Source organism: Ylistrum balloti, unplaced genomic scaffold (genome assembly GCF_031769215.1).
Source record: "Ylistrum balloti isolate Yb309-2 unplaced genomic scaffold, AGI_CSIRO_Ybal_v1 Utg370442, whole genome shotgun sequence".
NCBI lineage: Eukaryota > Metazoa > Mollusca > Bivalvia > Pectinida > Pectinidae > Ylistrum > Ylistrum balloti.
The window spans coordinates 491309-563397 of NW_026782295.1; the positions used below are offsets into that span (position 1 = coordinate 491309).

Genomic DNA, 72089 nt, shown 5'->3' on the forward strand with positions numbered 1-72089 from the left:
TCGATTGATAAATATAACCTGTAAAACAAAACACAGTATGTAGATATCATACATACTAATGAATATGTTGGTGTATGTACCATGATGTGTACTAAACACACGAAAACAAATGTTTCGTTGAAAGTTGACCGCACATTTAACAGTCTCTTAAAGTCTATCGATTTGTAGCGTTCTGACGGGCAGGCAAAGAAAATATCATTACAAGGTGACAAGTACTTGGTATATCCGGAATCAAGTTTACTTCCTCATTCCCCAAACGAAATATCTCATAGAAACACAATCCACTTGTTGTTCGTTTTTTAATGAGTATATGAGATAGGCACCAGTATGTAAACACATGTCAGCCTCGCGTTGTTTTGAAGAGAAACATAAGCCTAATATTGATAGGTTAACATTCCCAGCCAATCAAGAAATGTATATTATTTTTTCTTGTTTGAAAACGTAGATATTGAATTTGTTAAATCATTTGACCCTAGATCATGCAAAGTGGTTATGTTGAGTTACATTGCGTAATATTCGTGAATGTTCACAAATGTCTTTCTTTCTCACGACAAGGATTTTATTTATATCTTTGAAACGGAAGGAGTTCATATAAAACTTTATGTTCTCCTTCCGAGCTAGACTTATAAAAATGTTGAAATTCCATCAAAACATTTGTGAAATAACTTAACCACGTAATCAATATATCATTTATATTTTAAAAGTAATTTAAAACACTTATTTTGACATAACATTTCCTTGTTTGTTTTGTTCCAAAATACCTTGTTCCTAGAGATGTCAAAATCTACTAATCAAAAAATATCTTACTACCGTTAAAATGTATCACTGCTAGATATGGATTGCATACAAAAGAGGCATTTTATTTCTTTTTGGAAAGTGTTAAAACAAGTGAAGAAAAACGAAACATTTCCAGTACACGTCATCGTTGTATGTCAAAGCCCTCAACTTTGAACGGTGTATGTAATGTTGACATTATATTCACAGATCATTGTATTATTGTGGAGATGTGTTCGGAACCATTAACCTACACCGTACACAACCTACACCGTGTACAACCTCCACAGTGTACAACCTACACCGTGTACAACCTCCACAGTGTACAACCTCCACCGTGTACAACCTACACCGTGTACAACCTCCACCGTGTACAACCTACACCGTGTACAACCTACCCCGTGTACAACCTCCACCGTGTACAACCTACACCGTGTACAACCTCCACCGTGTACAACCTACACCGTGTACAACCTACCCCGTGTACAACCTCCACCGTGTACAACCTACACAGTGTACAACCTCCACCGTGTACAACCTACACCGTGTACAACCTCCACCGTGTACAACCTACCCCGTGTACAACCTACACCGTGTACAACCTACACCGTGTACAACCTCCACCGTGTACAACCTACACCTTGTACAACCTACACCGTGTACCAACCTACACCGTGTACAACCTACACCGTGTACAACCTCCGCCGTGTACAACCTCAACAGAGTACAACCTACACTGTGTACAACCTCAACCGTGTACAAACTACACCGTGTACAATCTACACCGTGTACAACCTCCGACGTGTACAACCTCCACAGTGTACAACCTACACCGTGTACAACCTCCAGAGTGTATAACTTACACCGTGTACAACCTACACCGTGTACAACCTCCGCAGTGTACAACCTCCACCGTGTACAACCTCCACCGTGTACAACCTACACCGTGTACAACCTTCACCGTGTACAACCTCCACAGTGTACAACCTCCACCGTGTACAACCTCCACCGTGTACAACCTACATCGTGTACAACCTACACCGTATACACCCTCAACCACATTGTGTGAGCACCGAGGGCTGCAAGTGAATGCGCTTGAGAACGAGGTCAGGTAGTAATTGAAATCTGTTTTTGTATATCTGTGTATCCGGTAATAGTTTAACAATATCTTTTAAAAAATCAGCAATTTCACAAACAGATTTTACATATGAACTTCAAGCTATCTACACTTTCCTTTATCAAAATGTATCAACTCATTTTGATTTATTTCATGAGCCACAATATCACAAGAATAAATTGCGTCTCTACGCATATACACACGATCAGGACATGATGAGTCTCGTCGATGAAACAGAAGAGGCTTACTACTCTCCCAGAACATGTGTTTTCCTTATACTTGTTCACGAGTCTATTCCTAATTCTATCTTTTGGTCATAGTTTGCACTGGTTTCGTCAACTGAGTTCAAATTCTGTTGGCACATCGGCTTTTCGATTGTTCTTTTGAAGCAACGAAAGCTTTGTAAGTACATGAAGTTATACGTGCTAAAGGAAACAGATAAAACACCAGTAGTTATTGTGAATCAAAAGGAGACAATAAAGCCAGGAATAGAAAGAAATGATTTTATTCTGGTATTGTAAAATGTTGACCAATTATTGATAAAGGTTATATGGTTAAACAATAAAAAAGAGTCATATACTGTTACTATTGCACCAGAATAATAATGCAGTGTTTGCACTGCTCATTTACTTTTGGTATCAATGACATGAAAGTGTTGTAATTCTAATGTTGTACACAAATAAAATGATGAACGCACTAACATTGAACTTTTAAACGTGCATTAGACTATTGTTCTCATATGCAACAATAGTATCAGACGAACAAGAAGATTGCATAACCGATTCTATTTCCTCAGAATTACCAGAAAATTGCTGTTAGAATGATTTTTTACAAGGCAAAGATGTATAGGCGGCCAGCAGGTCAACATAATATTCTGGACATTTAAATGTAAACATGGAAACCCCTAACAATCTAAAAAATAACTATGTACAGTAATGTAGATAGCTCACTAAATAAAAGGGCAGGTTTGAAAACAGCAGTGAAAATAGAAACCAAATATAATAGCACTAAGTTCTATAATAGAACTAAGTTCTTCCAAAAACAACAGGATTGACATTCGCTAGCTTGTACAAAAGTCAGACAAGTTATCAGAAATTTAGAGTTAGACACAGTAGAGCCAAGCAGTGTTTTAACCTGAATCATACAGCTTTTTCGTCCTTCTAGGATTCCAAGAGCCTAAATTTGAGGCCTTAAATATTTGTAACTTCAACCAATCAGCTACAGAATGTAGAGATGTTGTACATGAAAAAAATAAATAAAAGAACTGATAAATTGACGATTTGGAGCATTTATAGACGCCCTTCAAGTTCAGGAGAAAAGTAATGATGTATGATGAAATTCTGCATAGGACGGCCATATAAATAGCTTCCGGCGAGACGATTATACATATATTACAAAGCGTACTATGAGCAAACATCAAAACCATGTGACGGTAACTAGAACAAAAGTAATTTCCTGTGAATCGTGATCTAAATATTTACAAGAATTTACTTCTTTTCTTTTTACACATTTACATTCAGATATATTGTGTTTCAATGAGTTTCAATGATTATGTTACCTACCATAAGGTCAACTCCACCTGATGAATTCATTACATAAGAACGGAAATATTTGTCATATACAAATGTTCCAGATTTGATGTGCTTTTATGTTCATGAATAGAAGCTGCAGACCACAAAAAGGACTTTGACCTTCCGAATTCATCGGGATGGCGCTGGACTGCTATGAATGACAGCATTGCAGTCCTGTGGCGTATTTCATGTTCCATCGTTTTGACTATATTAAAACCATACTATTGTTTATGCTTACTCTTGATATACAATACATCCAAAAATATAGCTGAAGTCGTGACTCAATTATATCATTAATTAAGATTGTCAACTGCGGGTACTGTGCCCCGAAACACATTATTATGAAATACTGATGTGAAACTACAAAATACATTATTGTAATTGTATAAGGTAACATACCCCTTATCACAATAGGTAGTGAAGACATTTAAAACATGATAGGTTACATTTTGATGTAACAATGCTCCTTCAAATATACAAATACCTTATTGATACGACAGCAAATCCGTCATTCAAACATAATTTTTTTCTCTTATTGAATGTTGTACTTATCTGAAGCCAACTTTTAAAGATTTTTCGCCCTATCGATAGAAGAGAGACGTGATTCTACAGAAAACGTCTTGTGGCCGTGTTGAAACCCGATAGTGAATGATTTTTCACTCCAAATGGCCACAAAATGACCACATGTCCAACGGCAACTGCTTAACTAACCACCTGATGAATTAATTACATAATCAATTAAACCACTAGTTTTACAAAGACGATTTGCGTAATATAGTGAAGGTATTCGTTGGGAAACTACTGTGTTTGAACTGTTTACTAATTTATCAAATGATCAGACAGCTGAACATGAAGATATATTATTTGAAGTCTAGTGATATATATATCCTTTAAATAATCTTATAATGTATACATGATCGTCAGGTTGTAACTGTTAAGGTCATCACATAGGGCATGTTCTACGTGTTAATGAGATCAAAACATGTTTGTTATGTTGATCACGTGATTAATGAAAAGGGAAGGTAAACGGTCATGATGGCCGATACTATCCAAAGAGAGGCTTATCAACTTCAAAGAAATCTATTTTTATGCCAAAAGCTTTAAGTGACTGCTTCAATGCACCGAGTATCATCTTACCAAATTAATGCGACAATATGGCTACATTAGCTTATGGTTTACATTGGTGTTATGGTGATTGCTAATCGGATTCCAAAATGTTCTTGTCTCCAAAGGTAGCATGCCAAATATTTCTTTTTGATTGGAAATATTTCGGAAATAGGGATACTAAATATCAGACCACACATTTATGTCATCAAAAGATTTCACCACATCACTGGCACAAACGGTAAAGAATTTGGACGAGGGCAAGTTGATATAGAGATACTGGGTTAATGAGGTCCAGGGGTGGATTGATCTGGGGGACTGTTCTACACATTACAGCAACAAAAAAATAAGATTACTATCTCCAACATGGATGTTTCTTTATAGCTTAATCCGATGAGGTCGCCTCTGCGTTTGAGAGTAACCTCACGTCATGTGTTTTAAGTCTGTTGATAGATTATGTCTGCATCTGTATGGAATAAATAATCCTACAGGTCTGTGTCGAGTTTTTCACGTCCAAGTTCAATATAGTCATCGAGATGTTGGGAAAGACAAATGGTATCCGTTTAGTCCGTATGAAGGATGTGCCAAATGCCCGTAGGTTGAACTAAAGAGTTAATATTTCATATCAAATTTAAAGGAGCTTTGATTATGTCTGACGCTCTGTTAATTAAGAATATAAATAGCAATATTTTAAAACATTATGACGAGTTCAAGATTTGGCTCTACCACATCATAACGATACTTTTGTAAGCGTTGGTGACCAGAAAATGTTAGATATAGATATATATATAATCTAAACTGGCGAAATCCGAACTCCATATCTCAATCTTTGGTGAATTCATCTTACATTTGAAGCTAAGATGTTATTACGTCACATACAAAATATGTCAACCTTCTGCACGTTAATCTAAATGAACAGAATCTTCCACTCGTCATAAGAATTGTTAACTATGCATCGCTATGTACGTAATAAACAACTATCACACTGTATTAATTAATTACACATCGAAACTGTAGAATTTTCTATGTGCGATAAAATAATTTTTTTTATCTTGAATTTGAACATTCGTCAGTATATGAATATGAATGTAAATTCTTTGATAACATCCTGCTCATGGAGAAAAATTGAGGGGAAATGTTCGAGCAAATAGCTGCGTTAAAACGTTAAAGATATATATTCTTATGATGTTAGGACATCGAATACAAAGAAATCATACAACATAACCCCTATCAATAATCAGTATTCAGGAATATTGTAATTGCAATTGCAGCATGTTTCTGAAGGTATACTTAACTACATATGAGCTGTTTATACATTGTCTATTGGGTAAGGTTTGCGATTCTTGTTATTATCTAGAATATAAGGTTATCACACATATTAGATATTTATATAAGCCACATTTTATGTTCTTCTGTATAGAGTGTTATGATAATTGTCAAAATTACTCTATAAGACGTTCTGACATGGAAATGGATTATTTTTAACTGACATAGTAAATATTCATTAGACAACAATTTGAATCTACTGAAAGAACATTACCGGACTTGATACTTGATCTATGAATAAAATTAACATAAACTTTGCTGAGTGATATTTCCTCGGGTATGATTTGGTCGTTTTGTGACAATTGATAAATGTGGTAGATATACATATACTTGAATTAATGGGATTTATTAAATCTTACATCGGTAACAACTTGATTGTAAGGAGAATTTGAGTGTCATATAGAAATCTTACACAAAAATCGACATTACACATAAATACACATTATTTATTAACAATTTAAGATAAACTGAATATGTAGTATGTAAATGCTAAAATGAAATTTAGTATAGCTCGGACAGATAATAAGTTACTTAAGAATCACTTTTACTGACATGAAATAGAGATTTACATTCTGAAGAGGGCGTCACGTGATAAGAAAGTGATAAGTAATACCTACCTGTGATTGTAGAGTCCATCACGATATACTAATCACGTGCTTTATCAATGATAATGGAAGGCAAGGTATCCTTCTTGAATGGACAATTACGTGTGAAGAGAATCTCAAGTGGAAGCATAAAGTGTATTAACGCGAGGAAGGGAAGTTTATCGAATTAAAGTCACTTTAATGATTGGCATTTTCTACCTATAGCCACGTGTTAATTTATATGTTAACATCCATGGATCTTTCCTGTGGGAACAAGGTGGCAGGTATCAATAATAATCCTGTATAATACATGTACAGGGATTGAAATGTAACTATCTTAAGTATACCGCCTGTCAGGATTGTGGACTCATAACTACAACAGTTGGTCCAGATTAGTTGACTTAACATAGTCATTTCAGTGCCATGCATGGATTTAGATTGGCAAAGTATTAAAAAACTTTAAAGTGCAGTTAAGCTCCAGAATAAAATGTTAAAATAATGAAAATATGTTTCGTAAAGCTGTTCATATAGGCAATGATAAGGTTGTTATTAACTACTTTTATATATCATGTACATTTTAAAAGACTTAATTTTCAATTTCGTATTGATTAAAAAAACACACAAAAAAAAAAAAAAAAAAAAAAGAGAAAGAAACAAAAATTTATTTATAAGAGCTCTCAGAAATCCAACACTGTCAGAATTGGGAATATAAAAGTAGTGATATAAACTGGAACCACTGCAACAGAATCTAAGGAATTTGAAACAGCACAATTAACTACCTCTGTAACAACTTTATACCTTCTCAATATATTTATTACATATCTTATTAAATAGGTTGACGACATCGTACAACATTCTGATTATTATGGTGTAATTGTCTTTGTCTGAATCAGATTTGTTCAAGTCACTGATGATAGCATAGACATTGCAATTTTTACCGTAATGATTTGATTATGGAAGGTTCAATGTTGATGTGTTTTAACAAATATGTAGAAATGGCTTTCTCACTACAAAGTACGAAGTTGTGGTGCCTCGAGCATTGTGCTGTATACTACCTTCAAAAAATGAAACTGGAAAAAGTTTATTATTCATGTTGGATGTCGGAAAAATAACAAGTAGAGCATCCCAAAGGCTGTGAAAAAAAATAAGTCTGAGAGTGGAAGAAGACTTAACTTAAGGTTAATTTAGGTGTACTAAATGTTAAACAGTGACCAAAAAACAGGGTTTTGGATATGATCATTTATCATTTATCAAATTATATCTACATCAAATTAGACATAAGGAAATAAAAAAAAATTAAATCAAATTAAAAGGCAACAGCACCCTCTGTGCTGATTACACACGGGTACAGCTGTTGTAGTATCTCACGGACGTCAATTGGTCTTAGTTACGCACGCATGTTATATAAGTATTGTTTTTTCACTTTTTCCCTAATTAACGGGTGTTCTGACGGGAGAGTTTTTTGATATCAGACAGTAGAGTTTTTTAATATCTGACGTGAGAACTTTAATCTATATTTGCGAGACTCGACATCGTTTCCGCTGTGTTTTTTCGAGTTTGTCTAGACTCTTTTCGTGCACTTCGCCCCACACCTCACACACGTCCCCGGACTGTGGCTATTTGTGAGATGCAGTAACTATATGTCTATATGTGATACTTTCCTTTGTTCTTTTTTATTTCTCCCTGTTTAGAAGTCGTGGTTCTAAGACTGATTTCTGTTATCAAAAATATCTTCGGCGCTCTAGGTAGCGTATGTTCCTGACATCAGGTCATTTAGTTCAAAGTTAATATTTGAAAAATACCACCGGCCAGTAAAATTTCAGCAGGAATTTGCATGCCTACATGTCAACACCAGACCTTGTCTCACATAGAATATTTCTCAGTGTGTCTATTTATAATCTAAGCATATAAGTGATGAGAACATTTCACCCAGCGCGCAACTTTCACATGAGAAGATCCGGAATGCTGGAATTGAGACTCGAACAGGACGCAAGTGGTCAGCAAGCAGTGTGGTACAGGAAGCAGAGAGCAGGCTAAGGCACAACGACATCGTAGGGACTACCTGTATAGGCAAACAGGGGTTAGGGTCAACGCGGGTGGAAAGGTGGGGAACAGCAGACACGGCTGGTAGGAGGAAGATGGTTCAAGATAACATCAGGAAGATGGAGGAAGAGATCAGGAAGGTTAAAACTGTAGAAATGGGAGCACAGGGAGCATGGACCAAATGGGAGACAACGGAAAGACGTCTTACATGGGCAGATATCTGGAAGTTGGAATCATGTAGAATCCAGTTCCTCCTGCGATCAGTGTATGATGTCCTACCAACAACTACCAATCTCCACCAATGGGGGATGACGGAAAACCCCAACTGCCCACTGTGTGACCAACCGGGTAACCTGGCCCATGTATTGTCATCGTGCAACACCGCTCTGACCCAGGCGAGATATACATGGAGACACAACAAGGTACTGCGAAAGCTAGCAGACACCCTTGAGAAGGAAAGGCAGAAAAAGAGGAAATGTACCAAACATCAATCGTACATCAACTTTGTAAGATCTGGAGAGCCAACCAATAAGAAAGCAGTGCACCAAGGAGGGATACTGGATGGAGCAAACAGTTGGGAGATGCGGGTTGACTTAGGACAAAGACTAGTTTTCCCAGAGGTCATCCAAACCAACCTTCGTCCAGATATCCTGCTATGGTCACAGCAAGGGAAGAAAATGGTAATGATTGAGCTAACTGTCCCCTGGGAGGATCGATGCCAAGAGGCTCATGAGCGGAAGAAAGGGAAGTACGCCGATCTTGCAGACTTGAGAGCAAAAGGATGGAGTGTGTGGGTCTTGCCAGTAGAGATGGGGTGCAGAGGGTTCCCTGCACAGTCCATGTGGAGGATGTTTTCTACACTAGGCATCCAGGGAAGAGACCGAAGGGCAGCTGTTCAACGACTATCAACAACAGCAGAGAAGTCGTCCAGCTGGCTTTGGTGGAGAAGAGAAGATTTGAGCTGGAAGCCATCCATCGACGGGCAGTGATTTGGCCAATCACTGTCGACTCGCCACCTTGAGGACGTCCCAGGATAGGAGTCGAAACGTCCAGTGAGAGGTGGTCCTGGCTGATGACGTCGATGGATTCTGCAGTCTAGCGATTGTTTTAAGGTAATAATCACTTATTTTCAGCCGAAAACATACTTCAGTGTTCTTATACGAATAGAAGATAACTTTAGAAAGTTGCCCTCCAATACCAAGTTCATAATGTTAAAGAAAAAATAACCAAATTCTGTCGAAGGCTCACTCTAGGAAAGACAAGTAAAGCGAGGATTACTTTTCGGTGAAAAAACGAAGTAGTTTTCGTCAACGTTAAGCAAAACTTTCTAAAAACCAATCTGCAGAGGGTGTGGAAAATGGATATTGGTCTGGGTGACCTACTTCTCCATCCTTCAAAGCAACATGTTTTTAAATGTTTCCCAATCGACGTCTTGACCTTAAACTTGCTGATCAAACGATTTATTGAATTTTCTCATTAGTTTCAGAATTAAAGCGTGTATCTTAAGATCTTTTCTATCCGGAGACGATAACTATAATACCTAGCCCATAACTAACACATATATCATCCGCAGCAACGGTACCCTTGTAGGCGTCCTATCCTATTATCCTTTGGTAGTATTGTAAATTTCTCTCCCACCCACCCCACCCCTTCCCCTCTCCTCTTTGTCGTTGGTTCCTGAATGCATGTCTTCGGTCTTTGAGCATTTGGTATGATTTGGTATGACATAGTGCTGAATTCCATCCTTGATTTCCAAGCTGCGGTCCATATTCGTCTGGCTTCTCGCATATTGTAATGATTGTAATTCAGTTCATGCTTCCTCCAGCTCGGATAAGTACTTAATCTTCTGCTCGGCATAATGTTTATGATATTATCAAGACAATTTTCTATAGATTATCTAATTTCAAATGACGAATGCAATTTCAAATTGTTCGACGACGGCTCCCACTCTTGTACAGAAGATGTTTTATTTCGTTTAGGAAATTCATTTGTTTTTTTCCTTGTGAATGTCGATCGATGCAAGAATTGAAGATGATCGGAGATGTCATATGGACATGAAATGTCCCTTTTACATTATGTAATGAAGCTGAAACAGCTGTGTAAATATCAATGTTTTTAGTATGTTGTAATTATTTCTCCATATATACAACGGAATGTCAGTACAGGCATATTAGCAACATTAATCATACTGTTAAAATGCGGTCGCAATAGTATCACCACATACCGGCATTGGTCCTTGTTTATAAAAATGGTCACATATCACAGTATTGTTTGTCAGTTATGTCACTCTGCCCAGATAGCAAACATAAAGTCCAGTGTTTTGATAGTCAATGTTTACTCAACGCAATATGCTAAATGTTTTGGATAGAATTGCCATTTTCCCAGGCCCAAACAATGATACGTTATCCCGTTTTGCAGCGCCAATGATTTCAAAACAAGAAAAAATAGCCTTTTTCAGCCAGTAGTTACATAATACACATATCTCTTCTTTTAAAATATGTTTTGTAGGCATGTGAAAAATAGTTGGAAAAAGTGCATGATGACAAAGTAGAATACCTGTCATCGTACCTTCTAAATCGAAATAACATTACATTTGTCATTACACCTCCTTTTTCCACTCACAGTGACAATGCTCAGCTTTTGTTACATGCAACGCCTATACACAATATGTGACTTCAAAGTTCAGTTTTATCTTCATATCCTATGTTTAGCTCTTGATATCACGTCATAATATCAAAATAAAGAAGACAAAGAAATGGGGGTATACAATATATATTATAAACAAGAGTTATAAATAGGAATCAGAATCATTGAATATAACCCAGTTACGTGTATCAGGATATAGTTTTGTAAAGTTTCAATTTCTTTCTTTTTTTTTTAATTTTGTGATATTTGTCATACATTATTCAATAAACTCTTTTCTATAAACCATGATATAGTTGTTGGGAATTATTATGTATGTCTATCATAGTACTTTCATTTTTCATTAGACTTCTTGTATATCTGTCACCCCTCTTTCTTTTTCAGTGCACATGTACTTACTTTAAATACCTCATCACACCTTCCGTATTCGAGTCATTGCAGCCCTTATATCTACCTTACCACATTTCTTAATATTTGTAACCACATTGTCTCGTTTGACCGTCATTGAAACTCCTTTATCACCTCGAGTGTCTTGTAATCTTGTTGTCATTTACTTTTTAATATCTTACTTCCTACATAAACATTATTGTACCCTCTTTTTCATACATATCTCTTATATGAATTAAGTATGATCTAAAGATTAAAAACACGTGTTTTCAATGTAAATAATAAACATATACACTTCATTGAATATCAAAATAGCTCTTACGACAAATTAAAAATTAATGCAAGTAAGTCCTAACAATTCTATTTACTGTACACCACACCAAGTAAGTCCTAACAATTCTATTTACTGTACACCACACCAAGTAAGTGATAACAATTCTATTTACTGTACACTACACCAAGTAAGTCCTAACAATTCTATTTACTGTACACCACACCAAGTAAGTGATAACAATTCTATTTACTGTACACTACACCAAGTAAGTGATAACAATTCTATTTGCTGTACACCACACCAAGTAAGTCACAACAATTCTATTTACTGTACACTACACCAAGTGAGTCACAACAACTCTATTTACTTTACACCACACCAAGTAAGTGATAACAAAAGTACAACACAAAGTATAACAACAACGAATGATTTTCTAGTAAGATTACCAGTAACTGCTATCATAATTGTAGACTGAAGCAGTCAAACCATAGCTTCAATGTTATGTCTTAAAGTGACGATCAATACATAAAATACTTTTAAACGTTTTAAATATGTTGATAGTTGCCACATCAGTTGATACTTGATGTGTTGGGGTATTGTAAGGTACTGGACACAGATTAACTTGTGTAATACAGATATAATTCGATATTCTGGTGATCCAATCACATATGCGCATCCTGATACAAAAAAGTTACATGCACACATTACAAGTCTATTTCGACTATGTATATCTTCTCTATCGTGTAGCTTCTATTCTTTCATTTTGCTGAACACCGCCTCCCTCGAAGTCGGTGTCTATCCGCTGATATTGGCGTTGTGCTCTCACATTGAGTTGCTAGTCCAGATGAGCATGTCTCAAGTTTGACAGTGCTTATATTCTGTTTTTCTTTTACCTTGATCTCTGCCACCTTTTAATCAACAAAGTATAATTATGGCATATAAGCACTGAACTATTGTTCTCTGACTTGTCAAATAATCATATTGATTAGTAAAAGATGTTGAAATAAAACAAACTCACTTGAACTACACGTTTGTCTTTTGTCTTTACAAGGACAACGTTTTATTATGGTATAATAACAAGAAACGCGTTGAACTGAATTACCTTTAAAGGTAAAATAATTGCCTCCACACATATGTAAACATCAATAGCGATGTCCTACTCTATATTTCATACATGTCTAGTCTACGAACAGCGCCTGAATTTATCAATATCGCCACTAGAGCAGATGTGTACTTGACCGACATGCATTGATTTTTCATCGTCAGAGGTAACGCTTGTTTCCTTGAAAATCAATTCACAGGCAATTTCATGTAAATGTCAAGACTTCATTAACGGAATTAATATAATAACAGTCGAATTATGGTTGGTATTCTGATATGTGAAATATATAATTTCATCTGTAAACTTTTTTGTTAACTTATAAATTGGTGAAATCGCAAGACATCATATCTGATGTCTATTTCCAGAGTTTATTGAAATCAAATGATATTTCTATTGTCAACATGTCCGAGTACTTCAACGGTTATTTTGTTTAGTATTTATTTATTATATACGATTGATTAATATCTTCATAATATCAATTTCAACATTTTTCATTGATAGATATGTCAGCCGGATTGGGCAGCAGGCTGAAAGCCTTTCCCGAAATGCCAGTTGTAAACATTGTATGAACCAATGACATTAATGATTATTTATATATAGTCGGGGGAAACAAATGTTGTTTATTTTTTGATAAAACGATAATTATTTGCATTGAAGAAATAATCATCCGTTACTGACCTACAAAATACACATTCAATACTCTTACCACGCCCATTACAAGGGGTTTGAAGCAGATAGTCCAAAGAATTATCATCATTATTTTGACAAAGTAAAAAATGTATAAGATTTTAAGTTTGACAACAATCACCATTATGGACATCCACCTGAATTCTCAAACGTCCACAGTGTTTATGATAGAAAATATGGTGAGAGTTTTACCCTTCATGTCTGCATGATTTTTTCACCAATGGTCTCATCTATCTTATTAAACTTCTTTTTTTGCGTCTCTAATATCTTTAGAACTGAATCAAAAATGATTCTTTGTAAACATTATTACGACGGTGACAGCCATTGAGAACAATAATTCATAGTGAGGATAGTCATATTGGTAAAGAGAAAGCATCTGAGTGTTTCTTTTATCTCTATTTCTGGAACGATGAAAGGGCTCATGTTGTATTGCTTCAAGTGAGATACCAAAGGCACTAGAAGAGTAATAGTGCGCCTGACCTCTATAAAGAGTATAGTTTAGCGAGCTCACATAATTCCTTAATTAACAATCATATGTAATGTTATGTCATGGACTTGTATCGTAGATTGGAAAAACTATTTGTCTTTTGTTAATTCTTTGATTTTTTTTCTTCAGAATCCTCTTATATTGAACAATACAGAGGACTTCTGTTAACTCAGAACACATGTTTGCAGGAAATCTGCAGTAAAGTTTCTGCAGATAGATAGATTGAAAATTCTGCTGAGCTGATATTTAGAATCATCAGAGTCATAAAACACTCCTGAATAATATATAAAAACAATCTACGATTTTCATTATTTTAGTATGTATACTCCGGTGCATCTTATTTGTTACTCCTCTCTTGTAGGAGTTCCCTTACCAATTCTGTATAAAATTTAACATGTGCGGTACCTGAGTTAATGTCTTCCTGTTGCAGTTTCATTTTTCTGTTTCAAGGGCTGACCACAAAAATTGCTAACATGATGAATGGTTTCTTTTTATAAACCACACGAAACACGCGTACAATAAAAAATAAATATATTTACGATAACACGGGTTGAAATTATTATTGTTTACATCTTCTAAGACAAAAACTCAAGTCTTCGTTGCGAATGTTTTTCTATCTGACAAATATCTTATCCATATTTCAGTCAATTCTCATTTTGTATTATAGATCTATCTCTACTTCTTTGCTTATCTTATATTAGGGCTCATTTCACTGGTACATAATTTGTTTTCATACATGTATCAAAATGGTGTTAGTAAGTAGACGTATTCATACAGTTAAATCATATTACCTCTGGGTTGATAGTCATATTCTTGACTATTGTTGTGTCTTTAGTGGAATCTGGCAAAAATAAACAAACAGAATAACATTATGATTAGTATAGACATTGAAGGTATCTACTGATTGAAATTAAGACATCTGTCCCCACTTGTATAAAACATCTCGACTTGAGATTTCCTCAAGTCGAGATTTTCCTCAGCTAATATCTCCTTGAAAATATCTTGTATGAAAATTCCTCAAAGAATTTCAGGACATCCTAGCCGATGACTTCCTCCTGTTCCTTGAGAAAATTTTATACAAGCCGTTTTTGAGGAGATATCAGCTGAGGAAAATCTCGACTTGAGGAAATCTCAAGTTGAGATGTTTTATACAAGTGGGGCCAGGTCGCAGAATTTGTATTTACTTATAGTGAAGTTGTGTCTGCATGACTTTCCTCGTAACCACGTGCATCGCCAAGTCGTAAGAGTACCTCTCGATAATAGAGAAAAGCCACTTTACATGTATTTGTAATAAAAAGCCTTGACTACGAGAAATATTAATAATGTGTCCGTTCACAATTGACTTTTACAATAGAAATTATAATAATTGGAACATACTGCATACAATGAACATGACTGCCACATTCAGTGTGATATTGGGAAAGGGTATGCTACTCCAGAAAAAATACCGTTAACATCATAGATATCATAAGTTGAAATTTTCCTTTACTAGCTTTTAAATTGAGAAATTCAGCGGCCCATGGTTGGAGTCCTAGTGGTACAATACTCTCGTACATCATTTAAAATAAATGACCGAGGTTCTGTTTTATATAGGACCCTGTAGAATTAAAACAAATTTTTGAATCTGCTGCCTTTAGGGTATTGGCTGTTTCCTACTAGTACTAGCTGGTCTTGACGGGATATTTCCCCTTTCGTATTGTTTGACTAGTAAACTAGTTATACTGAATGTCACCACGGGCAAAAAATTATAATGTTCTCAAGATAATCGGGGGACAATGACATGTTTTCGACCATGGTTTACCAAAGTATATCGTTAAGTACCATATTCATGATCTTACCAAAAGACATCCAGTTACCTTGTAGTGTCGTCAATTGTGTGACTCGATTTGTAGATGAGGATTCGGCCGCAGACATTCCTTTTAGCGTCGGCACAAATCGTATGTTTTCCGTCTGATTCCGCAGAGAAATCTATAATGTAACACTCAATTATTCATAAGTAAATCTATCTTACAGTATCACTTACGTGTAATGAATTTCAGCTAATTACTTTCTACTTTCACCGAACGTCTACATACATTGTTTCGTGGTATCGAAGAACTACATGAAAAGTGAATGACACATTTCAATACAAAGTTAGAATTAGGTACAGTTAAGTCGTATTGATTGTAAAGTACATCGCACTGCTGTGCTTCTTATACTTGCCAGTAATGCTAAGGACCTTACCTGTGAAAATCAAGGATGCGACAGAGGAAAATCCAAAATGGATAAAATAAACTTAAAAGAACACCAGGAGATGTATCAACGTATTATTTCAATATTCTTATCATTTATTTCATTAAGCACGGTTGGTTCATGTTTATGTGTATATGATATAATTTTATATATGATATTATATTATAATTATATTATATTTCAGTATTTATATAAATTATAACAGTAATTTAATGTCACCGGCCAACTAAACGTCAATAAACGTTTCAATAAAATCTTAATCCATAGCAAAACAAAGTAAAAGTTTCGCGGCCTAATGAATTCTGTTGTAATTGTCGAAAACACACTTGGTGAATTTATCCCATCCTTTCTTACATGTATGACTTCCCTGCATTAAAGTAGACTACTTACCTTTGGTATGAAGAGGATACAAAGGACGAGGGAGGTACAGAAGATAGTGAGGGCGTTGCTTAGGATGTACTTTATGAGTGACTGTTCCACTGTGAGGATGTGATGGGTAGGTACTCCTATTGCACACACCACGACTATGTTGTACACACAAAACCCGATGTATATTGAGTCGTTGAGAACAGGAACGTGGATATCACGAGTCTCCCAGGCTAAGAATGTGCCAAACACTAGAAGGAGTCCTTTGTAGACATACTCTGCAGCCGCCCAGTAGACAAGGTAACGATGGTTGCATTGTGTGAACACCTCTGATAGCACAACGTCATCATCGGAGGCCTGTTCATGGGAATTTGATATGTGAACACATTTGTTAAACTCTTTTTTATCTGATGGATATCTATTATACATAATTGTATTACTGGTTCTGTTCCTATTATTCCAATTATGACAATACCGTCACTGTCTTATCTTAAAATGTATTGTTTCACGGTTTATCTTGCCTGCATGCACTAGTCAATATCTTTAAATTTACCCATACAAACATTTCCTGTCATATGTTCATTCACTTTAACTTCAACAGTTAATTACGATGACAGTCTTTCATTCATATGAGGCAAAATGGTTTCTCTAGCCTATGAATGTATACAACGGGAAGAAAACAAAAAATTAAAAAAACATCATGATGTATGTGAAAAAATGATAACTGGAATGAAGCAAACACTATTGCTCAGTCTTGCCAAATTATATTGCCTTTGAAAATTTCTTTCCGAAACCTGCATACACCTGCTCTTCTCTTAGTGTTAATGTCTTTTATCTTAACGATAGAACATTCTCTATGAAATATTATCAGGCAATGTTTAACTTGCTTTTTATGAAGCTCGTTCACTCCACTCAACAGCGATCGATCCAAATAAAAATGAGTTAAAATATTACATGCAGATATTATCGATTTGGAAATACATCTGTTTCCTGTGGGATATAATAAATACAGTTCCTACTGTGGTCAACGTTTTTGGAGAATATGCTATATTGTCCTCATTATTTGTTGTTTATCTAGATTGTTTGTAATATCGTGTTTCTTTCTTGTAAAGTGAGTTCTTAATGACAGAATAAGGTGTGTATGAAGTAAGATGTTTTGTAGAGAACGCAAATTATTAACGTTATCGAACACACATTTTTGAAAAGGATATGTTTAAGAAATTCGGCATAACTGTACTCCATTGCAATTAATTATTTAGTACAGAAAACGACAGAATCCTAAAAGACAATTTTAATTTTGGAATTCAACGGCTGTCAACTCCATGGAGTCTGTCAGTACCCCCTTTCTAATGCTCTGTCGAGGGTGCCGCGGCAGTTTCCTCATGTGGACGCCCATAAGCCTCCGTGTTTGCCCTCGGATAGGACCTACTGGTCGGCGGTCATTGATGCTGACAATGACCACGACATCCAAATCTTGATGGTAGGGAAAGGATAAGGAGGCCTTTGCCTTTGGACTTTGATTGAATCAGCATAATATTCAAGTTTGTCTCATTATACTGGGTTTTGTGATGCTCAGCTATCTAATCTGGTCTTGCCTTCCTTTCAGAATCATTGTCTGACGTTTTGGTTTCCGTCCATCATTTTCATCGGTCTTTATGTTCAAGGCTGTCCCTGTGCAGCCATACCGAACCACGCGAGACGACCTGCTGATGGTCATGAGCAGCATCAAGATTCCAGCAGCTATAGGTAGAGCCCATAGCTTTCTTGGTGTATACAGGAGCTAGTGGCGGTCATTCCGCTACCCCTTGAAAGCCCTAGTCTCAGGTGGGCAACTTTGGTCACTTCTGGGTCAATTGTAACACGCGGGTCCTTGCTTATTCGCTGCTGTTGGCTATAACCCCACATGTATTCCTGTGTGTAGCCCTTGGGGTTTTGTCTCTCCGCTTTTAAACGGCATGGTAATTTGTCAGCTGACCTACCACACATCCATCCACTACGAGGGCCTTATAGGCTGGTCCTAAAAAGGTTTGCTGGCAGTCTGAGACTGGGGCCTGGACAACTTTATCTAAAAGAAGCGCCCTTAAGACTGACGTTGTCAGAATTCTCGGGGACGCGGTGTGCTCATCTCCTTCACTGCCATCAATCACAGAGTCTATCATGTTACTTATCACATTTGTGGCTACTCAGACGTCTGTTGGCTAAGACAACATTATTGTGCCTTTTGCTCTGGTCACCGCAAGGTCCTTGATGCAGGAGAAGTGTTAACTGAGTTAACAGCTTGATCTAGTAAGTCAGTGAGCCAGGTAGTGTTTGGTCTCGATGAGCACCATAAGAGAGATATCAACTGCCTTGCAAGTACCTGCTCTCTCTAACCACGTGTTTCCCAGATGGTTGTCCATCATGAAGAATCATCGTCCTTTAGAAGCTTCCTTTACGGGTAATATCTTTTCTAGGGGAAACCATCTGCTTAAATGAGGACTTGGCAGCTTCTGCACTCCTCATGACAAACGTCAAGGCCAAGACATCGCAGATTTCGACTGTTTCCGAGGGAATACTTCGTTTTAGAGGTGCTCCCTATACCAACTCAGGCTCTTGTCCTCTCGGAACAGATCCCGTCTAGTGACCAATTCACGAAGCACAGCAATGTCGAAGGGATTTTGCCAACTCCATAATTGTCGCGTACCTGGAGATCAAACGGGCACAAGGTCTCATGTCACGAGTGGTAACTGACTATCCTAGTCAAGCATCTTCAGGTTGGTTGACTGTTCTGGTGATTAATCTCTCCAGACGTCTTAAGACCGTATTAACGGAGTGACTAGTGATCCTTCAATTTTCGAAGACATTTGTCAGTTATCGGACATGCCTGTTGGCCATCTCCTTGAAAAAATAGCCTCCAACCTGAGTTCTCTTCGGTTCCCAGTGCTTGGGAAGTAGACGCTCCGTCTGTTAATAGTGACGAAATTAATGCCTATACGTTTCCTCCGTTAAATATGGTGAGAAGTCTGTTTCACATGTGTCGGGGGCATTTGTAGGATGTTGTATGCCCGTCCGGAGATCCTCCACATTCACACGTTGAGACTATCAAGGGGGTGGGGGGCGCTCGATTCGGCAGACTTTCGCGATAGAATAGAATATAGTTCTTGTTCTAATTAGTGAGTGCAAGTTACAAGCCTATTAGTTCTGTGTCATTGAAGTTTATTACCTTCAAATAGTGCTCCTCATTACTTTGACCTCCGGACGTACGAGGAGCGAGATTCGTGCATTATCCCCTCATCATTCTCGTTTTCGATATTCAGTGACGTTTCCTCAGTCACCATGGTAACTGATCCAGCTTTCTTGGCTAACAATTAGTACCTGGGTTTCCATCTATTATATTAAGAATTCTGGTCTAACGGATGTTGTAAGACCTAAGGACAATCAGATTTACTCTGCCAACGTCTTGTTCTGCTTTTTTATAAGATAAAACCTAGCGCATGTTCTTTAATAAGTAGGACATCTTTTCTCAGACTATTTCGATGTTAGACCTTTTTCACAGATGTATTTTTTTTAGGTCCTTGGTCACCCAATATAATGATGTTCACTCTATGGGAACATTGGTAATTTAGTCTGTCGCTGTGCCTCTACAGTTGTAGAGGTTTGTCCTTTTCTTCAATGCATGCCGGCATGCATCTTTGTGGGTCGTCTGCCGGTTCACTAGGAGAGCGGTCCATCTTTTAATCTTTAGAGTTCCTTGAAGTCTGTCTTCTCCAGTTTTTAAATAGGTGGTCATGTCATGTTAGCCTCGTCTTCCAGGATTTCGCGGTATCCACTTCGGTATGGCCAGTTCGCATATTTAAGTTACGATATGTATTACTGAAATGAATTCGAGGTTTATCAAACCCCACCCAACCTCCCTTTTACTCCTGTGTAAGACCACTTTGCCATTTTTGGTTCAGAAGACGTTACATGTTATGCGAGTCTATATGTAAGCATTTGAAAACGTAGGCGGGATTATCTAAAATCCTTGTTAAGGTGATACAAAAATGTACGTAGGTATTGAAGGTGGTAAGTATAATAAAAAAACCCGTCTATAAGAAAAAGCTCTCATTTTTTGTTTTGCAATCATTTATAATTTTATTTGCAAGTCGTATTCTCTTGTGTAGATATTATATTATAGAAAATTTACTAATACACTCATGTGTACCACAAAAAGGACCAGTTAATTCTTCAGGTTCTTGTTTCATCCTCAAAATACCATACAAGGTCTCTTGATAATTAATAGTTAGCAAAAATGTTCCGTATTCCTTAAATTGTCCAGGTACCATACTGATGAATCCATTGATATTATCCTATACTTTAATATCATATTCTGCTGCAAGGTAGAGATGTTTTTAATCGAGCTATAAAGAAATATTTGTTTCAGGAAACTCGCGATATTTCAAGCTGATGTGTGGTCGATGGGAGGTAACTAGTAGATATATCACAAATAAATGTTGTTTTTTTTCGATTTTCTTAATGTTGGATATCGTCTTTGTTCTATTTTATTATTTCTTGTCTATTTCAAAATTAGAATATGTAGAATTAGCGCAAACAAAGAACCGACAAGCACTTACAATTTCAATAACCTTAGAACTCACCTCTTTTGTTAGTATTTGCTGTGTCTATATAGTTTGTCATTGCATGAACAATGTAGATATTTTTTCCCTGTGTAGACAAAGAGGTTTGCTGTGTCATTCTGTAAGCAATCTAGATTGCCCTGTTACTTTGTTGACTGTCTAGTTAGCTGTATCAGTGTAGACAATGTAGTTTACTGTGTCACTGTGTATACAATGTAGTTTACTGTGTCACTGTGTATACAATGTAGTTTATTGTGTCACTGTGTATACAATGTAGTTTATTGTGTCACTGTGTATACAATGTAGTTTACTGTATCACTGTGTATACAATATAGTTTACTGTATCACTGTGTATACAATGTAGTTTGATGTATCACCGTGTATACAATGTAGTTTACTGTATCACTGTGTATACAATGTAGTTTACTGTATCACTGTGTATACAATGTAGTTTGATGTATCACTGTGTATACAATGTAGTTTACCGTATCACTGTGTATACAATGTAGTTTGATGTATCACTGTGTATACCATGTAGTTTGTATCACTGTGTATACCATGTAGTTTACTGTATCACTGTGTATACAATGTAGTTTACTGTATCTGTGTATACAATGTAGTTTGATGTATCACTGTGTATACAATGTAGTTTACTGTATCACTGTGTATACAATGTAGTTTACTGTATCACTGTGTATACAATGTAGTTTGATGTATCACTGTGTATACAATGTAGTTTACCGTATCACTGTGTATACAATGTAGTTTGATGTATCATTGTGTATACCATGTAGTTAACCGTATCACTGTGTATACCATGTAGTTTACCGTATCACTGTGTATACAATGTAGTTTACTGTATCACTGTGTATACAATGTAGCTTGATGTGTCACTGTGTATACAAAGTAGTTTGAGGTGTCTCTGTGTATACAATGTAGTTTACCGTATCACTGTGTATACAATGTAGTTTGATGTGTCTCTGTGTATACAATATAGTTTACTGTATCACTGTGTATACAATGTAGTTTTCTGTATCACTGTGTATACAATGTAGTTTACTGTATCACTGTGTATACAATGTAGTTTTCTGTATCACTGTGTATACAATGTAGTTTACTGTATCACTGTGTATACAATGTAGTTTACTGTATCACTGTGTATACAATGTAGTTTTCTGTATCACTGTGTATACAATGTAGTTTTCTGTATCATTGTGCATACAATGTAGCTTGATGTGTCACTGTGTATACAATGTAGTTTGATGTATCACTGTGTATACAATGTAGTTTACTGTATCACTGTGTATACAATGTAGTTTACTGTATCACTGTGTATACAATTTAGTTTGATGTATCACTGTGTATACAATGTAGTTTACTGTATCACTGTGTATACAATATAGCTTAATGTGTCACTGTGTATACAATGTAGTTTGATGTGTCAGTGTGTATATAATGTAGTTTACTGTATCACTGTGTATACAATGCAGTTTACTGTATCACTGTGTATACAATGTAGTTTTCTGTATCACTGTGCATACAATGTAGTTTGATGTGTCACTGTGTATACAATGTAGTTTGATGTGTCACTGTGTATACAATGTAGTTTGATGTGTCACTGTGTATACAATGTAGTTTGATGTATCACTGTGTATGCAATGTAGCTTGATGTGTCACTGTGTATGCAATGTAGTTTGATGTGTCACTGTGTATGCAATATAGTTTACCGTATCACTGTGTATACAATGCAGTTTTCTGTATCATTGTGCATACAATGTAGCTTGATGTGTCACTGTGTATACAATGTAGTTTACTGTATCACTGTGTATACAATGTAGTTTTCTGTATCATTGTGCATACAATGTAGCTTGATGTGTCACTGTGTATACAATGTAGTTTGATGTGTCACTGTGTATACAATATAGTTTGATGTATCACTGTGTATGCAATGTAGCTTGATGTGTCACTGTGTATACAATGTAGTTTGATGTGTCAATGTGTATACAATGTAGTTTACCGTATCCTGTGTATACAATGTAGTTTACTGTATCACTGTGTAGACAATGTAGTTTACTGTGCCACTGTGTATACAATGTTGTTTACCGTATCACTGTGTATACAATGTAGTTTGATGTGTCACTGTGTATACAATGCAGTTTTCTGTATCACTGTGTATACAATGTAGTTTGATGTATCACTGTGTATACAATGTAGTTACTGTGTCACTGTGTATACAATGTAGTTTACTGTGTCACTGTGTATAACATGTAGTGTACTGTGTCACTGTGTAGACAATGTAGTTTTATGTATCACTGTGTATACAATGTAGTTTTCTGTATCACTGTGTATACTGTGTCACTGTGTACATGTAGTGTATACTGTGTCACTGTGTCACTGTGTAACAATGTAGTTTGATTTACTGTATCACTGTGTACTGTGACAATGTAGTTTACCTGTATCACTGTGTATACAATGTAGTTTTCTGTATCACTGTGTATACAATGTATGTGTCACTTTGCATACACTTGATGTGTCACTGTGTATACAATGTAGTTTGATGTGTCACTGTGTATACAATGTAGTTTGATGTATCACTGTGTATACAATGTAGTTTTCTGTATCACTGTGTATACGATGTACTTTGATGTTTCACAGTGTAGACAAAATAGCAGTGAATTGTAAGTCCCTATATTTACACTGTTAAGATTAAATTTTCCATTTGGTCGTGCGTCTGTTGTTGACAGTTGTTTCAGGGTTGTCTTTTTATTGAGCCCCATTGGTCCATAAAAAATATATAACCAAGACGTTAATTGGAACATCTCAAAAATGAAGAAATACTGATTATCTTCTACTTATAGAAACTGGAGTTTTTGTTACAGCTCTAACAGGTTACCAAGGATCGGAGATAACACTTTTCTTATATTTCTAAATTGAATGTGGTTTGAAAAGCTGCAATAACAAAGTGATACAGCGGATATAGTTCGTTAAGAGTTTTTCACCAATTTTCATAAAACATATCAACATATCACCTGTCTATTAATCTTTATTTGTTCCTGTTCCAGCGGATGGAAGACTGTCCAAGCCGTCAGCAGGATGAGGTCAAGGATAATCAACAAGAACAGCTGACCAAAGAGCTGAGAGTCTTTGATGGCCTTTTTAAATAGTAAACAAAATGTTCTAAATATAAAAAAGGACGGATATAACAATGTTAAAATATACTTATACATATACCTCATAGATCCAATAAACATTATTTTCTCTATATCTTCTTATCAAAATTTGTACAAAAGACACCAGTGAGTCGCACCTTTTAACAATTTAGATACAGTAGAGTCAAATGATGAAGCATACTGCATCTGACACATGTTTCGTCTTAATATGACACGTCAGTGTTGATAAAGGCCTAGATATTGAAGCCTAAGAGACGACTGAGGAAAATTGAAAGTGATCGAAATCCAGTCTGGTACGTTGACCAGCCCCATAACTAAATAGATAAAATAAATAATTTCAGAACACCATGAAGTGCATGTGAACATATACTGAACCGTGCCACTAGGTTAGACAAACTTACACCAGCAGTGTCTACCTCCTGCTATATTTCAATGAGTCTCATTAAGGTATTTTACTTACCGTTTAATACATAAGATAATGCTGTATATATAAAACAGGATACCTTTCGTTTAACTGTCGACTGCTTAAAGAGTACGTGTACTCGCCAAGTCTTGGAGAAGAGGGCCCCGAAAACTGTTGTAAAGCCTATTGAGTGCACCCAGGTATCAACCTAAAAGTAATCAACATACTGCGAGTGTTGATTTCATAGAGGTATTCACCTAGAAAATGCAGTATATACATACAGTGTAAGTATGAGCCTGTCGATTTCATCCATGTAGTTATTTATTGAGCTAAGATAAAAACAGGCATTTTCAGTGAAGGCTTGGGCTGACTGTTAGTATTGTTTTCGAAGTGTCCATGTGTTTGTCAAGATTTTATTTCATCTTTAAAATTGTGAAAAACTGAACTTCTCGAAAGTGAAATACATTGCAGTCAATAGAAAAAAAAGTTGCATCAAATACAATGTTTAGATACTATTCGGTACTGTAATAATGGTGTTTCTATTGTTATATTGGTCCCGTAATAATCGTATTTCTATTGTTATATTGGTCCCTGTGATAATCGTATTTCTATTGTTATATTGGCCCCTATGATAATGGTATTTCTATTGTTATATTGGTCCCTATAATAATGGTATTTCTATTGATATATTGGTCCCTGTAATAATGGTATTTCTATTGTTATATGAGTTCCCGTTATAATGGTATTTCTATTGTTATATTGGTCCCTGTGATAATGACATTTCTATTGTTATATTGGCTCCTATAATGATGGTATTTCTATTGTTGTATTGGTCCATGTAATAATGGTATTTCTATTGTTATATTGGTCCCTATAATAATGGTATTTCTATTGTTGTATTGGTCCCCTGTGATAATGACATTTCTATTGTTATATGAGTTCCGGTTATAATGGTATTTCTATTGTTATATTGGTCCCTATGATAATGGTATTTCTATTGTTATATTGGTCCCTATATTAATGGTATTTCTATTGTTATATTGGTCCCTATAATGATGGTATTTCTATTGTTATATTGGTCCATGTAATAATGGTATTTCTATTGTTATATTGGTCCCTATAATGATTGTATTTCTATTGTTATATTGGTCCATGTAATAATGGTATTTCTATTGTTATATTGGTCCCTATATTAATGGTATTTCTATTGTTATATTGGTCCCTATAATAATGGTATTTCTATTGTTGTATTGGTCCCCTGTGATAATGACATTTCTGTTGTTATATTGGTCCCTATAATGATGGTATTTCTATTGTTGTATTGGTCCATGTAATAATGGTATTTCTATTGTTATATTGGTCCCTATAATAATGGTATTTCTATTGTTATATTGGTCCCTATATTAATGGTATTTCTATTGTTATATTGGTCCCTATAATAATGGTATTTCTATTGTTATATTGGTCCCTATAATAATGGTATTTCTATGGTTATAATAATGGTATTTCTATGGTTATATCGGTCCCTATAATAATCGTATTTCTATTGTTATATTGGTCCCCTGTAATAATGGTATTTCTATTGTTATATGAGTTCCCGTTATAATGGTATATTAGAATTGTCATATTTTTTGTTTACCATACACGTGACGCGGCCGACGTTGGGGGCGTTGTAGGCACTATACGTAGACACACAAACAGACGCATACATGATGAAAGCACCTATGATTATGACGTTGTTTACACGGGGACTTGACATCTTAATGTTTCTGCAACAGAAATAAAGTTATGATGTTTGTAAAGCTTAATATAAGTAAATATTTCTTAATACTCAAACCTTTTCTAACTATGCCAAGCTTATGAAAGAGTTGACTCATTTCTAAAATAATCAAAATTGTGATGGAGAAAACTTTTCAAATATGACTACAGACTTTTCGTAAAACTGATGTACACAAGTTGGTTGACAGAATGTAAATGTGTATGTAGACATTCTGAAAAAAGGGAACATTCGACTATGAATCCGACAACTCGGCGGCAGGATAAAACATAAAACGAACCGACTGTCGAGGGAAAATGTTTTGTTTTTTTTTGTTTTTTTTTTTGGTTATTTTTTTTTAGTGGAATCATGTTCTACCGTAGGTATCGTTAATATCCGTAGTTGCCGCTTCCATCATTGTGACATTATCAGTTTCTATGTGCTAGTGAATATGTTGTGATATCATATTTGTGGGTGTTATATGACGTTACAATATAGGAAGGAACAAAACGAACGGTTTCATTCACCTACACACAGAGCAAGTTAATAAAATAGTGTAATTAAGTCCTTAAGGGCGTTCGGTTAGGATTTCCCATTAGTTAATGGAGGTGTGTTTTCGGTCTACCAGTTTCGATACCAGGTAACCCATATGAGAAGGGACACAAGTATTGTGTTGGCAGCCTTGATATGTCACCAGTATTGTGCCGTCAGCCGCCCTGATATGATGTCACCAGTATTGTGCCGTCAACCCTGACATGATGTCACCAGTATTGTGCCGTCAACCCTGACATGATTACACCAGTATTGTGCCATCAACCCTGACATAATGACACCAGTATGGTGCCGCCATTGCTGACATGGTGACACAAGTATTTTGCCGTCAGCTCGAGTGTTCGTGTCACTTTTTATGTATCACGACAGAGAATCACTGCCATTGGAATAAACATGTAGACAATTATTTATGCTGTTCTCACCACGAGGACTTTCCTGTATAATGTTTGTTTATCGCTGTGAAGATACCTGTGTAAGACAAGTAGCCATTAGATATTGTGCTGAAAATATCTACCTACATAGTGATATATCAGACAACATTTGTTTAGTTACATCGGCACCAACATATAGCTGATATATACGACAATGTTATACATGTAAATGATAACGCACACATTCTTTTCCTGTTAATTCCTACGATAGTCTATTGTTGTTTTGTAATAATCAATCCTGTTCTTTGTTTACATGAAAAAGGGTTTCATACTCATGTTGATATTTACCTATTTTCTCTGAAATATATATTGAATGTAAGGAAACCAACAGCCATTAGAAATCCAATGGTATCCAGGATAAGCATACAGACCATGGCACTCATAGGTATGGTAAAGTATTTAGTGGTGTAGGTAAACGAGTCCTTGGGAACTTTCCCTCCTACAAATACACCAAAAAAAACTACTACACATCATCACACCGCATCTAACAAGTAAATAATACTAACTTTCATTTTGCTGAGGATGACTTTCCCAAATTAGATGAATAACCGAATAAAAACCATAGTCTAAACGAGTATATTTTCAAAATTGATCTTGGCATTTTCATATTCATTGCAACTCGTTGATAGTTTGTCTGCGTGATAAAGTAACGTGTTCTGGTCATTTGATGACGTATCTGTTGATAAGAAACAGTTAAAGTCATTTTTTTTCTATACTTTTGGAATAACTTTCGAGCAATTTATTTTAAATGACACAGCACTTCCGGTTGTGTAAATTAATGTTCCTATTGGCTGTGTATAGTTTCGCTAGATATCTAAAATATTCCTAAACATCTTCCTTAACTTAATGAAATTTTAACTACCATAGAAAAGCATATCGTAAGTTAAGGAAAAAAATATAAGGTTAAGGAAACTTGGACCAATGAATATATATTCAAGAATAGCTCTATTGCTAACTGTATTTGTACAAGGTTTGATACGTTTGTAACTACCCCTGGTAAAGCGATAAAATGTTACGACTAAGATGTTCACACCAACAACAGGGATTATCGTAAGATAAACAGCCATATTTCAAATGATAAATGTAGATTACTTCCACAAACCTTGAAACAGTAAACTGGGGTTAAAAGTCCAGTTTAAAGACTGATCCGTGGGATCAAATTTAGCCACTGAAGACCTGTCAAAGCCTGAAAAGGAAGTTTAAACTTTGTAACACGTATCGCATTTTTGTAAGGATTTTTTGTATTGTTAAATTGTAATAATTCTTACATGTCAATGCTGTGCTGTATTCATTCTATGTTCATCTATTGACATTTTGTTACTTTAAGGAACTTGTTACCTAATAAATCCTGAACCTAACCACTTGAAGCTCTTGATGACAATCCATTATCCATATGAATGAAAATGAATGATATGGTGAAATAACAAGATTACATTCGATCTTGGGTATAAGGATTTATATAACATGTAAGTAATGGTATACATAACATTACCAAATGATTAAAACAAAGAAAATGCCGAAATGTTTACAAAATCTCAATTCAAACTCAAAATCGATGAAATGAGAAAAATATGAACATGACAGAAAGATCAAATACGCAAATGGTCAAGGAGATTAAATCTATGTGATCTACCACGGTAATTATCTTATGCTTCAACGACTGCATCCGCCATGTAAATCTTCATCCTGAGGTGCATTATTAACTAAAGTTTGTTGTATACGTACATGAATCTCAATATATGCATGTCAGTATTTCACATAAAGACATTTCTAAACCAAAAATATTTCAATGAAATAAATAAATCCATCCCCATCCTTTTTTACCCTCTTCATTTCAAACTATCATTACTATGAAAGATATAAAGTGGAAGGCAGCTTTATGCCTTGATGAATCAGAAAATTAATATATACTTTTTTTTCATCAGGGCAATAGATTCAAAATTTTGTTACACGAGTGAATGTCGGAAGTTAAACATGTGTCAGTTCAATTAGCTTTCCTGGAGACGGTAACACGTCACATGACACCAGGATATTGAAGAGCAGGAAAACCATGTCATCATTTGGTTCCTTATAGTGGTTCGATGGGACAATTCCATAATAATTGGGATAAGTTTTACTTTTATTTGTACAAGATTTACAAGAGTTATAGATACAACTTTGTAACCAATAACAAAACCATTCCCTTTGTGGGGAGCGATATTAAAACTTCATTTTACTACTGAAATATATATATGATAAATCTATACTTTTTAACAAATAAGCCGATACATACTCTTACATGAAGTTTTAAGTTAAGGAAATTTCGGGATAAGAAAAGTTTACATAAATACATATGGCATCCCAAATGATACTTAATACTTAAACGCAATACAGAAGATGGCCATTTAGCTAAATTTATTTAAGGCCTCAAAGGAATGATGCTACAAGCGGGCTTACCGTGACTTGCATGAATTACCAATAGTGACTTTGCATAAAATATATTCATGATTAAGTTATTAATAGAAACACATAGGAAACAGCAATTGACAGAAACAAACATTTGCGTGGATGATGAATAGGAGTGAAGCGAACTAACGAGGGCATAAATCTATCAACAAGACTTTGATAATCATTAATGTAAATCTCGTATGTAATGTTCCGGCTGTTAATGACACGTTTCCCTACCTTCATTTGACTGAATATATGAGAATCCAATGCGTCTGCCGTTTTGGAAGGAAACAGGGCCCTACAATAGATCACATGTAATTATATAATTATTAGTTTATCAATAAAACAAATTGTAAACTTATTTAAAGAAGAATTGGTACATCGCAATATATGTGTAGTTAAATCAGTAACGTTTACGGCTACTTCCTATCAATATTTTTCCAAATTTCGCGTGGGGGACTATAGCCTAGTTATGTTTCCCAACGCTAGAGAAGAGATTTATGTTTGGCCTGACTGTCTGTCACACACTTTCCGTGCTTATTGTAATGCATTTAGCTATAGCCTAGTTATGTTTCCCACAGCTGGGGCAGATATCTATGTTTGGCTTGACTGTCTGACAGACACTTACATGCTTACTGTATAGTTATATAAATACATATATCAACATGTGTATAACTCATCTAAGAGTTAATCTGGAGATGTTCAATTTCAAATGGTACAGGTTAAAGGTCAAAGAGATCCCATTTTGTATCCCATTAACGGTTAACACTGAATAATAGTATTATGATGCGATATTGCGGGGACTGATACACATTTAATATATTAGACTCTTGAGGTTACAAAGTGAACGGTCAAGGTCGTATAAGTCAAGTTTCGCTATGAGTATGATGTAGATATATCGTATAGAACCAAGGCGTTGTCAGTTTAGGGTGAAGGTCACAAGGAAAAAGATCAAGATCGTAGGTCTGAATTTGTTTCATCATAATTGTATGCATAGTAGACATCGTTACCAGGCGTCTATTTATATAGTATCAAAGAAGGAAAGGTTAAAGTTTTATATTTCCTTAAATAGTTAACATTGTATATTACCACTGTACCACTGCCAAATGTTTGTTAAGAGTACCACTGTAATTCGTTGACAATTGAATTACCTCCCTTGTGTATTGTGTTAAATTGCGTTCACAGATTAAGGTTTTTCTGTGACAAAACTAGGTTTGAAATGGGGAGACTAATTGGGAACACAGAAAACGAAATAATGTAAATTTGTTTCGTTTTACAAAAAAAGTAAAAAAAAAAAAAAAAAAAAAAACACACACACACACAATATCCGAGACAGAAATATTGAATAAATGTTGGAAATTCTTCTAATTCGTTTAAATTATTCCAATGATATATATTTGAGATTTTACTCATTTTTGTGCAATCCTGTAGGTTTCTCCCTTTTTTGTTTTGTAAAGAAAATGTATTTATTTTTATCTGAATTCGTAAGACACATTTCTCTTTCATATGAATAATCAGAAGTTAATCATCATTTTATACAATGTATCTTTATAGTGCCATAGATATCTGAAATATCATCAAATTTATTTGTTTATTTATTTTGCATTTTAGTAAAATAACGTTAAATATTTTGGTTTTGTTTCCTGGTAATTGTTGGAAATGTTCTTTCTTTATGTTGCTGATAAAACATTGTTGTATTGATAAGACCTTCTGGAAACAATTTTTTAGAGTAAAACTGCATAATGTTATTTGTGTTTTGTTGTTTCTTTCCAACATATTTTTGTTGAAAAAAATACTTTCGAATAATCTATCACTCAGAGAGCGAATGGCGTGAAGTCACGATTTTCTTGCATGATCCACTCTCTGGTAAACACGGTTAGAATTATATTTAAATATGTCCAAACCCGAATACTACAAAGGTCTATTTTTCTTCTGGTTTTAATTTCCGCGGTAACTATGATTTTTGAATGAGTAGGTATAGAACTCGGGTTAACTGTTCCATGGTGGTGAAGGAATGTTGTCTGTTGACTATAGTGTCAATATCTACCTATATTGTTGTTTTGGGGTAAAGACCTCCATTTAATTGTTCTACAGTGGTGCAGGGATGATGTTTGGTCACTGTTGTGTCAATATTCGCCTAAAGTGTTTTTTGGGGTATAAATGTAAAGGATACTATCTGTTGACTATACTTAGAAACGTATCAATACATACCGATACTCCTTGAAAATGTATCCGATCCATTTTGTCCTTAATGTTGCTTAACATTTCACTATTATTATAGTTAAAGTCAGTTAATGTCGATCCGTTTAGACAACAAAGGGAGGCGTTTAAGGCCAGTGCTATCGCCCAAGCGGTGTCATAGGCGAACGTGTACTTCCTGGATATTTTGTAAGTAGGAAATTGTGCCAGGTAGGTTCGAATGTATTGGTCGTACTCTGCAACACTCTAAAACATTACACAAAATATATCGAAATGCTACAATGTGGAAAATAAATCATTCAAGAACAATACACATATATACCAAAAGTGTATATAATATTGATCACTACATGTAATATTGAGAAGGACTAACCCTTCCACTGATGGTTTGTTGGTCTGCCTCCCCCATAGACTCGTGGTCCAGCGTTATATAACCTCTCGCAGCCTCAAGAATCTGCTCTCTCGTACATCGTGTCCCAGTACCGTCCAAACGGGAATCTGTCCAGAAAGTGTACATCGAAGTGCCTGATAATATCCAAACATACTTACTTCCGTACATACCTTGCTTATAAGCCTGCAAAACATCAAAAGTAGTGTAAAAGTACTCAGGGACAGATTAATACACAAATAAACAAAGTACAATCAATACACATCACAAGGTCTTATCGACACAAACAAGAACACATCACAAGGTCTTATCGACACAAACAAGAACACATCACAAGGTCTTATCGACACAAACAGGAACACATCACAAGGTCTTATCAATGCAAACAGGAACACATCACAATGTCTTATCAGTACAGGCAGGAACATATCACAAGGTATTATCAATACAAACAGGAACACATCACAAGGTCTTATCAATACAAACAGGAACACATCACAAGGTCTTATCGATATAGGCAGGGACACATCAACACATCACAAAGTCTTATCAATACAGGCAGGAACACATCACAAGGTCTTATCGACACAAACAGGAACACATCACAAGGTCTTATCAGTACAGGCAGGAACACATCACAAGGTCTTATCAATACAAACAGGAACACATCACAAGGTCTTATCGATATAGGCAGGGACACATCAACACATCACAAAGTCTTATCAATACAGGCAGGAACACATCACAAGGTCTTATCAATACAGACAGGAACACATCACAAGGTCTTATCAATACAAACAGGGACACATCAACACATCACAAAGTCTTATCAGTACAGGCAGGAAAACATCACAAAGTCTTATCAATATACATAGGAACACATCACAAGGTCTTATCAATACAAACAGGGACACATCAACACATCTCAAAGTCTTATCAATACAGGCAGGAACACATCACATGGTCTTATCAATACACGCAGGAACATATCACAAGGTCTTATCAATACACTCAGGAACACATCACAAGGCCTTATCAATATACATAGGAACACATCACAAGGTCTTATCAATATACATAGGAACACATCACAAGGTCTTATCAATACACAAAGGAATGCATTATATATATAATAATTACACACAGGAACACATTATTTGAAAATTCTGAAAACTGAATTACTAATGTCGAGATCCAAGACATTGAAATTTTGAATGTTGAATGTTTGCATGTCGAGCTGCGTAACATGTGAATTATGAATGTTGTGACAACTTCAAGTTGTTAACGATGTAAAATGCCGTCCCTGTAGAATACATCGAATATGTCTCATGTAAAACTTTTTTGACGTTATATGTGTTATTACATATCCAGTGTGACAATGACAACGAGAGTATTACCAAACAAACAGTAAAAAACTTGTGATTTATAAATAATAATTGACTGAGGTTTTATATATTAAGATTCTTGAAAAGTTTTGAATTATAGGACAGGATGTGACGATTTTTTCATATATATATTCAGCATTTTGAATCTAACATGCTTACGATATAATTAAAGGCATATTTCCTCATGGCGAATATGTTCATATGATAGATACTATAAGATGGCCTTCGGCGCAATGGTATTTGTATACTCTAAAACAGCACCAATGAACATTTCATTAAACTTTTAACAAGAACTTATCATCAAAATTCAGCTATGACTTCTAGGCCGTTGAACTGACAGCACCATCCGTCACTATTTCACTTCACCTGTCACAGTTACATTATAACACTCCACCCTTTGAACACTTTAATTTACCGTGCACGAGACTGTGCACCAATATTTTGTCTATACTACTATATGAACAACATGAACGCCCCATGGAAGCATTCCTTCTATATGAATAGCAATGATAGATTACCTCACAGAAAATTGCTGGTGCTTGAGTCGATCTGAAGGCTCCAAATATAACTCTTGAGTGGTATTGCTGTAAAGATAACAGGTGGCGTTAATAGGGATTTCAATGAGGTTTATTGGTTTTTCAGTTGTACTCCAATAGATGAGAGATTTCTTTTATTGATAACCGTCAAGGCTCTGATCACTCTTAGCATTTAATAGGCAATCACAAGTAGAATCTGTATTTTTAATTCATAATTAAATTGATATAATTTAAGCAAAGTATGAACAAAAAAACGAAAATTACAGAGAGACTCCTGAAATAGCGTCAGAAGAATAAACTCATGTGTTCCGGAAGGGTTAGTGTTCGAAGCTCATTTCCTTATATAATTATAAGGCGATAACTATTTCTGGTTTACATTGATTGATAGACACTACTTCCCTGGAAACTAAACATATTTGTTATATGTGCAAATGTCATACACATGTATCATACAAATATAACATGTAAAATAATCTCACCTTTAATCGTTTGATATGTTCTTCGGTCCTGCTTAGATCTACAATAACACTAGAAGTAAGCAGCGTAAAGTTTTCTGTCTGTAGTAGGGAGTGGAACTCATCTATTTGCTGTTAGGATACGAGGAAATAAGAAGAAAACATTATTTAAACGCTCAATTGGCTCCATTCCATTTCAACAGAACAGCGTGAGCACATGAACGTAATCGTAATTCTAATATCAATAATGATGATATTTCATTTAAATTGAAAACAAATTAAAGTATTTTTTTCCAAAAGTTCAATATTTCATTAGATCGAACTAGCTACTCACCGATCCAAAATAATCCATGTCAAACAGAATAGTTGCCACACGTGTCCATCCAAAGTATTTCATCATCCTTATACGGAGAGGGTTTAGGTCGTCCTGAATGAAAACTGTGCTGTACAGGGACGGGAAACGCCTGCGATCCTTAATAGTGGATGTTCCGGCAACAAAACTCATCTGAACAAATAGTCAAAAGCTATGGTTCGGTATGTTATATATCGTGTTAATTATTACATGTATACAATGAACATAACAAAAAAAAAAAACAAAAAAAAAAGACACAAGCATGTTATTTATTGGCCAAAGGGTAATAAGTAGATATATATATATATTGCCTTTAGGAAATGTTGTGGTCACAGTTTGGGGTATGCATACTGGTCACAAAAACGTTTCGGTAAATGGAACGCTTTTTTGTGCTGTGCAGGTGATGTACAAATGTACATGTATCAGGGGAAATGATAACATTGTCCAATCCGAGGCTCTGTCCAGGGTTGGACATTCCAAATAATCTGGAGGGTTAAAACTTCTTTGTCGTACTTCTTACGGATTGTTTTTTCTCCCACTACTTACTAAGTAGAACATCATTGCGTTGTCAGTGTGTAAACATAAATACATGCACATAACTACATACCAATATCCTTACTAAGGTATCAATTAAAAGTGGTGATGATAAGAATATGTTTCATCATTATACAAAGCCGTATGTTTCATATACATATCTAATATCAGTTTGAATAAGGCAAACTCATTTCTTCTCTATCTCCTCTTATATCAAAACCCACGGTGCCATTCATTCAGAGCGTGTTTAATAACGTCATCCGTATTTAGTTACCAACTTTCCTTTTTTCTTTTTCTGTTTTGACAGATGATTAATATCCGTACTCTAGATCCTGTCGGCAGCTAATGATCTATTTCCAAACTCCGTTTTTTCAGATATCCATGTTTTGACAACAAGGCTTTACGCACGTCAGAAAATCCGTAACTGCCAAGTATACGTACGTCTCAGTGGTGCCTTCCATTCCTTATTTATTTTATTTACACATTTTATATGCTTTGTTATCTACACGTTGTAGTTGTACCTGTTACCAGGAGTAGAACAATCAATCTGTTAGAATTTTTGCTTGTTGTCTATACTTTATGACTGCTTACATGACGTCCTAGCTTGTTTTTTTTATTAACAGCCATTGCAATGTTTTTCCATTGCAAGGATATTTCACTTAAGTATACCTCTGTCGTGGGTACAACTGAACAAAATTGAATGAATTATCACCGCTGGCCACAGAATTTGAACACGGGAATTTTCATTAGGTGGATCACTTTGTGATAAATAGGACCTAAATATTTCTGAAATAAACACAGCGACCCCCTCTTTTCTAATTATGAAAATAATCAGCACACATATTTTTCTATCAAGTCTTTTAAAAATTGTACGTTTTTTTCAAATTGACATTTTTGGGTTGATATGGCGTTATGCGCCCTTAAAATCAAAATGAAATAGCATTATCAGGTTCCTTTTGGTCTAATCACCCAAACGTCATTCTATTATCATTTTAATTAATACAAAAGAAATATGATGGGAGAAATCACCTTGAAAACAAAGAATAATTAAGTATCCTGCATGGTATCAGGATCTATGTCTCTGGCGCACACACTTGAGGAATTTTGTTTGGTATGAATTTGGCTCCAAAAAACAAGAATTGCGTGAATGAGGTCTTCTTGACTTCCTGAATGTAGAAACGTACATAGCAGGTTTACATTGAAAAAGGTTTTTTTTTATGGTATTATAGTTTTCTTCTTCAGAAAAATTCTTATTATCTCTATTATTTTCTTGTACATGCTACAATTCTGGGAAGGGAAAATGGAAATGTCACTTTGTAGACAATAGCGGGGATCGAAAGGGCTTAAGGAAATTGATGTTGATGTAGCGTAGACTTGGTGGTAGAGACAACTGTATCTATATCATAATTAAGGAATCATCCTATAATAGCAATTTAGCCAATGTTGAATGACGATCGGATGTGTACTTTTATAATAAAAAAATGTACCAATGTAAATTTTCAATCTTCTGCCCATCTTACCATTATCACCGACAGTTACCGTGTCTTGTGTTTCAAACTTCATATCTTTGTTCACTTTGCTAGCATAATTTCGTTTGCTTACTCCATGTAGACGATATAGTGCAAACAAAAAACAATCTCGGAAGTACTTCCGGTTCAAAAAGTTGACGCGTGTAAACTGTCATAACCTAGAGAATGACAGGGAAATTAAATAAGTTAATGATGTGAGATTTGTAAAATTATATATTTTCATAGATGATATATTCTTTAACATTTTCTGTCAGTGGGTGCTGCCCGAATTGATTATTACTTGTCTCAGTAATATGGTTTATCCTGTCTAGTCTAAAACATTGAACTGGTGCTGATTCGTTCCTTTGATATTCTATCTAAATGGGTTTTTTATTTTTTCATCATTTGCTATCAAAGCTTCGCAATCAATCAGTCAATGCCTTCAGCAATGTTGTGCTGATTATTTTGTTGTCATTATCAAAATGCCTTGTTTATAATTTATACTGTGGATTTTTTTGAGGCCAGTTATACACTGATTAGTCCCAATAAATGTTAAAAATGCGTGGTGCCTGTTCGATAACAAATGACATGACAGTCTGTTTGTAACATGAAATAGGTCTTCGGAAACAAGAGGCGTCTTCTCTAGGAGACTACTTCCTTCCTGAAGTTTAAATTGAAGGCGTCATTCGTTGTCTTTTTCTAAGGACATCATCCATTATAACTGGATGTGTTTGTTTCCAAAACACTCATCCAGGTTTAAAACGGTCAGAAATAATTGATAACACAAATACAAAGACGTTCAGTCCTGTGTTGAAAGACAGCATATTTCAAGGCATTCATCTATCTTAATTAAAAATTGGTAGAGATGGTAATTGTCATAGGCACGTTACAATGTATGTCTTTCAGCTTGAACTAACGAGTGACGTTTACGCGAAACAAATGTCGCTAAGTTCTAAATCGACATTAAATAAAGGTACTGTAAAAGTTGTTGGTAACACTATGCGATTATCTCCATGACTTAATCTCACAAAAACATTGAAACGGAATCAATTGCATTTACCTGTAATAAGTTGTAAAATGGAGTTATCTCCCCTACCAAAACCAGTTCATCTGAGAAGAGAGGGCCTAGGAGAGCGATCTTGGTTGGTTCTTCGTTAATAAGTTCAAACATCTTCTTTGCTGAATAACCTGGTGAAACCTATAACAACAAAGAAAACGACTCATTAGTTGCATTATCATGTTGGTAAATAAGATCGCACACTAATATAGTCGAAGATATCTCGTTTGTTTCGATTTTACATTGCATTGCCAATTCTTGTTCTCAATCTGCTTCATAATCACATTGTTGTCATTTTTAATGTCATTGAATTGGCAGTCCTTGTGAAAAATCTTAAACAACGCCATTCTCTCAATGATACGTGGTTTTAGAAATAACAGAACAAACATTTGAAATATGTATTTTTTGTTTTAAACGCCATTGTCATGTTTTCACAATTCTGCTAAAGACACGCAAGTGAGTTGATAATTCAATAATTTAGAATTATATACAGTCAATAGTGAACTTACAACACAACTGCATCATACAGATGTTTCGTCCTTTTGGGATCAAAATTGATCGGAGGAAATCAAACTATACTCAAGGGATTAAGAAACAGAGGGAAAACTTCGAAGATGATTCTAGGCAAGACGTCAAGTAAAATGGTCAATATTTCAGCAAGAAAGGAAGATTAATCCATAAAGAACAAACTTCAAAATATACTATTTAAATCTGGTAAGTGATTTAAAAGTAATTGAAGGGAATTGAAACCATGTAGTCTGAAATCGAAATGGATTGATCGTGAGAGCTGGCTAGTCAATACCGGGTATGTCCCCCATTCGCTCTCTCCACAGTCATAATTCTCCTAGGCATGGAGTTCATGAGTGAGTTTATCCTCCTCAATGACAACATGGGATCGGGGGATCTCATCTCTATACCTAGCGGCAGGCAAATTACTCAATGTCACAACACTGCTGTGCATAAGATTTTCACGGAAGACATAATCACCAAATACAATAACATAACATTTGATACATGACCACGTGCATTGTAATCTAGGGAGTTACTTGACTGATTTTCATTGTTTTTGATCAACGCGTTCTCAAACTATTGCAAATAATGCCACCTTGCGTTTCGAATGAATTAAAACGGGACATGCAGATTATAGTAAATCTCAGGAACTAAACGTCCACCAGCTGTAAAAAGTCATAATTTAGGAGAATGGTCTGGAAAACAGTTATTCCATCCACAAAATGGAAATTGTCCTAAAACATGTCATCTTAAGTCAATACATCAAATTAGATCCTCTACTTGAATAATGGTATTACTATTGCTTAGATCAAAGGTATAACGTCGATCAAATTCCTTAATAAAGTAAATTGACGAAAGAAAAGGATTTGTTTCGTAAATGATCAGCACTTGTGACGACATTAGGATGTATTGATGGTGGCAAAGAGGATCTTAAGTACAAAGCCACCAAAGAGAATATCACTTTCATTACAAACCGACGTAGTAATTAGTTCAATTGTAGCATACAGCTGTCCTGCTAGGAAGTACCAAGTAGATACATGAGGAAAATCATAACTGGTCGATAGAAAAGTCAAAATGTAGATAGGGAGGTGCACCAGCCCGGTAATTCATTATTTCTAATTTCAATACCGGAGAATTTTAAAAGAGCAGCAAGTGTATGCATTGTTTATTTATATGATATTACATAAATAACTGTCCAATCAATTGCCATATCATACCGCCAAATTTTGTTTAGGAGAGAACGTTTTGTCAATGCCGATACAATTGTGTTATATATCACCATAATGACGTTTTTGTACCATACAATATGAGGGCATTATTTGGCGGGTCAATCTAGATTTAAGAAGTTGCACAATATTTGGCGAGTTAGGCGTGGTTTTATTGGAAACTTTATAATATTTGGTCAGGCTTATAAAAACCAATTGTCGTTTAATAGGGTGTAAAGTTTTCGTAGTATTTCAGGCTGAATATCGACATAACGAAGTCAAAATGTGAATGGAAGATACTCTCAGAATCCATCTGATTATGATGATGAATGACAACATGGTTATTACCATTCTTATTGGCAATTGAAACACATGTTTTTTATATCTGATCTATAAGCATATCAAAACCATATTAAACTTTCCACGTGGACACCTTTCCATTAATCTGTATGATAAGCGTGGTGATTTTTATTTTTCATTTTTAGAGAGCATTTCTGCATCACGAACCTTTAGGTTTTTACAAGTCGCATTTTAACAAATGTCTCTTTCCAATTTCCGTGCAAGAAGTCGTCAACTGTCAAAGTCATAACATAGGGTTGCAAGGGATGCAGGCTGATGAAAGCTATTTATGGTAGATCTCATTGATTTCTTTGTGTGATATGACGTTGGACTCCCTTTATGCTCGTTAGTTTGCCCGTTGATTCCGAAGTTGCATATCATGTTCTCATTTGAGAACAAAACATTACTTACTTGGGTTGACAAAGATTTACATAGCGCTTTGGAAAAACAGAGGACGCTTACTGTTCCAGAACACCTAGTCTTGTTATCTTGGTATTGTTTTAAAAAGTCTCCATGAAGATCTTGTTAGTGTCCTGGTTTTTTTTTTTTTTTTTTTTTGGTATTATGATTATGTTCTCATATTGGTATTTTCTTGACGTTTTTACTTCTGTATATTTTTCTTATGGATATGGCATTGGTAGGTTGCGAAAGCTTGCAGTTTGTCATTATCTATGTCTCCTTACAAATCCATCGTTCTAACTTCTACAGTTAAAATCCGGAGTAATGAAACTAACACTAACTCTCTCACTCTGATTGAGCTATATATTTAAATCTTATATTCAACCATACTATGTCTTCCACGTATAGGTAGTTGCCATTGTATAGCTTTTTTAAATCGACTTTACTGTAAATATAACAGTAACCACTGTTTTATTTTTTAAATAATTCTAATGTGCAAAAAGTTGATTATTCCATGATTGTGAAAATTTGGTGATGAAGACATTTCTGTTGAGAAACATTTTGATGTATGTAGATATGTGAAACTTGTATAAGACCCAGCGAGAACGTTCGAAAGGAGCCAAATGTAATATAATACATGTATATATATCACGGTTTTCAATCATTTATAATTGACAGTCTATTAATCACTTGCCAATATCAATTTGACAAGAGAAGGCTTCATCACTTGCTATGACTTGTACTAAATGTTTTCATCCAAAATGACTTATCAGATATGTTTAAAGTGACAAAATTGGACAGGGTTCCAAGAATAGGACCAAAGAGTAGATCAGTCCCTCCTTTAGTCTGCTCTCTCTCTCTCTTAATATATCTTCCTCTCATTTGTTAAACAAAGAATACCATTGAAATGTTAACCCGTAACATCAATTACCTTCTGACCAACAGAAAACTGTTTTTATTTTCGTTTTTTTAATGGCGCCAATACCATAGCTCCGATAGAAGATGAAGCAACAATAAATCTGAGATCATTAGAGTACAGTTTTGCAATAGTACTTGGACTTATTTCACCGTCAATTAGAGACGGGATCTAACCTTGTTTCAAACTAATGACAGTTGTCTGCGAAGAAACGAATATTATTCTGACTTTGCTTGAGTTACTCTCACGTGCCAGACTCAATTCCGTTATCAGGTGTGACGTAATAAAAAGATGGCGCCAATGATTATAGGATTTATTAATGTAGTGTAACATTGTGTTGTTGTTTGATTTATGTGTGATTGTTTTTTTATAAATCAATACACCCATGGTTTACAATGATTAGCAGAATGTATATATAATGTACACACGTCTATGTTCATCCAATGCCTCATGGGCTAAAGGACTGGCAGATGAAGTTGATACTAAGGATGAAAAGGTCACGCGATCGTTGTTGTTTTCTTTTCTTTCTTTCCTTCTTTTTTGATTTCATTGTAAAATTATGAATATATATCAAGAGATAAAACACAAAAAATATATTTTAAAAAAGTGGCTTGTAATTGAATTTTACTTTTTGATTTTTATCATTATTATTAAATCGCAAAGTAGACCGTATTTTCAATGTTTGGCTGTAAACATTATAACAAATCATTTGATCAGCCGACCTTGATCTGCTATTGGGGTTCAACACACGACTTGATTGCTAGACCATGTCGTAGATCAAAGAGAGATATTGTTACAATATAATTTTCAAAACATTACCCCGTTGCACCAATTTAGTTTTTTTATCTTATTTACTCCTATCATTCATTGAGATACGTTTAATCAAATAAATGATCTGTTCATAACTACGTGTTTATATCCGATCTTGTAGAAGTCTTCAATAAGTAGTGGTACTAGAGGCTTAATTCATCTCAATATACTTTATTTGCTTCGAGGTTTAAATATTTAGGCTCTTAGCATTACTGTCGAGCCATTAATAATGCAGTTTATTATTATGTTATTTCTACTTAGTTTGGTTGTCAGATCTTAACAGCCCTCTAAGGTAAATTTGTTGTCCACCTATGGCAACTTTTGTTTGATATTTGTTTCAAACTCCACACCTTATACCTAATCAATTTTAGTCTGCATCGTGACCTTTCGTGTTTATTTTAAAAAGAAACGATACCTTTTATCGTCAATATGAAACAAATAATGCAAGCTTGATAAACTAATCAGATCTTATAGAAGACATATAAAGTATAGTATATGTGGGGCAAAAATTGACCTGAGTGCTACTAAACCATAACCCTTTACTTTATGATTTGAATAAAAAGTGTTTTCCCTGTGAAATATATATACTTATCATTGATCCAAACGTGGTACTGAGAATTTACATACATAGGCATCGTTGATGAAAGGCGAGTTAATGTGATTGACATTGTCTACTAGTAATGATGAAAAAAGCTGTAATCCAAAACCAGTTGAAAGAAAATTATAATGGAACAATATTTCTGTTTGATTTTCGTTTCCAATTACACACCTGATTCCTAATTAATTGGGAATGCGGGAGAATGTGTTTAATGTATATTTTCCTGTATACTTACCCAACTGTAGTAATTTTCATATCGTATTAAGGGTTGGGTTTTTTATGATGTGGTGATTTATATTAATAACAAGAAAGAAAAATTGCAATATCATATGCTTCAATGGAAGATAAAAGGAATTTTTCATTTATATTGTGTTCATTTTAAATGACATTTGACATTCTTGTGAGAATCTGAAAATGGGAATAACTACACTGGCAGTATATTTTATCAATGATGGGCAAACCAATAAAGGTGAACAAGTGTATTGAAGTATACATTGAGACCAATCATACATTTTTTTTTTTTTTTATCTTTTTTTTATTTCTATTTTGAAATCAATTTATACCTTTTATCTATACCATGAAACAAATAATGCAAGTTTGATTAATGAATTAAATCATATAGAAAACATATAGCACACTATGTTTAGAATAAAACTTGACCTGAGTACGACTTGTTGCATTATTACATACATTGGTTATTTTGTGTCTAATGTACATTGACCCTTAGCATGACAAAACAATAACTATTTGTTTTATAATCCGAATAAAAAGCATTTTCCTTTTGAAATATATTTATCTATCATTGATCCAAACGTGGTACTGAGAATTTACATACACAGGTATCTTTTATGAAAGGCGAGTAAATGATATTGATGTTTTTGTACTGACGATGATGAAAGGGCAGTCGGATGATATCATTAAAATTACAATGCGACAAGGTTTGTAAAATGTTTGATACCCCCACAGAAGAAAAGTTTCGCTTAGAAAGAATTTGGAAAATGCAAATTAAACCGAAGAAGGCCAAATTATCAGAACATCGTCCGCAGATGCTCGGCTCTTCAAATCACCATTTGTATTTGGTACTATGCCCGTGGGCCATCTTCCATTCATAATCAATGATTGTTATTTATAAATCTTACAAAATATCTATTTTCAAATTTCGCATGATCAGAAAAAATTTCAGTATGGCTGACAGTCGTCCATATTGGATTTTGATAACGATATTGTCATTGCTTGAAAAGTACTGGATATATTGTACGTTGTTTGTAAAATTATTTTGTAGGTTCTCCTTGGTCCGTAGCTATGTATTAGATGACGATCGGCAAATTTTTCAGATCTCTTTTGTAGGTTTTCCTTCTTTTAAGATAGAGGGCATCAAGATCCTCATTGGTTCCCTTTTATAAAAGTGCCAGGAAAGTCATGCACATTAACTTACACCTTTCTCTTGATCTTAATCCTTTGATTTCATAATAATCTGTCACATATGTATTTGCTGTGTAGAAATATCAAAACTATACAACTATACATAATGTTTATTTTAAGACAGTGAATAGATATTAACTGTACAACTATAGCAAAATTACAACTGAGTTATACATAAAAATAAAATCACTCAGTTTTAAGCCAATACCTGATAAATAAACATGACCATTCACAGACTTTCTATTTGACAAGCTATATTCCGCTTTCTCTACTAGTTATATGTGTTATAACAAGTGCTCTCACGTTTTTGAAGGTGAATCAAGGTCATTCATTTGAACAAACTTTGAAGCACTTATATTTATCATATTACAGATTAAATATCAGTACTCTGGGATCTTGGTTATTGAGAAGAGGTCTAAGGTGATATAAAAATTAGGCTGATGACTAAATGGCCGTAGAGTGACCCCAATTGGCAGCCCTTTTGACATATAAAAACGGTGGTCGGGTTGCACAAAGGCCGTGCTTTTGCCATTCACCTGAACGAACAATTTGTCTATCAGGCCTGAAAACTACACGAGTTTTCCATGGTGCTCTGGTTTACTACCATACTACAACCCCTCATCGGCTCCTTCTCGGTATGTAGGATGGATGGATGACGAATGGATGGTTGGTTGATATCTCAGCAAATTGTAGTGTTGCGACTATCAAACTAAAGTGTATATTTAAATTACAAACATATTTATATTTTTGATATGGCGAGATATAATCATGTTTGATAAACATGACCAGTGAAAACGGTGGGTTCTTCAAGAGGATGGAAAATTTATCATAAATCGTATGTCTTGTTCTCACTAGTCACATCAGTTCCCGGTCACATCTGTTATGTACATGGCTATCACCAAAAGATAGTGTGGCACGCATAATACCATTCCTGAAATAAGGTAACATAGTGGGCGCTAGTAAACTGTATATATCTATATGTATAAAATTTTCTGGCGCCTCTTGTGCTCTAACAAATTTAGACTCACGTCATGTCGTCCAACAATAACGAAAAACCTGGAATGACAAAATAGATACTTTGATTGGTCACAAAAATCTTCATTTGCGTCATATTATGAGCCGTAAAGGGAAAATACAACTGTAATATCAATTCTCATGGTGCTACTACTCATAGTCCACGTTGTCCTGCGTCTAACGCCTTATTGAAATTTCATACATTTATCGATCTGTTTAAAGGTGAATACGGGTATCTATTTACCTGAGAGATGATGTTTCCAGAGGCCAAAACATTGCAATATATGAAGACTTATGAGATGTATTTTGATCATCACTATGTAGGGAAAAATAGTTATAGAATGTAGGCGTGATACACATCTTTAATGTACAAACATTTGATATTGCTGGAGTTAGCTGGTGGATGATATTAGTCTCCAAGGTTCACAGAAACCCCACATTATACAGTACATTTCAATTCATTATAAAACAATTCTCGATCTTGTTTTGTTTCACACAGAATTTTATCTTTAGTTATACACTGGCTTCCTTATTCTCTCTATATATTTCGCTCCTTTGGGACCCGAGCAGCATCACTTACTGATGTAAATATCCTGGAAGGATGAAACAAGTGTATAATGCAGTTTTAATAGTATGCTCTCTATCCATTACTAATTTTGTATTGTTAGATGTTACACGAGTGTCCTGCTGTATCTTCTGCTCTGAAGTTATTTTACCGGTAATTTATTTTCCTTTCATTAATGCGGCATACTCTAATAGAAATGAATTAATGTGTTCTTCTTATTTTTAATCGCGATTTAAATTAATTTTCTCTACTCGAATGAATAGTGGAAGGTCTCTATTTACGTAAATGATAATACAATATGTGAAGTTCCTAATTTTCTCATTTTAATCAGACAAAAAATCAAGAAAATACGAACATGGCAACATAATCATTACACAAATTCAAATTCCATAAAACTTTACATGGAGACTCTTGAAACAGTACAATGAATATATGACCAGGTGTCTCGGAAGAGTAAGCATCTTCTGCTTCCTCAACGACAATTAACATTGGTCAATCAATGTAAGTAATTTCACATTCTCAAATTATAACAACGTATTTATCAAAGGAACCAACAGCCAAAACTCACGAGCATCAAATACGTCCAGCTCCATGTCACACACAGAAATAGAATAATTCTCAATGAGATCACTATGGCGACCATAAAACTTCCCCGTCATTTTCATCGTGATAATGGCAACAAGACTTTGAATATCGAATTAACTGTGGCATGTAAATACCAAAGGTTGGAAATGCAGATATATTGTTATCCGGAAATCGAAAATTTACCATAGAGAAATTGAAATCATCATGTCCATCATACAGCTTGATGGAAAGCTGACCATTTTGGTTTCGTTGTAGGAAAAGATCGAGATAAGCAGCTGATGTAGAAGAGTCTGTCGTACATTTGATTTCGAGTTCTGGTGGATGCATACGACAAAGATACTATAAATGACAATGGAGTCAAATTATCTGATATAAAATGCATAAGAATTATCATATTTCGTAATATTAATGATATTACATTTATTGACCTGAAATACATCCAAAATATCACATTTCTACGTACTTTAGATGCTCGCTTTACAGCGCCCCCTTGTACGCTAACAGACAGTCTTTTTGGAGTATATGAGCAGTTTCTTGCGGAGAAGGGGTGCCTTCGAGTCATTTCGACAAACCAGGAAAAGGGGAAGCGTGCTTGCCTAATGAAGAGCAGGCTATATGTCAACAATCTTAAAGAGTGTCCGCCTCCCCCGCCCAGCAACGACAGCAGCCAAGAGCACAGTCCCTAGCACATGGGAAAGACAACAAGAGCAGGAGAATAAGTTCCATACCCAGTACTGAAAGGTCGTACAGGAAAGCTGTTGGGGCTTAAACCTTTTGTTTGGAATTTCAATGACAGTTTAAAAAGAAAAGTCTTTCCTGGACGATATCTGAGCATGCGGTAATGCGTGCCTTCGTATGCTGGATAGAGAAGAATTATGTCTTCATTGTTCCTCATTTTCCTTGTACATGTGTTAGTTCATTGTTATCCAAGTAGCCTATGGGTTAGCATTGCAGTTTAAGGGAATGCCGTGGTGCACAACAGTATTAATTATATCTATTTTGATATGATAATGAGGATTAAATTAAGTCCTACCTTAACTAAGTTATTCGGATCTCTTTGTCGGTTGCCTGTATGTTCAACCAAATAGATCGAACTTCACTTTGATATTTTCTACGGATGGGAAAGCGAAGTTGCTGCCTTTTCTAAAGGTAGGCCAAGTTATTTGAGTTGCGGACTGCAAAAGCAGATGCGGTGATAATTGTGATTTTATGGTGAATAAACATATCAGTACTGTGGTAGCGGATAAGCTTTCTGATATTCTTGAGTGCGTGCCGGACGAAAAATAGTCATCGCACATTTGTCCTCATTCGGTTTAAGATTGTTACAACTGTGTACAGGAACTGGTCTTCGTATCATGAAAAGGAAGATACCCGGATGATTTCTCTGGATAAAAGGGTACACGTTCTGTGGCCCTACAAGCTGTCGTTGATTATGTTGTAACAACAGTCGATAATCTTTCATGTATTACCAAGTTAATTGCGTTAAGTTTTAACACCATTTTTTGTAATCAAATGTAAAAGCGCAAATATAGATACTGAAATAAAAGGCCGCGGTGGTTGATTGGTTAAGGCTTCTGACCGTCTTTATCACCCTCTACCTCTAGGTCGCGGGTGCGAGCCCTAAGTGAGGCATTCGCCAAGTACTGGCCCCAGGTCTGTTGTTTTTCTTCAGGTACACCGGCTTTCTTCTATCATCTAAACATGGCACGTCTTTAAATGACCCTGGCGGTTAACAGGACGTAAAGCAACAATAAACCAAAGGTACTGAAATGACAGATCTTCACTCACATGTTAGTGGTAACCACAAGTTGATCCGTTAGCCTACCCTCGATTTCAAAGAGAGTCATGTTGTAGGAACTGGTAACATTCATATTTTTGAGAGTCTATGTGTGGAAAATGGTTTGATAACTACTCAGAGTATGGGAGATTGACTTTCTGGTTTTACTGACGTCATCACTTACCTTTTGACCCTCCCCTTTCAACCAATCCTTCTAACATTTGCAGTGCAGTGTCCTAGTCGAGACCCAAAACAGTTCAACGAAAATCTCTGGTATGACTTTTGTATAGACGCTATAGCTGGGCATTGACAACTTTCAATGTTGATCCGTCTAATGATAATCATGAACGGCTTGTTCCTTATAAGAGGGAGTATATGGTAATAGAGTGCAGACAAAACGTGCAATGTGATATGATGAGAATAACAATATTATAGACCATAACCCAAATTTGTTTTACCAAGAAAAATCGGAAAGAGTTCCATAATTAAGCTTAAAGTCAGAGTAGACGATTTTGTATTATATTTTTTTTTAATTAACGTTTCCTTCCGATGAAAGTTGTCATATACAGGATGATTATGTTTCAAACACATTATTGTAAGGAATTAGATTCCAAGATAAAGTCAGCTATTAAGAAGTTGAAAAGAGAAAACAATAATGGCACTGACGGAATATTTTCATAATCAAAACAGGTTTTTGTTCCTATACCTGTATTTTAAACAAGATGTTCAATGCTATCCTTGAGGTCTGTTATTTTCAAAACATTTATCCAATGTCTTAATTCTTCATATCTAATTCTTTTTTTCAAAGACAACACGTCAAATCCGGACAACTACCTCGGAATCAGTTTCCTTGGTAACATGCTAAATGTATTTACTTGTGTTTTGAAGACCAGGTAAGTTCAATTGGCTGACAGTTATAACGTTATAACAGATGCCCAGTTTGGCTTACGTCCTGGTATTGTATCATCAATAAGTCACTAGCTAGCTAGGAAAACTTTACTATTGTTTTAAAGTAAGGATTTTGATATGGTATAGAGATATCATTTATGTTTCAAGGCCTCTAAACTTCAAAAAATCAAATCAAGTGGACCTGTAGATACAGAATTATCAGAATTATTCGGTCACAAAATTGGGATCATTCTTTTGCACGTTTGTAAACGATTGTGAGGTGGAATTCCCCAACAGCGTTGTTTCTCCTTTAGAACAAGAGTTGTCGCTATTTTCACTAATGTTCGCCGACGACATGGTGCTTTTCTCGGAAAGTGTTAACGGCCTACGACACACGTTAGACGAATTGTCAATTGGTGTCATATGGAAAAAACCTTAATTAGCGTCATAAGGTAGGAAAACTTTTTTTCTCTTAAAAGATCGTTCAAGTCTCTGATGTTAATTTTTTACCACTGTTGCCACTCAAGTTTTGACCCATAAGTTAGCAGCAGAAAGATGAATGCTTGCGAGGTGTATGGTTTCCACAAAGCACCCGATATCGGACACCTGCATCTAGACTTTTATAAAAACATTTTAGGACTTCAAAATTAGAATTTCGAAGTACTTGTGCAAACTGTTCACTGCTAGCTACTGCAGTTTAAATACATGTTATATATATATGTATAATGAGTGTTAATCAAACCCTCGTTGTAATAATTGAGTACTAGCAAGCACAGGTTAGTTTCAATACATTTTTATTAAATTTAGTATTGTGAGACTTTTTTTCTCCACCTCGTCTATGACCTTGGTCTATCAAAATATATACCATTCCTGCCTTCAGCCTTGCTTAAACCTTTCCCTGTAAAAATCATAAAAAAGTTCTAAAAATCACCTCTCTCAGTGAATTGAGAAATATCACATCATTTTATTATGCTAAGCCTCCTATCTACAAATTAATCAACTTGTTATCACCCGGCTATATGAAAGAATTAATAGAGCTCGGTAAGTTTACACACAATGCTTGTTTACTTCGTTCTGCCTTGTTGGCTTCTAACTAGCATAATTAGCCAGCTGTTTGTACATGAAAGCACATGTATTTAATCTAACAATTTTCTAGGATAATTGTACTGATTTTGAATATACATTGATACTGTTCTTGGTATCAAATTCCAATGAAAGGAGACATAGTTTATAACAACAGTAGTAGTTCTTTTGTTTCGTTGTGGATCTTCTTTTGGGTCTTCTTGTATACCTTGTCCACACCATAACGTTTGAACCAGTGAAGATATTTAAACAAAAATTAAGACAAAGGTGCAAAACCAACAGTGCATTAGAATGAGGTCCATGTGACCTTTACCTCAATGTCAACTTTATTATATACAATATAGTTTTGATAAGTTCAATTTCTTTTGGGGAATTGATAATATAAAAATAAATGAAAAAGAAACTGAATTAAAACAAAATCAGTTTTAAACAAATCGTTTGGAGGACATTTATGTTAAATTTAATGCATCTACATGTAGTTACATCTTAATTATGTGGCACAGTACCGTGGTATATACTTGTTCTGACCGTCTACCACACAATCGTTTCATCACTTACCGTACTTACTGTATAGTCATATTGATTCATACATCAGCATATACACAACCCACAACACGACCACAAAGCAACTTAAATATACCAGTCCTTACTTTAGTTTAAGGATTACTGTTTTAAAGAATTCTCTCATGTTCAAGGTTACATGATCGAAGGTGAAGGTCATGTCAATACGTCATACGGAAATCTACGGCATAATAACGGTATGAAGCAATGTTGTCTGATTTTATACTAACAGTCGATTTGGAGACGTTCAGTGTCAAATGGTAAAGGTTAAAGGTCAGAGAGATCCCATTTTGTATCCCCTAAACGGTAAACATTGCGTGATAATATTACGATGCACTTTTGCAGGGACTGATACATATTTGATTATTAGATTGTCAAGGTCACAAGGTTAATGGTCAAGTTCGTATTAGTCAAGTTTTCAATATTCTGAACGGTAAGTATGATATAGATATAACATATGGAACCAAGACTTCATCAATATAGGGTTAAGGTCACAAGGTAAATGGTCAATATCGTAGGTCTAAATTAGTTTCATCATAATTTTAAACATTGATTGGATTGTATCAGGCGTCTGTGTTTACAGTATCAAATCCGGAAGGGCAATGTTGTATGTTTCCTTAAATAGTTAACATTGAATATGATCACTGTACCACTGCCAAAATGTTTGTTAAGAGTACCACTGTAATTCGTTAATTATTGAGTAACCTCCTTTGTGAATTGTGTCAAATTGCAGTGTGGTCGCAGATTAAGGTTTTTCTTCGGCATAGCTAGAGGTTTTTATTGGGGCAGACTAATTGGGGAAAACCCAAAAATGTGAAGTTATTTCGTTTTACAAAAAAACTCTTTCATATTTTTTTATGCAATTTTTATCCCATCAGAGTGAATTTGTTTTAGTAGCTATATTTAGAAAGGAAATAGTGAATAAAAGTTGAAATTTTTTTCCAATTCTGAATTATTTTTGTGTTACATATTTGAGATTTTGCACATTTTTGAACAATTTTGTACAATCTAATAGTTTTCTCCCTGCGTTTGTTATATGTTCAATGTATTCCATTTGTATTTGAATTCGTACCACATATATTTTCCTTTCCACATAAATGATCAGATGTAAATAGTCTGTACAGTGTATTTTATAGTGCCATAGATATCAATGATATCCTATAATTAATTACTTTAATTATCTTATATCTTAGTTAGATAGCGTGAAATACTTTGATTTTGTTTCCCGAGAACATTGGTGATTGTTGATTCTTCCTGGCTGTTGTTGATAAAACATTGTTGTATTGTTATTATTACAATAGTGATAACAACAGTCCTCTGAGTATGAGGGTTTTATTATTCAGTCTCAGTAGGAAACCAGGCCGGTATTTTGGATTATTCTTTATCTTGAGCGCAGCCATATACCGGTAACATAGATGAAAAGAACAGAAGGATGTGTGTCAATATTGTGAATTGAAAAAGCTTCCGGTTGATGACGGAAGTACATATTTTAGTTCTGCATTAAAGACACTAAAACAGCCGTTGTTCTGAGAAAATGTCGCTGGAAAAGAACTTTTGTTTTCTTTTTTTTATTATTATTACTAATTTTGTCTTTCATATCAAACCTGTTTAAAAATATGTTCCTGTCATTTTTTCTATCCATCCCATAGTAAGTATCATAAAATATCATAAAGCGTTGCGCTGCGGGAATGAAATTACAGACCTCTGGTTTTGGAAAAACTAATGGTTTAAGGGGAATTTTCATTTTTTTTTTTTTTTTTTTTTTTTTTGGGGGGGGGGGGGTTGTAAATATTCTTATGTACATGTATGTGTGTCACACTGTGTTGCAAATTACGATATCATATCTGTAAGATACTTTTTCTTCTAAGATATGACTAAATTCGTATTATTTGCGTTGTTGCATTGCTAAATATTGTAAGTTTGGCTATTCTAAGACAGTTTTGAAAAAAAAATGATTGCGCTATGCTCTTTAATGTGTTAGATTCAAACAGCGTCGTTATATACACTAATTGTCTAAAGCATAGTTCGTATACAATTAACAAGAGTTGATAGGTCGGATCAAATAGTATATATCCTTTTAAAGAATGTTGTTTATTACGTCCACTGTCATTGGGTATGGTGTCTAAACTGGTGTCGTCGCCTTGTCGTGGTTTTGAGATTTATTCTACATAATATCGCTGTTTTTCATTGTCACAACAACCCAATACGACCACTTGATAACTTGCGTGTACAGAATGTGTTGTCGCGGTGAAATGTCTTGCGTTCGTTTTGTCCTCTCCGGTTGCACATGAATGTTTTGTTTTCAGGTCTTTACAGGAACATACACTATCGTAGTATGATATTGTCATATTGGCTGGTAATCGACATGAGCTTACATCTGTAGCTGTATAAAATGTTACATTAACGGTGATGCAATCAATACTGTACATATCTAATTAATGAAATGAATGATATCTACTTGAAATTTATCTTTTGATTTTAGACACGATTTTTTTTATAAATATGTAAAACATTTCTGTTAATTTTACCAGCTTCAGTAGTAGGGATAAGTTGACTTTTATCATGAACAATGCTGACTGCTGTTTTTTTATCTTCAGTAATATTTAAGAAGCTTCAACACAGGAAAGTATGTGACATGCAATTTTAATCATGAATATTTTAACCAGGTCACTGATTTTTTACAGATAACATAACTATTACATAAATTGGGCCCCGTGTTTACATTAGGCTGTATATGGCCGGACGTTTCACTGCATGATATCGTTATATATATGTTAAACATGTGACACGAAAGTAAAATATCAATTTACGAGTATCATTATTACATATATGTATTGTTATTATTGGTAAAGGTAGTTAAAACACGGTTAAAAAACGCAGGTAAAAAACACCGGTAAACTCCTCTTAAATAGACTTTAATCCTTCTAACCGTATTCCTCTGAACGTGTTATTTCAAAATATGGGCTAAATGGGATACAGCCTTTAATTTTGCGTGACTGATATGTCTTGGTTGTCAGAATACACAATGATAAACTTTTCTTGCAACCGCAAACAGTTGTACATATAAAGATAAATGCACAGAGAACAGCGGAAAGGACAGCTACCACGACAAAAAAAACACAACAATTAAACTTAGATAAAACAATAAAAATATTTTGTTCATAAATACCTCGGTGAATTTTGTGATGAGCTTCAATTCGTAATCTGGCAGAATATCCGTACGGTTACTGATTTCTTCAAAGGCCAAATCAAAAAGTTTTTCCAGCGCTAAGGCGTATGGCGCGAACCAGTGACTTCCACCCTTAAACAGAGCCCCGACATACACAGGGACTTTGGTGGTGGACATCAACCCTATGCTGAGGAGGAGCAGGAGACAGCTAGTAGTGGTAGGATACATTTCCTGTACAGGTTGTGTCCGTTGACTTACCTGTATATGCAGGTACGATCGATCTTTCGCAGTACTTATATACAGCTTACACACGTGGATTTATACTTACAACACATTACATATTTCCATTTGTGTTCTATCCGCAGTGACGTCAGATCCTGCGGAAATAGTATATGAGAGTATTAGACATCAATGTAAGGCATGAGAATACAATTTTGACGTAACTCCATCTTGTGTTCATGGTGTGATTCAATTGCAAATGTTAAATTCTTCATCACGTTCTTTCATTTTAATGATTTTGTTTAAGTTCCTGTCAAACACTCATGCATTCACTGTAGATTGCTGTTGATTGTAGCCTGATAATAACATCCATTTCATTACCAGATTTCATTTCATCACCCAACTTTACGACAGTAACTGTTAATTCACTTCCAATATCTTTGTTTTCCTTCAAGGTTAAGAATAAAGTATAATTATTTCTCGACAACATCATGACATCCTAGTTTACCATGAGGTGCCTGCATATTCGTCAACATGGTGATTGAAATGGTAAATTCACTGTTAGATGTCTTGACATCCATCGACTCCGTGACATTTCAGTACATGATGTCTATCAAAAAATGGCGGAATGTTGAACCGAATGCTTAATCACTAAAAGCGAATGTCAATATCGATACTGTTGAAGTGAATTGATCGTTTTTGTCATGCTGCTGGCGAATATAAAGACATGTGATAGTGAACTGTTATTGTCATTGAATGATTCATAAACAATATGGCAATAAAGGTCATTTCACTACCATATTGTTTCACGTATTACATTCAATTCAAAAAACCATCTCGTAACTATTGCCTTTTGTTTTCGTAGAGGAAAATATACCAATCTTTCATTTCTACCTAGAGAACGAAGAACACTTCCGGTTTGAGCGGCAGACTCATGATTGTCTGAGAAACCATCTTTTTCCTGGAAAGGGAGAGATTTTTCGTTTAATCAATGAAGTCAGGTTATCGTGTTGTAAATTGTTGGTTTTATAGAACGAATATATGATGTCAAGATATGCGGCACGCGATGTTGGAAAACATCATTTTTCCGCACCATTTTATTTCATCTCCGGTTTTTAGTGGTGGTTTTTTCTCTCCTTCTATACAATATTCGTCATTTTTATTTCAATAAATTTCTTTGAGGAAACTGTAATATTCCCTTATATCGGAAACAGCTAGAAATAGCATCGTGTCAACAGAATCTTAACTCAAAATATATGACAGGAGGGCAAAGTATGAACAAAAGAAAGACTAGTAATTTATCCTAAATATTGATTTTAACAAACGAATCCCAAATATGCATAATTTCAAATGAATAATTAATCCTAAACATTGATTATTACAAAATTGTGTTTAGATTTGATAGAAAAAGTAATTTATGAGAGTATTGAGAACGTGGTGTACATAACCTTATACAGTATCAGTAAACTTACAGCTGCATGCTATAATGTTACTTTAACAAGGAAGTGTATTATCCTAAATCACCAAGTACATCTTTATACAAATTGTTTCCATAAAGATATTATCTGTATGAAAGGCATCAACACAAGGTGACAATAAGTCATTTACAAAAATAGTTGCAAGCGATGGGAAGATCAGTGTTCAATCCTAATTTATGCCATTTCAACACACAGTTAATGTTAAATATATCTCCATGCAGATCCACTTCTAAATACTGTCACCAGCAAGCTTCATGACTTGTAAATTATTAACTTGTTTGTCTAGGATGTACAACTGGCTGGTCTCGTTTCCAAGGTTACCAAAAAAAGAAATCCTGAAATATTCATATATATCGCGATATATACTGTTACCTAGTTGACCAAAGAGTATAAAAATCAGTAGATATAGCCCGTTGTATATTCTAGCCCTAGACATCTGTTCTGTGATATGAGTTCGATGTCAGCAGCTCCACGCCGTTTACTGGAACCGGTTGCTGGCCAAGACTTAAGCAGGTTCATATCAATTTATCAGTAGAGTAACAAAATAGTTCAGTTATATTTATATTGTTCACCCTTGTCATATGTAAAGTTATTTCAATATAGATGCATATTTGCCTGTTCAGGGTCAGGGTCCATGCTGATAATGATAGCGGTTTCGTATGGTATACATTTTCATTAGATGGCTACAGACAAATTGTAATGCGTAAACCGTTCACAAAAGCTAAACATGGACAAATGATTCCTCCTCTCAGCATCCAGAATCTTTCTTCGAATAACATTACTGCATTGCCACTTACAGACCACGTGATAAATGTGGTATGTAAACTCCTCCAATGGGGCCGCTTTTGGTAGCTCGTTCGGAGCGTTGGTCGACGTAATCTCAGGTATTTTATATGAATTGCATGACAAGTTTTTCCACCTTATATTAATCACTCTTGTTGGCCCAGATGGAAGCGCGCGAGGGTTCTTGCGGTGAAAGGAAGGCGGAGGATCCGTGGAAACCTCACGTGATGGACAGGTGATCCCATACTTTTTCACGTCCACACCGGGAATCGATCCCCGGACGCAGGTGAAAAGCGAGTGCGTTTCCACAGCGCCATCTAACCATCCAAAAGATTTTACCAACTTACCTGGTCTTGAAGATAAAAGAACAAAGACAACCCCAGTCTAGACTTTTCTAGTATTTCTGTCAGTTTTATCAAGTTGTTATGAAACATGTATGATATATTGTATATGTGTATTTTATTCTTCACTGTAACTAGTTTTCCTAGGTTCCTTGGTAATATTGACACTCAGATTAAACACTGTCAGCTTCACAGCTTGGAATAGTATTGAGCTACGATATGATGAACAATAATCGATCCTTGTGGCGTTTTCTAGACGCCATCTTTTGGTTATTTCTAATATTGTTAGGAAATATTTTGATATATTTTTATGTTCATGAAAACTTTCATCATGTAAACAAATAGCAATTATCGGAAATAAATATTTGTTTCTTCATACCAAAATTGATGACAATAGTATCGATAAAAGCAGAATAACGAGACAAACAGCCTATCATTTTATTGAATTCTTGTATATTTTCTTATTTACTACAATATATAGCAAAGCCAAAAAGTGAAGACTTCCACTGATTGTGTTTATCTACTCTCCCTCCATATCTGTCCGTCAGTGCCTTTAATTAGTCCGACGCCAAGACACGATAATATCAGCTCCCGATTGATTATGTATACAAGGGTTTCATCAGCAAAAACGAAAGAAGAAACATCTTGTGGTACACATATATGTGATATTCCAAAAGCGAAATAACCAATCACAACGGCGATAATAACAATTAAAATTCTGATTAAACAAAACAATCCTGTTTACACATTTCATCAAAATTATAGTGATTACAACACTTATCAGCGCAACAATCATAATTATATCACTTAACAAAAGCAGTCTCGTTATATTACTTATTATCAAAATTATCGTGACTTAATCACTTAACATGAATTTGCTCTATTTCTGTGACGTTTTGTTAGGAAGTCAGGAAGTACATGGCTAACATATGTAAAAATGTAATAGGTAAAGAAATGAACAAAGCATTATACATAGCTCATGTTTGTGTTGACGCCGATGGTAACCTTTGATGTATCGGTCGCACCTGCTTGAGCTACTTAGTCTGACAGGATCAAGTACATTAGTACTATAGGTTATCAAGAAGAGATTAGTTCTAGTCCTCACAATTATCCCTTCCAGCTGAAGTAGAACACGGTTAGTAATTCTTCCTGTGACTTCCTACCGTACCGCTTGTAAAGATTTTACAATATTAGCTTAATCTCCGTACGTTAGGTGCTTGTCTGTAATTATGTAAATGTGCAGCTCTGTAGATTTGTAGCGTCAATATCAAACAAATTAATTACTATGTAAGCTAATTCACATGCTGAAAATTCTCAATTACTGATCAACACTTTGACGGAAAGGAATACGAATTTCTCTTTGCCCTTAATGTGACACGAACAGACTTCGGGATGGATGGCCGACTTAACAAACGTTAAAACTATGGATATAGTTCCACGTTTGCCTGCGGCATGGCTTCCAGAATACAATCCAAATCAATGCAGTACTATTTTATTGCAGTGTCAAACATCCGTAATACAATATAATAAATAACATTTCATGAAATTTAATACAAATAGATGATGCCCAGGCGTATTCGGCTTACGAGACACTTTAAAGTTGATTATCTTATGAATATAATGCAGGTATTTCGTATGTGAAATAAAAACAGCAGCCTGCCGATGACATGTCTCATCTAATATCATCTCCGTGTGAGGTGTAATCTACTGCTGTTAACATCATGTTAAATGACATGAAAATCTCATTAACACGTTTATATATCCTTTCAGTAATAGGAAATGACCGGAATGATTGATAGGAAAATCAGTCGTTCATATATTTTGTTTTCGCGGAATTCTCTAATCTTTGCTAATGAACATCTAACATCCGACAGAACGGCCGACCGCGGTCAAATTTACATGATAATCTTAGACACTTTGTTAGCTTCATAAACATCTATTGTAGATATATACAAACGGAAGGTCTTTATATGCACTCAACTTTTAGCGATATGAAAATTAAATGGTCACTGAGATATCGGAGAGAAAAAATGAAATAAAAATACCAAACTAGAACATACAAAGGAGTAATTAAAGTTCCGTAACTATACGAGTTGCAGCAAAAAAGTGAAGTACACCATAATTTTTTTGATTATCTACTCATGTATAAATGAAATATCTGCCGAACGTCTTTTTTTTTTACAGCAGACGTGCACAGCCATGTCACGGCCGAGCAACAATAATGTAAGTACCCGGTGTGATTGACAGCTTGCTTATCTGTATAGTGTTGTGACTAATTGCGGGTTTGTTATTGGTTATCGCAGATGACATCAGTAAAGGTGGGGCTGTGTGTAGTAGTACATACCGTGACGCCAGTTCTAACACAATAACTTCTCATATAATACCCATGATGACTACGAATACCCATAAATTATGACTGTGATATTGACGTGTGATAATTCTGAAAGGTGGACTTTGGACTGTGGTGATTTCTTAAGCCAGGTTTAAGAGATAGAACGATCTATAGTTAATCAAATACTTAAATATCGCCAAGACATCTATATATCTCGTGCTTAATCATAGATACTAGTTACTTGTCAGTTTTCACGCTATATATTTCAAAATGTCCTTTTAGGATTTTAATCAATTTAAACACAACACAACAATTCAATTAGATTCTTTACAAATGCCTGACAAAGTACAAAGTGATTTATCGTCTATCGATTTCAAGTTTCAAGACGCAGTAACATATATTGGATTACGTGTGTGATGTTCATTAATAACTATAGGCAAAATGATTGCAAAATATCTGCGGAACATCTTTGCACTAACGTTTGTTATAGTAGGACTGATGGTTTTTCAACGTCACTTCCGGTTTGATTTCATTTGGAATAAGATGGACGTAGTTGAATGCACCGGATGTAACAGGTTCGAGCGGAAGCCGATAACAGAGCCAACTAAAGCATGTAAGCAAACTTATGATAATACAACTTTCATTCAACCAAGGTTGATCATATTCGTCATGAGTCCTTCATATGACAAAGTGTCCAGGGATGCTGTCAGAGAAACGTGGGGCGATACCCCGGAACAAAATTCAGGTAATTTCCGAGTGGTGTTTGTTGTTGGTCGAATTAAATCATCCGATCTTTTTGAAGAAGCAATTAAGGAAGGCGATATACTTCAACTAAATGTTCCCGATATCCAAAACGCCATGACGGAGAAGGTGGCGCTATGTTTACAATGGTTTGTATCACGATGTCCCAATGTAGAATATGTGTTGAAAACAAAACTCGAAGTGTTTGTAAATGTACCTTATATTTTCCGAATCCTCATGAAATATGAATTACAAGATAGTATAGCGGGACATTGTTCTCACAATCTCGAAAGTACTGGTCGAGCAAGGAATGATAAAAAGAACAAATATCTGAAGGAGATTTCAGGTTCTCACATCCCGCCATATTGTAGTGGGAATGGATATCTGCTCGGTAGAAGTGCAATTATCAAACTTACACGTGTGTTTGAGGACACGCCGTATGTGCCTATGGATGATATATATATGGGATTCTGTGCATATAAAACAAATGTCGAAATAACGGACGTGCCAGGGTTCGATGTTCACTATAAAGGGTATGACGGCTTTCAGTTCTGTCACTGTGTGGGCACTGTACCGAAGACTGACGCAGGGAGACAGCGGGAGATTTATGTCCAACAGCTCAAAGACTGCAAAAATAGCTGGTCCCGTGGAGTGGATGATCTCAATATGTGTTTCATTGATTTTAATGATGTGGTGATGCCCATTATTATAGTGGTTTTATCTCTGTTTTTAATTTTGCTATTTTCAATACTTCGTAGAAAATTAAATTGAGAAAGAAAATCCCTTTTAACCAGGATGGTATTACTGATCTGAACACATCATATCGAGAATTGAAAGACACCTATCACCCAATACATAAGTATACACACACCACTACATCTGTATGTATATACACACACCACTATGTATATACACACACCACTACATCTGTATATACGCACACCACTACATCTGTATATACACACACCACTACATCTGTATATACACCACTACATCTGTATATACACACACAACTACATCTGTATATACACACACCACTACATCTATATATACACACACCACTACATCTGTATATACACACACAGCTACCTCTGTATATACACACACCACTACATCTGTATATACACACAACACTACATCTGTATATACACACACCACTACATCTGTATATACACACAACACTACATCTGTATATACACACAACACTACATCTGTATATACACACCACTACATCTGTATATACACAACACTACATCTGTATATACACACACCATTACATCTGTATATACACACCGCTACATCTGTATATACACACACCACTTCATCTGTATATACACACACCATTACATCTGTATATACACACACAACTACATCTGTATATACACACACAACTACATCTGTATATACACAGAACACTACATCTGTATATACACACCATTACATCTGTATATACACTCACCACTATATCTGTATATGCACACAACACTACATCTGTATATACACACACCACTACATCTGTATACACACACCACTATATCTGTATATAAACACACCACTACATCTGTATACACACACCACTACATCTGTATATACACACACCACTACCTCTGTATATACACACACAACTTCATCTGTATATACACACACCACTACATCTGTATATACACACCACTACATCTGTATATACACACCACTACACCTGTATATACACACACCACTACATCTGTATATACACACCACTACATCTGTATATACACACCACTACATCTGTAAATACACACACCACTACATCTGTATATACACACCACTACATCTGTATATACACACCACTACATCTGTATATACACACACCACTACATCTGTATATATACACACCACTACATCTGTATATACACACACCACTACATCTGTTTATACACACCACTACATCTGTATATACACACCACTACATCTGTATATACACACACCACTACATCTGTATATACGCACACCACTACATCTGTATATACACACTACTACATCTGTATATATACACACCACTACATCTGTATATACACACCACTACATCTGTATATACACACCACTACATCTGTATATACACACACCACTACATATGTATATACACACACCACTACATCTGTATATACACACACCACTACATCTGTATATACACACCACTACATCTGTATATACACACACCACTACATCTGTATATATACACACCACTACATCTGTATATACACACACCACTACATCTGTTTATACACACCACTACATATGTCTATATACACCACTACATCTGTATATACACACACCACTACATCTGTATATACACACACCACTACATCTGTATATACACACTACTACATCTGTATATATACACACCACTACATCTGTATATACACACCACTACATCTGTATATACACACCACTACATCTGTATATACACACCACTACATCTGTATATACACACACCACTACATCTGTATATACACACACCACTACATCTGTATATACACACACCACTACATCTGTATATACACACACACCACTACATCTGTATATACACACACCACTACATCTGTATATACACACACCACTCTATCAGTGAACACAAATCATTAAATCACTGGACACAAATCACTCCGTCAAGAAAAACAAAATAAATCAGAAACAAAAACATCCTACCTTAGTGTATACAAAAGACTAAATCATTGTACAAAAACACTACATTAAGGTATACAATTTATTTTTACACTATATGCATTTACACACAGTTAGTCTACACTGTCTCCACTTACACCTAGTCTACACTGTCTCCACTTACTCACAATTAGTCTACACTGTCTCCACTTACACACAATTAGTCTACACTGTCTCCACTTACACACAATTAGTCTACACTGTCTCCACTTACACCTAGTCTACACTGTCTCCACTTACACACAATTAGTCTACACTGTCTCCACTTACTCACAATTAGTCTACACTGTCTCCACTTACACACAATTAGTCTACACTGTCTCCACTTACACCTAGTCTACACTGTCACCACTTACACCTAGTCTTCACTGTCTCCACTTACACACAATTAGTCTACACTGTCCCCATTTACACACAATAAATCTACACTGTCTCCACTTACACACAGTTAGTCTACACTGTCTCCACTTACACAATTAGTCTACATTGTCTCCACTTACACACAATTAGTCTACACTGTCTCCACTTAAACCCAGTCTACACTGTCTCCACTTACACCTAGTCTACACTGTCTCCACTTACACACAATTAGTCTACACTGTCTCCACTTACACACAATTAGTCTACACTGTCTCCACTTACACCTAGTCTACACTGTCTCCACTTACTCACAATTAGTCTACATTGTCTCCACTTACACACAATTAGTCTACACTGTCTCCACTTAAACCTAGTCTACACTGTCTCCACTTAAACCTAGTCTACACTGTCTCCACTTACACACAATTAGTCTACACTGTCTCCACTTACACACAATTAGTCTACACTGTCTCCACTTACACACAATTAGTCTACACTGTCTCCACTTACTCACAATTAGTCTACATTGTCTCCACTTACACACAATTAGTCTACATTGTCTCCACTTACACACAATTAGTCTACACTGTCTCCACTTACACACAATTAGTCTACATTGTCTCCACTTACACACACACAATTAGTCACAATTAGTCTACACTGTCTCCACTTACTCACAATTAGTCTACACTGTCCCCACTTACACACAATTAGTCTACACTGTCTCCACTTACACACAATTAGTCTACACTGTCTCCACTTACACACAATTAGTCTACACTGTCTCCACTTACACACAATTAGTCTACACTGTCACCACTTACACACAATTAGTCTACACTGTCTCCACTTACACACAATTAGTCTACACTGTCTCCACTTACACACAATTAGTCTACACTGTCACCACTTACACCTAGTCTACACTGTCTCCACTTAAACCTAGTCTACACTGTCTCCACTCAAACCTAGTCTACACTGTCTCCACTTACACACAATTAGTCTAGACAGTATCCTCTTACACATAATTTCTCCCTTCATGTCTCTGTTTTGATTACCATCGATTCCATTTCACAACTTTACTTCACTTGAAGAAAATAACTTATCGTGTATGCCCAAGACACTTTTGTTTTGGTAGCAGAAATGTGTAATGGTAGATCATCAATACCGATTGTGTCATTTAATGTGTTAGGTCTGCATACGTCTAGCATAGATTCGACATCAATCCAAATATCTTCTGATAAAAATACTATTTTGCCTTTTAAAGTATTGTTAATATTCATTTATCAGTTACATCATATCTTTGATTATGAATTAAGACAGAGCACAATACGTTTGTTATTTGATTTATTTCGATAGGAATGTCAGATGTCTTGTAATGTGACGTCATACCCTTATCAGATACCGCCGATTAGTTATACTACCTGCCAGGTTTGTAGGTCGTAAAATAGTCCGTATAGTGTGAACAGATTATATCAACTGGTCAAGGTTAATAGGTTGTCATATTACAAAAACAACACGAAAATCCAAACCCAAATTCAATAACCCTAGGGTAAAATAAAAACAAACGAAAGATTTACAATTTCGTTTTTTTTTTTTTTCAATTTCAATTTATTTATTTCTGTTTAACCATACAGTACAGAGAAAACATATTTACAAAGCAACAAAGTTAAATAAAGTTGTTCAGACAGATAGTAAGTATGAATACATATATTGTATACTATGTACATGCAGGATAAGTAATGATATAATAAGTTTGTATACATGTTATTACTTAATGATTAATATATCGTATATATATTGTACATGTATACCATAACATATCATTGCGCAGTACAAGTGATACCATTCAAATATATACATATTAATCATAAAACGTCAAAATTAGAACTGAAACAGCTCAGTTCATGATTTGTACTGTATTATGGAGGACAGATATTAATAAAGATGATTCTAATAAATCTACAAAGTTTTTTCAGTTTTATCGTGTTTAGAGTTAGTAATATCTCTAAATTTTAATACATTCGGTCTTGTATAATAATATTTGTTTACATATAATTTTCTATGCTCAGCAAGTGACTGGCATTCTAGCAAATAGTGGAATTCATCCCCTATTTGTTGACTATTACAAAAAGTACAAATTCTTTCGTGACGTTCAGTATTATTCCAACTTCCGATTTCGATAATGAGCCTGTGATTTGATGTTCTGGATTTACAAAAAGTGTTTCTTTCTTAATCTGTTAAAATATCCAAATATCCTTCAAAACCAAAATTTTCTTTAAAAATTCTGTAACAACTAGATTTTGAAGAAGTAAATACATCATTTTCCCATTGCTGAGTGAACTGATCGTGAAGTGTTTGTTTTACATAGGATTTTAACCATGCGGTATCTAGATCTTGAAAGTATTGGACATTCCAAACATAGCTAATACCACAGTCATTTAATAATTGTTGGATATCACTTACATAGGAATTATTATTATTATCATTATCATATTGATTATGACATAACAGTTTATATACCATAGTTCACCATATACCATAAACGATGGTGTACTACGTTTGATCCAAAGTAACAATTTATAAAATTTTATGTGAGCTCTCTCAATAACTTGTAAAATTAGTAAAACGCCAAATCTCACATCCATACAATAATATAGGTTTAACAATTTTCTCATACAAATCATAAATACATTGAATAGAGAGGTTATACAACCTTCCCTTTTAAAAAATATCATACATTGCAATAGTTGCTTTTTTTACTTTGTAACAAGAAAACTCCTTCAAAAATACAAGAAGAATAAGGTGTTCCGGAAGGGCAACCGTGTTCCACTTCATCGACGACACTCTTCATTTAAATCTTGGCCCACCCAAGTAAGTAACGTCACGTTCTCAAATGAGGACAAGGTATACAACAACGAAATCAGCAAGCAAATCAACGAGCATCCAATATCATACCGCACAAAGAAATAGAATATGCCTCAGTATGGTCACTATTACGACTTCAAAACTTCCCCGTCAACACTTTTGTCCATCATTGAGACAATTCGCTCGGGTTCAGTTTCATCATTAAGGTATTAACAAAAAGAAACAGCGATTGAAAGCTTTCGAAAACGTCTGTTTCCAATGACTGAGTTTTAAGTCATAGTTCACTATTTGACAATTAGACAGTTGCCAAATTGTCAAGATGCACTGTCGTCCCATCAGCACTCTCTAAAGGACTATTCATGTTTCATCCATCCCTTATTGGACGAGCCATGACAGCCATGTGCTAACCTAATAATAGAGTAGTTGGAGTAGAAATCCATCGCAATGGTTGATGATGTTTAGGAAAAGTCAGTTAATGTGAAGTAGACAACCTTACATCTCACCTGATCCAGGTTGAATGCAAGTATAGTCAGATAGAAATACTCCTTTTCTGGTATCGTAAGAAGGTCAGACGGGCCCAGCAAAATGCTGAAATTTAAAATATTATCTTGAATTTGAGTAACACTTATATTTACGGTATAGGTGTCAAATTCAGGACTATTACCAATATTTATGGTGTGAAAAGTTGGTATAATGCTGGAAAATAGCAGATTTAAAATAAAGTAAAAAATACTCAATATACATATATAAAGTAACTAAACTTGTATGACATTGTCGTCGAACTTTGTTATTTACTAAAATGTCGATATATGGATATATGGATATATTCTGGAGAGTTAAACATTTAGATGTCGATATATGGATATATTCTGGGAGAGTTAACACTTAAATGTCGATATAAGGATATATTCTGGGAGAGTTAAACACTTAAATGTCGATATATGGATATATTCTGGGAGAGTTAACACTTAAATGTCGATATATGGATATATTCTGGGAGAGTTAAACACTTAAATGTCGATATATGGATATATTCTGAGAGAGTTAAACACTTAAATGTCGATATATGGATATATTCTGGGAGAGTTAAACACTTAAATGTCGATATATGGATATATTCTGAGAGAGTTAAACACTTAAATGTCGATATATGGATATATTCTTGGAGAGTGAAACACTTCAATGTCGATATATGGATATATTCTGAGAGAGTTAAACACTTAAATGTCGATATATGGATATATTCTGAGAGAGTTAACATTTGAATGTCGATATACTTAAACGTCGATATATGGATATATTCTTGGAGAATAAACACTTAAATGTCGATATATGGATATATTCTGGGAGTGTTAAACACTTGAATGTCGATATATGGATATATTCTGAGAGATATATTCTGAGAGAGTTAAACACTTAAATTTCGATATATGGTTATATTCTGAGAGAGTTAAACACTTATAATGTCGATATATGGATATATTGAGAGAGTTAAACACTTAAATGTCGATATATGGATATATTCTGAGAGAGTTAAACACTTTAATGTCGATATATAGATATATTCTGAGAGAGTTAAACACTTAAATGTCGATATATGGATATATTCTGAGAGAGTTAAACACTTAAATGTCGATATATGGATATATTCTGAGAGAGTTAAACACTTAAATTTCGATATATGGATATATTCTGAGAGAGTTAAACACTTAAATGTCGATATATGGATATATTCTGAGAGAGTTAAACACTTAAATGTCGATATATGGATATATTCTGGAGAGAAATGTCGATATATGGATAACACTTAAATGTCGATATATAGATATATTCTGAGAGAGTTAAACACTTAAATGTCGATATATGGATATATTCTGAGAGAGTTAAACACTTAAATTTCGATATATGGATATATTCTGAGAGAGTTAAACACTTAAATGTCGATATATGGATATATTCTTGGAGAGTTAAACACTTAAATGTCGATATATGGATATATTCTGAGAGAGTTAAACACTTAAATGTCGATATATGGATATATTCTGAGAGAGTTAAACACTTAAATGTCGATATATGGATATATTCTGGGAGAGTTAAACACTTAAATGTCGATATATGGATATATTCTGAGAGAGTTAAACACTTAAATGTCGATATATGGATATATTCTTGGAGAATAAACACTTAAATGTCGATATATGGATATATTCTGGGAGAGTTAAACACTTAAATTTCGATATATGGTTATATTCTGAGAGAGTTAACACTTAAATGTCGATATATGGATATATTCTGAGAGAGTTAAACACTAAAATGTCGAAATATGGATATATTCTGGGAGAGTTTAACACTTAAATGTCGATATATGGATATATTCTGCGAGAGTTAAACACTTAAATGTCGATATATATGGATATATGGATATATTATGGATAGAGAGTTAAACACTTAAATGTCGATATATGGATATATTCTGAGAGAGTTAAACACTTAAATGTCGATATATGGATATATTCTGATATAGAGAGTTAAACACTTAAATGTCGATATATGGATATATTCTGGAGAGTTAAACACTTAAATGTCGATATATGGAGTGAAACACTTAAATGTCGATATATGGATATATTCTGAGGGAGTAAAACATTTAAATGTCGATATATGGATATATTCTGGGAGAGTAAAACACTTAAATGTCGATATATGGATATATTCTGAGAGAGTTAACATTTGAATGTCGATATATGGATATATTCTGAGAGAGTTAAACACTTAAATGTCGATAAATGGATATATTCTAGGAGAGTTAAACACTTAAATGTCGATATATGGATATATTCTGAGAGAGTTAAACACTTAAATGTCAATATATGGATATAATCTGAGAGAGTTAAACACTTAAATGTCGATATATGGATATATTCTGGGAGAGTTAAACACTTAAATGACGATATATGGATATAATCTGAGAGAGTTAAACACTTAAATGTCGATATATGGATATATTCTTGGAGAGTTGAACACTTAAATGTCGATATATGGATATATGGAGATACTTAAATGTCGATATATGGATATATTCTGAGAGAGTTAAACACTTAAATGTCGATATATGGATATATTCTGGGAGAGTTAACACTTAAATGTCGATATATGGATATATTCTGAGAGAGTTAAACACTTAAATGTCGATATATGGATATATTCCTAGAGAGATAAACACTTAAATGTCGATAAATGGATATATTCTAGGAGAGTTAAACACTTAAATGTCGATATATGGATATATTCTGAGAGAGTGAAACACTTAAATGTCGATATATGGATATATTCTGGGAGAGTTAAACACTTAAATGTCGATATATGGATATATTCTGAGAGAGTTAAACACTTTAATGTCGATATATGGATATATTCTGAGAGAGTTAAACACTTAAATGTCGATATATGGATATATTCTGGGAGAGTTAACATTTGAATTTCGATATATGGATATATTCTGAGAGAGTTAAACACTTAAATGCCGATATATGGATATATTCTTGGAGAGTTAAACACGTAAGTGTCGATATATGGATATATTCTTGGAGAGTGAAACACTTAAATGTCGATATATGGATATATTCTGAGGGAGTAAAACATTTAAATGTCGATATATGGATATATTCTGGGAGAGTAAAACACTTAAATGTCGATATATGGATATATTCTGAGAGAGTGAAACACTTAAACGTCGATATATGGATATATTCTGGGAGAATTAAACACTTAAATGTCGATATATGGATATATAAACACTTAAATGTCGATATATGGATATAGAGAGAGTTAAACACTTAAATGTCGATATATGGATATATTCTGGAGAGTTAAACACTTAAATGTCGATATATGGATATATTCTGAGAGAGTTAAACACTTAAATGTCGATATATGGATATATTCTGAGAGAGTTAAACACTTAAAGAGAGTTAAACACTTAAATGTCGATATATGGATATATTCTGAGAGAGTTAAACACTTATGTCGATATATGGATTCTGAGAGATATATGTCGATATATGGATATATTCTGAGAGAGTTAAACACTTAAATGTCGATATATGGATATATTCTGGGAGAGTTAAACACTTAAATGTCGATATATGGATATATTCTGAGAGAGTTAAACACTTAAATGTCGATATATGGATATATTCTTGGAGAGTTAAACACTTAAATGTCGATATATGGATATATTCTGAGAGAGTTAAACACTTAAATGTCGATATATGGATATATTCTGAGAGAGTTAAACACTTAAATTTCGATATATGGATATATTCTGAGAGAGTTAAACACTTAAATGTCGATATATGGATATATTCTGGGAGAGTTAAACACTTCAATGTCGATATATGGATATATTCTGAGAGAGTTAAACACTTAAATGTCGATATATGGATATATTCTGAGAGAGTTAAACACTTAAGTGTCGATATATGGATATATTCTGAGAGAGTTAAACACTCGATATATATATATGTCGATATATGGATATATTCTGAGAGAGTTAAACACTTAAATGTCGGTATATGGATATATTCTGAGAGAGTTAAACACTTAATGTCGGTATATGGATATATTCTAGGAGAGTTAAACATTTAAATGTCGATATATGGATATATTCTGGAGAGTTAAACACTTAAATGTCGATATATGGATATATTCTGAGAGAGTTAAACACTTAAATGTCGATATATGGATATATTCTGAGAGAGTTAAACACTTAAATGTCGATATATGGATATATTCTCTGAGAGAGTTAAACACTTAAATGTCGATATATGGATATATTCTGAGAGAGTTAAACACTTAAATGTCGATATATGGATATATTCTGAGAGAGTTAAACACTTAAATGTCGATATATGGATATATGAGATATAAATGTCGATATATGGAGAGAGTTAAACACTTAAATGTCGATATATGGATATATTCTGAGAGAGTTAACATTTAAATGTAGATATATGGATATATTCTGAGAGAGTTAAACCCTTTAATGTCGATATATGGATATATTCCTGGAGAGTTAAACACTTAAATATCGATATATGGATATATTCTGGAGAGTTAAACACTTAAATGTCGATATATGGATATATTCTGAGAGAGTTAAACACTTAAATGTCGATATATGGATATATTCTTGGAGAGTTAAACACTTAAATGTCGATATATGGATATATTCTGGGAGAGTAAAACACTTAAATGTCGATATATGGTTATATTCTGAGAGAGTTAAACACTTAAATGTCGATATATGGATATATTCCTGGAGAGTGAAACACTTAAATGTCGATATATAGATATATTCTGAGAGAGTTAAACACTTAAATGTCGATATATGGATATATTCTGAGAGAGTTAAACACTTAAATGTCGATATATGGATATATTCTGGGAGAGTTAAACACTTAAATGTCGATATATGGATATATTCTGAGAGAGTTAAACACTTAAATGTCGATATATGGATATATTCTGAGAGAGTTAAACACTTAAATGTCGATATATGGATATAATCTGAGAGAGTTAAACATTTAAATGTCGATATATGGATATATTCTGGGAGAGTTAAACACTTAAATGTCGATATATGGATATATTCTGAGAGAGTGAAACACTTAAACGTCGATATATGGATATATTCTGGAGAGTTAAACACTTAAATGTCGATATATGGATCTATTCTTGAGAGAGTTAAACACTTAAATGTCGATATATGGATATATTCTGGGAGAGTTAAACACTTAAATGTCGATATATGGATATATTCTGAGAGAGTTAAACACTTAAATGTCGATATATGGATATATTCTGAGAGAGTTAACATTTGAATGTCGATATATGGATATATTCTGAGAGAGTAAAACACTTAAATGTCGATATATGGATATAATCTGAGAGAGTTAAACACTTAAATGTCGATATAT

The 72089-nt window shown here is 34.7% G+C and overlaps 2 protein-coding genes across 2 annotated transcripts; one reads left to right on the forward strand and one right to left on the reverse strand.

The window, feature by feature from the left end:
- Positions 1-12581: 12581 nt before the first annotated feature.
- Positions 12582-54514, reverse strand: LOC132554759 (gamma-aminobutyric acid type B receptor subunit 2-like). The gene is made up of 17 exons (XM_060219068.1): positions 54287-54514; positions 38449-38586; positions 35329-35499; positions 35019-35126; positions 34522-34587; positions 32604-32804; positions 32243-32476; positions 30269-30329; positions 28707-28790; positions 27893-28043; positions 26505-26634; positions 24966-25073; positions 24322-24444; positions 16722-17054; positions 15938-16067; positions 14891-14940; positions 12582-12731 (listed from the first exon to the last, which is right to left on the reverse strand). The coding sequence occupies exons 1-17, from the start codon at positions 54512-54514 to the stop codon at positions 12582-12584; spliced, it is 2466 nt and encodes an 821-aa protein (XP_060075051.1).
- Positions 54515-59982: 5468 nt separating this feature from the next.
- LOC132554760 (beta-1,3-galactosyltransferase 5-like) lies at positions 59983-60951 on the forward strand. The gene has a single exon (XM_060219069.1). The coding sequence runs from the start codon at positions 59983-59985 to the stop codon at positions 60949-60951; it is 969 nt and encodes a 322-aa protein (XP_060075052.1).
- Positions 60952-72089: the final 11138 nt, after the last annotated feature.

Bases quoted from the DNA above. Each gene is read 5' to 3' on its own strand.
- LOC132554759 (XM_060219068.1), bottom strand. From the start codon at position 54,514: ATGTATCCTACCACTACTAGCTGTCTCCTGCTCCTCCTCAGCATAGGG. The intron at 35,127-35,328 runs GTGAGTAGCTAG...GTATCCTAACAG, and splicing joins ACATGGATTATTTTGGATCG to CAAATAGATGAGTTCCACTC. The intron at 26,635-27,892 runs GTAAATATCAAC...TTTCTGTTGCAG, and splicing joins ATATATTTCAGAGAAAATAG to AAACATTAAGATGTCAAGTC.
- LOC132554760 (XM_060219069.1), top strand. From the start codon at position 59,983: ATGGACGTAGTTGAATGCACCGGATGTAACAGGTTCGAGCGGAAGCCG.